Below are 72,089 nucleotides of genomic sequence, written 5' to 3'. Positions count from 1 at the left end.
AAATTTAGTTGAATACACGTTGCATGCAATCGATTAAGTGAAAACACTTAGCACACTTTTTGAAAACTTTTCTTCTCAAAATATTTCATAGCACACTTGTAAAGTATTTGTGCAAACCCACGAGTTTTAATCGATTTCACCCTAATCGACTTAAAAAGTGTTATTTTGTCACAGTTTAAAGTTCAACAAAAGTGCTTGTGGTTTTTCATCTTTGAAAACATATGTTATGCATACACAAATAAAATCACATATCAATCATAGTGGTATGCTTTAATCAACACAATAATGTTTACAAATATGCTTTTAACAAATATAACACAGTAATCAAAAGCATATTACATGTATAACACAGTACATACATGTGTTATTATTAATTATGTGTTGTCATAATAAAAAACACAATTATCATTGAGATTGTGGGTTCAGCTAAACCTGTGCTCCCCCTATCAACAATCTCAACATAAATGAAAAATTAGAAGAATGTTGTATGTTAATTTTGAAAGAATTTCCTTCAAAACCTTCAAGGTCTACTTCATAAAATTGTTTTGGGATAATTGTAACATCAACTCAAAGTGTGATATTGAAAAATTCAATGATGAGTTGAAAACAATGGAAGGAAATGAAGTTGAAAAGTTCTCATAAATAAAATTTAGAATTAAGAAAGATGAATTAATGATAAATTGAGAGAAGTTCAAAGATTGAAAAACTTCTTTTATCATCTTGGTTTCGATTATTGTTGAGGGGATGAGAGGTGGTTGTCGTAACACATTATCTTTGGGCAATATTTCCTTTTCCTCTTTTTCTCTCTTATCTCTTTCCTCCTTTTCTTGCTCCTTTTTCTCCTTTTGTTCTTTTTTTCTTCTCTTGTCTTCCTCTCTTCTTCTCTTAATTTATCTTCTATCATCTCATGTTTTGTTTTAAAATTCTAAGTTCCTTCTCTAGAATGGCAAGTTGGGCCTCACTTTTAATTTTCTCCTTTTCTTTTTGTATGGTCTATTGGTTTCTCTAAATTTTCCTTTTGTTAGTACAAATTAAAGGTTAAATTCAGTAGACACAAATGAGATGTGTCTACTCAAGCCAAAGGTCTACCCGAGTCAATATAGGTTTATGGTTGAGTCAAGTTGATGAACTAAAGTTCGAGCTGAGTTGACTTAAGTCAAAGGTTGGTTCGGACTAAAGAGTCGAGACGAAGTCAACCTAGACCAAAGTTTGAGTCAAGTCAACTCAGGTTGATGGTTGAAGCGAGTTGACTTGATTTAAGTCATCTTAGGCCTAGGATTAAGCCGAGTAGGCCTAAACTAAAGGTCTAGTCGAATCGGTCTACAAGTGAAAGGTCAAGCAGAATGAACTCGAAGTTGAGCGATCAAGTTGAGTCAATCCAGACGAAAGATCTAAACAAGTCGATTTAAACCAAAAGTCGAAACAGATCTTTTATGAAATATATTAAAAATTAATTAAAGTCTCGACCAGGTAGATTCATGGGAATGTGGCTTCTATGTGATGTGTTGGATTAAGACCATCATTCGAGCAGTCATTACAGATGACTGGAATGAGGTAATGATGTATACCTTCAATACATTACAAATCATATTCATCTACAACTATATATGAAACAATAATGAATCTTTGTTGAATTTTGCAGCGCTTCAAGACTACATCGCCTATTACAGAAGACACAATTAAACAGATAAGGCAGGAGTGGACCGCTTATCTTCTGCAAAGATGGAGTTAGGAATAGTTATATTTCTTGTTGAACATTGTTTAGTTTTTTAGTTTAAGTTTTATGTTGATAGTTTGGTAGTGGATTGAACTCCACATTAAGTAGAACTTTGTTTATATAAAACGCATTTTTATATTATTGCAAAATTGTTCTGGGACATTTTTCTGCTTTTCAGGTGTGGTTTTATTGAAAAAATAAACTAATTTTTAAAAAAAAAACGCCCAGTAGACGTCCGTTAGTGCACAGTCGGACGTCTACAGACGTCTGTCAGTGCACACACGGACGTCCACCCCCCAGCTCCTACCTAAAACATTTCAGCAAGGTAGACGTCAGGGGGGAGGAGGCGGACGTATATATAGACGTCCGTCCAGACACAACGGACGTTTATATAGGCGTCCGTCCAGACACAACGGACGTTCATGTAAACGTCCCTCCTGACACAACGGACGTTCATGTCGACGTCCGTCATGACACAACGGACGTTCATGTAGACGTCCGTGCTGACACAACGGACGTTTACAGAGACGTCCGTCCTGCCACAACGGACGTCTGAGCGACGTCACCCACATAAACGTCGGGCGTACGGCGGACGTCAAAAGGCCAAAATATCGGACGTTAAAACCCCTTAATCCCATTTTGGTCTACGAAACATCTAACAGGAAGAATCTCCCAAAATCTCTCTACAAAATTCCACCAAATGCTCTATGTATAATAATTATATTAGTGTTTCTAGATTATAATAATTTATATTATTGTAAAATTTAATTATGTCACAAGATTAACAAAATATTAATTATTTGTAGGAATTTATTTTTATTTCATACGAATATATTAATATATTTATAATTACCTTTTTATTCATTTGTTTAGAATGATGATATGAATTTCCCAACATACTTTCTCATCGCGCTCGCTTTATTTAATTAATTTTTATTTGAGATTTATTAAAATAGGAGATGGAACTTCATTAGACATTCAACAAGTTATAGTCTTATAGTCAATAAGAATTGTATTTACCGCAATAATTCTATTACGGTAATAATTGTGATCCTGCTACTTATATTTAAATATTAATTCTAAAATATTAAAACTATACCGTGATAATTGTATGGATTTAATTAACACTTCCAAACATGAAATTATATATTTTATGGAAATCAATCCCAATCAAACCTGGCTTGTGAATTACGGCAAATTGTATGCTTATAAGTTGTTCATGTCATACTGGATTGGTCTAAATAATCGTTACAGACCGAAAACACTGTCGATGAGAGAAAAACGAAAGAGTGGAAAGAAAATCATGGAAAGAAGCAATAGCGTGCATCACTTGCAAAACCTAGCATTATGAATGACGACGAGACTTTCATTTATTCTAGTCATTAAATAAGAATACCATAATCAAATATGCTTGAATTAAGTAGGAACATTTTGGTTTGTGTAATAAGGACGGACAGGAATTGGATTTTTTAAAATCTAGTTTAAAAATATCTATTAAAATATATTTGATTTATAATCTATAATCAATTCAATTGAGTTTTTCTTAATTCAATTTAAATTAGATTAATCTTGATTCAATCTAGTTGGTTAATTAGATTAAATTCAATGAAATAAATATAATATATTTGACTATTATGTTTATTTGATATACATCGAGCCGACTCGCTCGACCTATGAACCGACCTATGGCTCGACCTAGACATAGGTGGTTGACCTATGTGAATATAGGTTCAATTCACTCAGTTTAACCATTAAGTGACGTTGACCCAGCTCGACCTCCGATCAAGGTTGAAATGGCATGATCTTTGACTCACATCAACTTAAGACAACCTTCGGTCATGATTGGCCCAACTTGACCTTCAGTCTAGCTTTTTGGCCTAAGTTAACTTAGTTCAACCTTCAGTCTAAGCTAACTCATGTCAGCCTTTCGCTCAGGCTAACTCCGTTTAACGTTTAGCCTAGGCCGAATCAACTCAACCTCCTAATTTACTCTAGTTGTAGGAAATTATGAGAAAGGTGTGAGAGATGTGATTGTATTCATTGGTAAAGCTTTGCACAAAAGTACAAAGCTAATTTGTAAAAGAAATAGGTTTTTAATCCTACCAATTACATTTGGAAGGTTTTCAATGGAAAAGAAGAAGAAATCTACTGAAGTTTATCTTTTACATTAAATGGGCTATGTCACATGGGTAATACAGTCTTCTTACTTTGTTTCTATCATGGGTGCATTAAAGTAGACAAATCCCTTAAGTTAATATATTTGTTACGATAACAAAAACACTCACTCTACCAGATGGGAAGGTCTTTGGTTTGATATGATATAACATTAGAAAAATAAGAGAGAATGTCTAATTGATATACTTGGCTAAAGTGTGTCATGAACGTGTTTTGCATATATAAGTTATGTAGTCTAAAAACTTTGTTTCATATGTTTAAGTGTTAATATTTAAGTTTTATAATATTGACATGAGTTGGAAGGCTTGCACATGTACTAGACCGAGTCTTGGCATTATAAGAGTTTAAGTGATACACGTTAATGCATTAGATGAGTACAATCAAAGGAAATCACTAGGTGAATGCATTAGACAACTTGGGTCACTAAACAACCCAAGGCTTTGACAACCCAAGGAATTTGATGACCAAATGCAACTTAAGCCATTAGAGGACCAAGGCATGAATCAAACAATGTAGACTCAATACATTAGTTTTCTACATGTATTAGATGAGTTAGAATGTGTTGTGCTATTTGGATAAGTGTTGTCCTTCTCTAATCTCTTATTGATCATTCAAATTCAGATATAGATCATACAATTTGAAATGGAGAATTAATTAAATGAGCAACAATAATCAGTATTATCGTGTGATAATTACATTTTGAAAGAATATTTTTTTTCTAAATCAAACAATCAAGTCATATGAACCTTAGGAAATAATCTAGCTGACTTAACGATGAATTATTTTATTGATTGAAAGGTATTGATGCTCTAAAAATTAAAATGAAAAATGATATTGCACAAAGTTTCCTTAAAAGGACAAATCTGAACATTAAAGAAAAGAACAAAATTCAAATCAAGCTTGTGCTCATTCAAGAAAGGAAAGAGGATAACACAAATAACATTAGTAGATTAAGACTTAAAGTCTTGAACAATGACATTGAAGATTCAATATGAAGAATGAAATTAAATATTTGATGAATTCATTCCTTATCAAGAAATATCATGATGATCATGATGAATTACTGCAATTCAAATTCTCAATGGCTATCAATGCAACAACTATATAAAATATGCAAAGCCATATGGGAAGAATAACATAAGAATGAAAAATCTCTCAAATATCAAAGTGTTGAAGTAGTGAAATTTATATCAATAGTTCTTGATGAAAAATTGGGGTGAGTGTACACATATAGTGAATTCTTCAGAAAGTGGAGTTGTAACCTATGAGCTATATTATACAATTTTGATGTGCGGTGATTTTTGTAATTTTTCATTTTAGTTGAGAATTCTTGATCCCAAGAAGAGATTAAAGGTTACATGGAAAGCTTGATACTTAATGTAGCTTGGAGAGGATTATACTCATGATACCTAATGATAGCAACCTCTTCAAGCTAGGTTAGGCCAAAGCATGAATATGAGACCATGAAAGTGAGGTTGACACGGAAGCAAGGGGTGGATGATCGTTGAATAGTGTTTTAAAATTATTTTCGTAATGTAGCGTGTGACGAGTATAGTGAAGTAAGTTGCTCAAGAGGATTTATTTAAAGGCGGTTGTTTTGAAAAGCTTGTGGAAAAATATAATCAATAAAATAGTGTAGTGAACACTAAGAAATATGTTTCATAATTCAACGTCTAGAAGGTGATTTATGAAGGTCTTTTTGAAGAGTTGTACAAACACTAAGTTTTATCGTCTACATTCCGCTGCGTATTTCTTCGTTGGAGAAGCTTCGAGGAGGTCTAGTTCGTATTCGCACAGCTTAATCGACCTCTCCTTGGAGACTCTTCCATCAGTTGGTATTCAGAGCAAGGTCGAGCACGCTTCAAAGATAAGTTTCTCACATCTTTGTTGTTTGATTTTGTATTTACTCTTTCGCGTCTCTATTCTGAGTTTCCTTCAAAATTTCTATGTTGTTCGGTTTAATTCTGAGTTAAGTTTCTGTTTCATTCATTGTTTCTGTTCCGCATTTATTTTGTTCATTCTCTGCGTTGTTAGTTAAATTTTCCTTTGATGTCTTGATCTGATTTAGTTTGTGCGTTTTCTGTGGTTTGAGTTAAGTCTTATTTTCATTTTGTTCGGTGCAAGTTTTTGTTTGAGTTTTTAATTTCTAAATCTATTTCTGTTTTCTCTACGTTATGTTGTTTGTTTTAATTGTCAATCAAATATGAGTTTAACTAGTTGTTGCTCGTATTTTGTGATTCATCTGAGTTTCCTACACTGAGTAATTTCTGTTCGCCATATATAAGCTGACATTTGGATAAATGAGCTTGGTGGCAGATTTCAGTGGTAGAGATAATGAATCTCATGTTTCGTGAATCTTTTTTGATCTTTGCAACACTACAATTAGTTTTAATTTTTTTTATTGAAGTTTGGTTATGAATTTGAGCTGTTGTCCAATAGCAAGTGCAGACTGCAAAGATCAATGAAAGGCATAGCCTAGATCAGTTGCACATTGTGAAAAACATTTTAGCACATTCTACAGTTGGCCGATCTGCATCTTCCTAGTTTGAGTCCAATCTTTTTGTGTTTTGAATCTGGTCTGGCATATAGATCCTTGCTGGACATCTTGCATTAACTTCATAGTGTGTTGTTCAAACTTTAATTGTTGTTTTTGAGTTTAGTTAGCTGATCAAAAGCTATTTGATTTCATTGAGTCAAAATTTGAGTGGTTGAGTTGCTTACATTGAGTAATTTGGGGGCTGACTAAGTCAAATTATGAGATAGTGTGTTTCTGCATCTATTTGCTTTACAAACAAGTTTTTTTTAGTTATTTGAAACTGGTGATGCAAAGAAACCACATGTTATAGCTGCCCTAAGCATTTTCACTCTTTAAACCACCAAATTTTTGGCATTTTTCATTCACAAGTTGCTAGTTGGTTGCCTTTTATGAAATCTGTGATTGGTGCATGTTAAATTGAGTTGTCATTACAGCAAAAGCTTTGTCATTCTATTTTCATATAAAAAAAAACAATTGACAAAAGAAACATTTACATAGTTATAAAAAGCTGAAAGACCAGTGCTATTAACTTTTCTAAAATCCGATGCACTAGAAAATTGTTGTTCTCTATTAGACATTTCATCAAATAGTTTCATTCAATTGCTTTGAGCTTAAAACTTTGATGGTATTGCAACTTGTTTCTGTTTCTTGTTTTATGAATCTATTCTAGATCCTTTGGTAGGTTCAATTTGTGTGCCTTCTTCTTAAAGAGCTTTGTTTCTTGTTTGTCAATTGTTGGCTGTCTTAGTTTTGTCTCTCACTTGTAAAATCTATTCTGCAGTTTTTTTAATTGAGCTTTTGTTGTTTTTGTAATCTGGTCTAGAGTTGATCTAGAGTAGTTGCTCTGTTGTGCTGTCATTGCTTTGCGGCTGTCCTGTTCTGATCTCTGACTTTGCCTTAGCCTAGCCATTCTTAATTGAGAAGCTTTTATACTTTGGTTTTTGGAATTTGAAAGAAGGTTTGTATGCTTGGTAGCATCTTAGGTGGTGGTGGTCTGACAGATTCTCCAGCCTTGAATTGCCAAGGGGAATTTTCCTTCCTAAACCTTTCATTTGTGTGATTTAAATTTTTAAAGAGAAGCCTGAGTGTAGTGAGTTTAGTGAGGCTAACTTGGCCTAACTTCCTTAGCACATCTGTAAGGGAGAATCAGTTTTTACATAACTGTGTTCTAACTGTTTAGTTGTGCAGAATCAATAATCTGTTTGGGATTCTTTTAAATAGTTGCATTAGGTTGGAAGTTGGGTCTTGAATCTGATGAAAATTGAGTACATTGGACTATGAGTGCATATCAGAATTTCAATGTGATGATTTGAGAGCTTAAACAATTGAGATTTATTTGTGCAGATTTCCATTCTGTTTAGATTCATTGTTTAATCTTAGCTGAATGTTCTGCATTACATCATATCACTTTTTGTCCATTGGTTTGATCAGCTTTGTGCATCCAGTTTATCATTGCCTGAAAAAGTTATTCTTTGTTTAATGTGATTATTGAAAGGGTCAGAATCCAATTTTGTCCTGATTGATTGATACAAATTTGAATGTGTTCCTTCTTTTAATCACAAATTGTAATTGATAACACTATATGCGCTGATAGCTTTGTTGAGAGTTATGTGTGTAGAGTTGAATTAATGGAATCATTAGTTGAACTTGTTACATGAGATAGGAAGTTACAAACATTGTTCTGATTGCATTTTGAAATTCTTCATTTCTGCAGTAACTTGTTTCGACTATATATATGCATCATTTCTGATTGTATCACATCATTCTTACCTCATTGGCTTGATCAGTTTTTGATTAATTTGGAATGATTGTTTAATCAGTTTGGTTTCAGCGTTGAATCACATCCATTTGCATCTGGTTAAATTTACATTTCCATGTATATTTTGCGGGATTTTGATGTGACTTTGTGTGTGCATAGCTGAATTGTTGGAATTTAGCTTGAGCAGGAGTTTAGCTTGAGTAATCAGTAGCAGAAACATTTCCCTTGGGTGGCTTGCACTGAAGGGAGTTTCCTTTAGCTTAAATTGTTTCTGTTTTGCTTAAATTGTTTGTATGGCTTGCAATTGTTGGGATTGGAATTGTTTGATGTGCTTATTTAGTGTGAATTTTTGTGCATGTGTGTTTGTAGGATTGTACTGATCAGGAAAACCCAAAGAGATTTGATTCTAGAAGCAAGAAAGGACCAGAAGCAGAAAGCCAGATTGGGCACATGATTTTCCTGCAGGATGAACAAAACCGTAGCATAGGATTAAGTCTTTTGTAATTGTTTGTTTTATTTGATTTGTAAAAGGCCTTTTAAAAAGTCCAAGTGCTTTGGAAGAGTCCTTGGTGCTCTTTCAACTCTTGGAAACTTTCTTGATTGCTTGAATTTTTTTGAATTGTGTTCATAGTTAGGGGTGAATAGGCTAAAAGAGATTAAACTCTAAGCCTTGCCACATTAGAGTCCGTAATTAAGAGTCTAGCCTTTGAATGTGTTAATTTTTGAGTCGTGTCCTTTGATTTTAAAGGTGATTTTAGTTAAAGGGGTAATTAGTTAGTAGCCTAAGACATTTCTAGCAAGGCAAAATATGGGTTACTATAAATACCCAGCTTCTCTCTTGAATTTGGGACTTTTGAGATGAATGAGAATTAGATTTTTGAAACACAGAATTAATTCTCTCTTGAAAGTCAGGCTAGAGAGTCCTAGTGATCCGCCTCTAGCCACCTTCCAAACACACCTCCTTCAATCTCTCATTTTCCAAATTTACATTTGTGCTTCTCTTTCACTCCTCACGCTGCACCACTCGTCAGAGGCCACATCTTCCGCTTCTCGCGCCAGCGTCCCGTGCCTCGCCATATCACTTTTCCTCTTACGCATCAGAGGTACGCATCCTCATTTTTACATTTCACTCTCGCAACTTCTTCCTCGAGAGAAATTTCCTCTCTCGTAAGCTCATCTTCTCCAACCATAGTTCTTCATCACAGTAAGCCTCCTTAACTCAGACTCATAATCTTCTTCGTATTTCTTCCATCTTATCACCATTTTCTTCCATTTAAACCGATTAGTTCTTCAACTCTGGCCTCCGCTAGGGTTTCTTCATCTTTCATCATTTTCTCTTATTGTAGCCGATTAAAATCACTTTTGAACCGTTCCAAACCTTTTCGACCGTTCAAACACTATTTCTCACTGATTAATCAGTTAGTTTTGAGCTTCTCCCCATTTCTAGGGTTCCATGAGTTAGTTTAAGGTTTTTGGTCTGAATAGAATTTGAGTTTAGTTTTCCTTCGAGTCATTCTTCGGTCTCGTGTTCTCGTCGTCATTTTCATCATTCCATTGCGCTTTTCTTCGTCGACGAAGCTTCGAGGAGTCCGCATCGCGCCTTCGGTCATTTCTCGGAGACACTTTTCCATCAGTTGGTATCAGAGCTTTGGTTTCGTCCACGCGTCAAAGGTAAGTATTTCTGTTTTGAGTTTTCTTCTGATCTTGCGTTGTTTCAACTTTTCTTGTGTTCATTCATCTTGTTTTCTCGGTTTGATTTTGATTATGAGTATTTTATGCTGTTTCTTTCCATTTCTGATTTGTTCATCATTTTCCTTCATTGTCTTGGTGTTCTGACTTGTTTTGTGCCTTGAGTCATTACTTTTATTTTCATTTTATTCGTTGATTTCACTTTATTTGAGTTTTCTGAAACCAGAAAGAATTCTCTCTTGAGCGCCAAGGCTAGAGAGTCCAAGGACTCCTTCTAGCCACCTTCCCGCACACTACCTTCATTTTTCATTCTTCAATTTTTTATCCACGGTGCTTTTCTCTCCTCCGCGTTGTTCACTTTCTCACCAATCCATTGTAGCCTCAGCCACGCGTTCATCATCACAGAACCCCTAATTCCTCCATTTCCACCGGTTAGATCTTTGGTTCTTACCTTAAACCTAGGGTTCTTCATCTTTCTTCATTTTCTTTGATTTTAGCTAATTAAAATTAACTTTGGACTAATTAAAAGTTTTTCCACCGATTAAACTTTGACTTACACCGATCAATCGATCCAGAATAGGTCTCCTTATTCTTCTAGGGTTTTATCAAGTTTTGCGTTGTTTCAACTTTTCTTGTGTTCATTCATCTTGTTTTGTCGCAGTTTGATTTTTATTCTGAGTATTTTGTGTTGTTTCTTTCCATTTCTGAGTTGTTCATCATTTTCCTTCATTGTCTTGAGTGTTCTGACTTGTTCTGTGCCTTGAGTCATTACTTTTGTTTTCATTTTATTTGTTGATTTCACTTTATTTGAGTTTTTAATTACTAAATCCATTTTTGTCATGTTCTAGTCTTGTGCTTTGTTTTAATTGTCAATTAAATTTGAGTTTAACTGTGATTCAATTGAGTTTATTGCTTTGAGTAAGATCTTTCCATTATCATAAGCAGTGTCATTCAATTGAATGAGCTTGATGACAGACTTCAACACTAGTTTTAATGTCATTTCATTTATCTGAAGCTGTCTTGAGTTTTTTATGTTCTCCATTACATGTAATTGTATTGCACTTTTGAAATTCTGAGAGCTGAAAGTTGAATCTACTTATGGATAGAAAATGCACACCAATTAAGCTATGAAATGTTGCATTGAGCTTGAGTGCAAGATGCGTACAGCAACATCAGTCTCTCTTTTGCTAGTTACACCGAAACTGGTTCTTCTTTGCAATATGTTTTGAGAGTGTGTGTCTTTTTTGCTTGGTATTAGTTCATTACTAAGCCTCTTGTACAATCATATTCAAGAGTCATTTGTGTTTGTTGTTTTGTTATTCAAGTTCAGTTTCTACAGTTTTGGTTAAGAGTGAAATTTGATGCTAGAGTCAAAAGTTATCAATGAAACCAATTCTGTGTGTTTCTTTATATTAAGTTGAACCATTAATCTGATGCAAGTAATTTGCTGATTTGTAAACTACATTGATCGTAGTCTATTGTGGATTGTAGCAAGAGCTGTAAGTCAATAACATTTGAAGCAATTAAGGATTAATCCTACTTGTTTGCATCATATGATCAAGGTCATTTGTTGGTAACCCTTTTATTAGCCAAATGCATGATTTTAGCCCCACAAAAGAGAGCACTATGTGTTCTATCCTTTGAACCCTTAGCCTTGAACATGATTTGAAAACCCCTTGTGAAAAGCTTTACCTTGAGTTAAGTAGAAAATATCTGGTGGTATTGATAAATGTTCAAGTTTGGGGTTGTTGGGAAATTTAGAAAAAGGGAAAATAAAAAGCATTGAGCTAAGAGCTAAGATGTGAAAAAGAAAAGAAAAAGAAAAAGGAAAGAAAAGAAGAAAAAGAAAAGCTCAATGCAAAAGGAAAGTTGGGAATAAGTAAGAATGATTGTGTTAGATGATTCTCTTAACTCAAGGGTTTTGTGATCTAGAAAAACCAATTTTCTTGTTAGCCCAGCCACATTATAAGCCATTGAAAATTCCTTGTGATGATGCATGTTTGTGAATGTATTTGATTATGGTTAAATGAAAGACAAAGCCAATTCATGTGACATTGTGATAGTAGAGTGAATCAGTGAATACCTCTTATACACTTGTGTGTTTGAGTGAAACACTTTATCTAGTGAGGAAAGATTCCATGAGCACATGAACATCCATGCTTAGTTGATTGATCATTCATGAAAAGTAACATTTGTTGGATATTAGGTGATTGTGTAAACACTAAAGCATGTGCATGTCTTGATTGAAGTTTTTGTTATGAGCTTAATTGAGTACTTACTTATCTTGAAAAGAGGATTTTTGAATGGGGTGAACCATTGCATTGATTGGTAGAAGATTGAGTTACATCTTGTTTGCTTGAGGACAAGCAAAGTTCTAAGTTTGGGGTTGTGATAACGGTTGAAAAACCGTTATTTTTATGCTTAAAATTGATACCAAAATCAAGCTTTAAGACTTAGAAACTAGCTTGAACTCATATTTTTGCTTTAGTTTTGTGAATAAGAGAGTTGAAGGTGAATTTAATGGTTTTGTGCAAGATTCCCTTGATTTTGTAGGCTAATTAAATGATTTGAAAGAAGAATTGAAGTACCGAATGATTGGAATGCTGAAAAGTTAATCAAAAACGAGAAAAGTCAACCAGTCAACCAGAATGCAGAAAAAGTTGCGACCGAGTGGCGCTGAGCGGTAATTTTGTGCTGAGCGGCAGTTTTAAGGTGCCGAAATCACCGTTGAGGGGCAAAACAGCAGTTGGGGAGAAAAATGGATCATGCGCTAGTACCGCTCAGCGGTAAAATACCGTTGAGCGCCATTCTAAATGGGCTTCGACCGGTTTTCTGTTACTTTTATGGGCTTGGGCCTAATTTTCTGTATTTTTTAGAATAGTATATAAGCTTTAGGACGTCCTAGGGTTTGTATCTTTGGCTGGAGAAGACGTAAAACACATTTTTCACCCCTTGGGGGTAGAATTGGAGATGATGACAGCTCTCCTCTTCTCTTTCTCGGGTTTTTCTATCTCTTCCATTCTTTCATTCCATTGTTCATCTAGTTCTTCCATGACGATGGAGAACTAAACTTGTATTGTTGTTGGGGAATCAATGTAATCTTTTGAAGCTCTCATATATGGAATTTGTGTTTAAACATCTTATTTGCGATACATGGTTTCTTTCATTAATAGTTAGGGTTTTTCCTCTTTGCTCAAAGCATGCATTGTTTAACTCATTCAATGTCATGATTATTGGTTTTGTCGATATGGACACATACGGGGAAATCTAGAACTGGGGAAATTCTCCCAAAAGCAGTATTTCCTAGACATAGGGATATGAGGGTTGGTTGCCTTTAAGCTTCTGTGCTTCAGAATTAATTATTAGGGATGATAGGAATTGTATGAACTCATAATTAAGGATAGGCTTTCTTCGCCGAGACATTGGGTTTAAGGTAATTTAGAGAGTGACATTAACATTGATGAAAAGAATGATGAATTCCTAAAATATATGAAAGTGGATAAGATGAAATTGATTACCCCAACAACATACTCATCCATATAATTCGTTCAGTGTTTGTGTTCTTCTTTCCCATTAATCTTCACATGCATACATGTTTACTTTTTGTCTTTTGCATTTGAAACTTATAACAATTTGTTCTCAAGTCTTAAATAATCAAGAAATCATATAACTAACTAGGTCGTGAGTCCTTTGGGAGAACGATACTTGGTCTTACCAATTTTATTACTTGATACGATTCGGTCACACTTGCCGAGGGTTAAACATGTTTTTGGCACCGTTTTTCGGTGTTCATAAATTTGTCATCACCTAACTGCTAAGGCAGTTAGGCATTCATAGTCTTATTCCTTCTCTCGTATAGCCTCCATCTTCTAACACTTGGACTGTTGAAATGGTCATTTTTATGCGTATATGCATAATCATCTCTTAAACTAATCACTCCAGCAACTTGATTTAGTGTTTTTAAACTTGTTCAAACTTTGAATTGGCTCAAATCCAAACTGTTACTGAAAAACACCTTGCCACTTCCCAATTTTGACTCAAAATTGATGGTTTAGTATACTATTATGCACTTAGACCATTATATCAGTAATTGAACTCTGCTAGCAACTTTTAAACATCATTTTAGACTTGCTCAAACTGTGACACAACATAGAAATGTTAGACTTCGAAATCTGACTTTGTTATGGCCAAAAATGTAGAAAAATCACCCCATCACACCACCAAAACTAAGTTTATAACATTCAATGAACTAGGCAATGTTAAAAGTGACTGTAGAATGTGTAACTACACAAGACCAACCTGGAAAACAGAAGCAAGGTTGAGTTAAACAGAAAGTAGACTCACACACAACTCAAACAGCATGGTCCAAACTGCACTAAATTAGAATGCACTAGAATGGTCAAATTTTGCTAACTACACTGAACTAGCGTGAGAAACTACATAGAAACTATCCTAAGAAGTTTAGAATGGTAAAAGAAGGCTAACTACAAACTCACACTACAAAAACAACCTACAACTCAAAATATGACACCCTAGAACCTACAAAGTGTACTAAATAGGTGACAATTTCGAAATTCACCTAAACTAACCTAAGAATGAATAATGTTCTTATCCTAACAAGTTTAAAGTACTTAAATAAAGTTAAGAAAGATGTCAAATCGGATCAAGTACCAAAATCTCAAAATTCTTCTACTTAGACCTAAAAAGTGTACTAAATAGGTGAGAAAATGGAAATTGACCTAAAGTAGCCCAAGACTGTGTATTCTACACATCCTTACAAGTTTGAAGTTGTTAAAGGAAGGTAAGAAACATGATACAATAGATGAACTAGCTATATCTTTAAGTTTGCGTACTTGACACCTAAAGAAGTAGATGAAATAGCTAAAAATCACTACTCAAACCTCAAAAAAATTGTACTAATTTTGGAAACTGCACTAAACTAGGAAAATATACTACAAATAAACTATCCTAACAAGTTAAGAATGGTAGAACCTAGCTATTTAAGAACTCACACTACATAAAATACCTAAAACTCAAAATTTGACAACTTAGAAACCTAAAAGTAGTACCTAAAATACACTAAAAGTGCAAGAATGCAAAGTATATTAAAGTACTCATGAAAACAGTAAACTAACTATCTACACCACTTTTAAAAGATAAAAGAAAGATAAAATTGAAGTGTCAATTAAAAAATAAAAAGAAAAACAGAATTTTACTATTGAACACCTATAAATAGACTAAAGTAGGTGAGAATTTTATTTCCTTGCAGAAATTTGTTATCAAACCTGCATTCAGACCATGACTGAATGTTCATCTATATGTTGTATGTTGATGTATATATTGTATGTTCCTGTATATTGTATGTTCATTTATTAGGCTACAACTTGATTAAGTTAAGTAGTCATTTAAAGTCCTATGGTACTAAAAACATTCTCAATAGAATGAGAAGGGTAACAGTACCTTAAACACTTACAATGTACAAAATATGTGGAAGCACTCTATAAAAGAGAACTTTAGTAATGTCAGAATATTGACTCCCCCAAATTTTATACACAACCACTTATGATGTCAAAGGCATTTCAATACTGACGACTTCTCTTTGTATGCCCTTATTGAATGCCTATGACAATAGTGTTGAAATTTCCTTCCATGTTCGACTTGAGTAGTAATAGGTTTATTACTTATATCACATGGAGTGTTGTTGTTTTGGCTAAGTTTTTATTTGTTTGGCTTGTCACAGAACATGGCCCATTTTCCCAACCATCATGGATGGATATACGACCGTTGTTATAGTGGAAGGAGAGGTTTGAAGGAATCTTTTGTCATCGGAGTTGAAGAGTTTGTGGAGACGGCCCGACGATATCAATATTATGCTCTTGATGGAGGGATTCGATGTCCATGCATCAAGTGCGAATGTACAAGGATTTTGAAAGATGAATTCGTCAAACTTCACCTATACCAAAAAGGGTTCATGCCTAACTACACGGTTTGGAAGGAGAGGTTTGAAGGAATCTTTTGTCATCGCCATGCTGAACAAGAAGCAAACGATAGTCATGATGAAGAGTCTCTAAATGAAAGCACTCAGAGGTTTTACAATTTACTGACAAAGGCAAATCTACCTATATTTGAAGGTTCATCTGAGTCAAAATTGTCAATGTGCATTAGACTCATGGCTGGCAAATCTAATTGGAACATTCCCATTCAAGCAGTGGACTTCTATACAAAATTGATGTTAGATTTGACACCACCAAATAATTTTATGCCGAAGAATTATTACCAAGCCAAAAAATGTGTTTCAAAGTTGGGATTGGAAGTCAAGAAGATTGATTGTTGTGTTAATGGATGTATGTTATTCTATGACAATGACAGTGGCAAAAATGATGCATTGTTGGTTGAATGCAAGTTTTGTGGCTCACCTCGATATCATACGATGCATGCTGGACGGAGGCAAAAAAAACCAATTCCCTTAAAGTCCATGTTCTACTTGCCTATAATTCCAAGATTATAAAGAATGTTTACTTCAATGCAAACATCAGAGCACATGACATGGCATGATGGTAACAAAATTGAAGGATTTTTGCATCATCCTTCTGATGGTGAAGCTTGGAAGCACTTCAATCGTAAACATCCATCCTTTGCTAGTGAACCGCGTAACGTCAGACTTGGTCTATGCTCTGATGGGTTTACCCCGTACATTCAGGCGTCTGCATCACCATATTCATGTTGGCCCGTGATAGTTACCCCATACAATGTACAACCTGAGATGTGTATGACAAAGCCTTACATGTTTTTATCATGTATAATACCAGGTCCATCTAATCCCAAATCATTGATTGATGTTTATTTGGAGCCTTTGATTGATGATTTGAAGAAGTTATGGAATGGTGTTTGGACGTATGATGTTTTAAGGAAGCAAAATTTCCTTATGAGGGCAGCCTTGATGTGGACCATTAATGACTTCCCAGCGTATGGCATGTTATCTGGTTGGAGTACGGATGGTCGATTAGCTTGTCCACATTGCATGGAACATACAAAGTCATTCCAATTGAGTTATGGTTGGAAAAGTAGTTGGTTTGACTGCCATCGATGGTTCTTGCCCATTCATCACCCCTTTAGAAGAAACAAAAAGGCATTTCGCAAAGGGCATGTTGAAACGGATATGCCCCCGCCGACGTTGACTGGATCACACGTTTGGAGAAGAGTGAAAGACTATCCAAAAGTCACTGAATCTGGTCAGAATAGGATAGAAGGGTTTGGAGAATGGCATAATTGGAGTAAAAGAAGCATATTCTGGGAACTTCCCTATTGGAAAGACAACTTGCTAAGACACAACCTCGATGTCATGCACACAGAAAAAAACTTCTTTGACAATGTCTTCAACACAGTTATGAATGTTATAGGAACTTAGAATGCCAGATGGATATGCTTCTAACTTGTCCAGATGTGCCAATGTTCAGAACGGTACTATTCAAGGGTTGAAGAGTCATGATTGTCATGTATTCATGGAGACTTTCATCCCTCTTGCGTTAAGTTGTTTGCCAATGCACGTGTTAAATCCATCGATAGAAATCAGTAACTTCTTTAAAGATTTGTGTTGCACGACACTAAAGGAGAATTCCCTTAAAAAGAGGGATGAAAATATCCCAATTATTCTCTGCAAATTAGAAAGAATATTTCCTCCTGCATTCTTTGATTCAATGGAGCATATTCCAATTCATCTTGCATATGAAGCTTGGCTTGGGGGACCTGTGCAATACAGGTGGATGTATCCATTTGAAAGGTTTATGGGAGAATCCAAACGTTCAGTTAAAAATAAAGCTAGAGTAGAAGGCTCAATTTGTGCAGCTTACTTGCACAAAGAGATAATGTATTTTTGTTCACATTATTCCAAAAACTTCATGTTGTCCCCCACTCATGTCAAAAATGAAATGCAATGGCAAGTTGAACCACGTGAAGGTGCATTATCAGTTTTCTGACAATCAAGCCGTCACGCAGGGAAAGAATTCACTCATTGGTTAACTGATGATGAATTCAACTCTGCTCATGTCCATGTCTTAATCAATTGCAGTGAAGTTAAGTTGTACCTTGAGTATGTCATCATTCATCTCTTATCTTTCCAACGGTACAATTGTTATACACTAATGAATTTCATTTGTACCAGCTCATTTGTTGTAGCTGAACAAGTCGCAGAAGGAAATACTTCTGCTAGAATACACTCAGAGTTTCCCCATTGGTTTAGAAATCAGGTCCGTACTTTTTCCTATGTTTAGAGCAAGGTTAATTTGACTCTTGCTTTTATAATTTTTTTAGTATCTTTGTAGGTTTTTAATTAGGCATTAACTCCCAGGGTTCAAGAGTTAAGACATCTCTCGAAATGGCCAATGAGATGTGTCAAAGAATGGCACACTTACTTCACCAATGGTTACAAATTTCATACACATGAATGGTCTAAAGGAAAGAAAACATCAAATTGTGGTGTGTATGTCAAGGGCCTAACAGAGGGTTGTTATGATGATTTCTACGGCATCATTCATAAAATATATGAGCTAGAGTACAACAGCACTACTTCTCGAAACAGAGTAGTACTTTTTTATTGTGAATGGTTTGATCGTTCTAGAGCTGGTACTAGAGTGGATCCACGCTTTAATATTGTCGAACTCAACCAGAGATTAAGATATGAACCGTTTGATCCTTTCATTCTACCAACTAATGTCAGACAAGTTTATTATGTGTCATATCCACCATTCCGCAATATTGACAAGCGTGGTTGGGCCGTAGCAATACAAACCAAGTCTAGAGGTCGCATTGACTCAAATGAGGTTGAGGAAGATGTGATAACAGTTGAAAAACTGTTATTTTCATGCTTAAAGTTGATACTAAAAGCAACCTTTAGACTTAGAAACTAGCTTGAAATCATGCCTTTTGTTTATATTTTCAGAAATAAGAGAGCTGGACAGGTTTATGCTTGATTTAAGTGTTTTTGTGCAGGTTTTGAGGTGAATTTGGTGAAAGAAGTGAAGAATAAGAGAGAGGACATTAGAAAAGACAAGAAAGAGTGCAAAAAGGAGAAGTCGAAGGCACCGCTCAGCGGCAAACTACCGCTGAGCGGCACTCAAGAGGTGACGTTGGAACCGCTGAGGGGCAAAATGGCCGCTGAGGGGAAGAAAGAAGACGCGCAATCACCGCTGAGCGGTAAATACCGCTGAGCGGCACTTTTTGGGCTTGGACTTTTGTAATCTTTTGTAACTCTAGATTAGTATATAAGGGCTTGCACGTCCTATAGTTAGGCATCTTTGGCAGAAACGAGGCAAACACTCTCTCTTTCACCCCTTTGAAGGAGGATCTTGGATGCTAAGGCTACCTCTTCCACTTTATTGGGTTTATTCTTTCATACTTTCATTGTAATTCATCTAGGTTCACCATGAATATGGTGAACTAAACCTTGTATGTTTGTTGGGGAGTCAAAGTAATCTCTTGAAGCTCTCATATATGGATTTGTTGAGTACATCTTTGAATTAAGACATATGCTTTCTTTCATCATTAGTTAGGGTTTTTCCTCTTTGCTCAATGCTTGCATTGTTTAACTCATTCTAATGCATGATTATTGGTTTTGTTGATACGGACACGTACGGGGAAATCTAGATCCGGGGAATTTCTCCCAATATTATACTAACAATATTATATTGGTTGCCTTTAAGCTCCTGCACTCATGAACTAATCATTAGGAATGCTAGGAATTGTATGAACTATTTGATTAGGGAGAAGCCATCTAGAATGGTACATTAGAGAGTGGCATTAACAATGATGATTTGAATGTTGAATTCCTAAAATATATGAGAGTGGATGAGATGAAATTGACCCCCAACAACATATTCATTCATATATTCCCTTGAAAGTGTTTATCTTTTGTCTTTGTCATTGATCAATTCATGCATACATATTTAATTTTCGTCTTTGCATATTAAACTTCAATTATTGTGTTCTTAAGTTTTAGCTAATCAACAAATCACATAACTAAACTAGGCCGTGAGTCCTTTGGGAGAACGATACTTGGTCTTACCAAGTTTATTACTTGAAACGATTCGGTCATACTTGCCGATTGTGAAACAAGTTTGTGACATCATATTTTGGTGCTTACAAATTTGTCCATCAAGTTTTTGGCGCCGTTGCCAGGGACTCGTGGTTTAACTGGTTAATTTGTGTGATTATTGATTATCTTTGACTTATTTTTTTTTTATTTTATTTTAAATTTCGAATTTTTATTTTATTTTATTTTATTTTTCTGTTTATATTTTTCAGTTTGTATTTTATTTGATTTTATTTTATTTTTTTCTGTTTTCTGTTTTTCTGTTTTCTGTTTTTATTTTTTGTTTTTTATTTTTCGGTTTTTATTTGATTTTATTTTATTTTTTTTTTAGATTAGATTTTATTTTATTCTATTAGATTTTATCTTTTTATCTTTTTAGGTTAGATTTTATTTTATTCTTATTCTATCTTTTAGGTTAGGTTAGATTTTATTTTATTTTATCTTTTAGATTAGATTTTATCTTTTAGGATTAGATTTTATTTGGTTAGATTTTATTTTATCTTTTAGGTTAGATTAGATTTTATTTTATTCTATCTTTTAGGTTAGGTTAGATTTTATTTTATCTTTTTAGATTAAGTTAGATTTTATTTTATTTTATTTTATTTTATTCTATCTTATTCTATCTTATCTTCTGAATCTTTTATCTTTTGAATCTATATCTTCTTCTCTATCTTTTTGTGCTAACAAATATTTTCTAGAGTTTTGTGCCTAATGTCTGCAGAATGCAATTTGGTCAAGAGTTTAACTATAGGGGCACTCAATTCTACCAAAGTAATCTCAACCAATGGTGGGAACCTCACTCAAGCATGGATCAAAGCCAATTTTGGCAAGCTGCCGGACAATTTGAGAACCAACCACAACAACAATGGCAGCAACAACCCTTTCTATCAGGAAGTTTGGATAGGTTGGAGGACACCCTTCAACGATTTTTGAAAAATTCCGACTCTACTCAGAAAAGCATTGAAGAATCATGTAAAAGAATGGAGATGCAACTTCGTCACATTAGTCAGATATTAAATGATGATGTTAATACTGATGTTAACCTTAAGGAGGAAGGGCAAGTCATTATCACTGAAAGTGACAAGATTCTTGATGAGGAAAAATTAGAGGGAGATGAGGAAAGGGTAGAGAGAAAAGAGAAAGAAGAGTTGAGTGAGAAAGATAAAGATGAAGAAAAAGAAAAAGAATTGGTTGAGAGAGAAGAGAGAAAGAAAATTTGTGTGAAGATAAAGAAGTTGAGGAGAAAAAGAGAAAGGAAGAAAAAAATAAAAGAAGAGAAAAAGAGAAAATTTAGGGAGAGAAAAAGGAAGAAAAAGAAGATGAGAGGAAAGAAGAAGAAATCACATGAAAAATCACATCCTCATCTAAAGAAGAATCATAGGAAGGAAAAGAAATTTAAGTGCTTCATGGAAATCTTCAAGAAATTGGAGATTAAAGTTCCTATGATTGAGACACTGCAACAGGTTCCTGGTTTGATCAAATTTCTGAAGAAGTTCAGTAGGAAGAAGAAGAAAAAGAAGAAGGAACTTGAGCTTTACTGGGTCAAGCTAATGACATTAAAAGAGCGCTTGCTGGGAGGCAACCCAGTGAATTTAAAAACTTTTGATTTGGTTTTGTAATTTTTAATTTGTGAACATTAGTTTTGTAAATATTTTTGTTGGATCCAGCATCTACTGAAGGATGTTAGGTTTGTAACACCTACTGATGGGTGTTGGTGAGAAAATTTTGCACCTACTGATGGGTGCTGGTAAGTTGGAAACACCTACTGATGGGTGTTGGTGGAATTTGGGTCAGGCTCGTGACGTTAAACAAGCGCTACCTGGGAGGCAACCCAGTTGATTGATTGTTTTCTGTTTGTTTATTTTTAGGATTTGCATAAGCATTTTTAACATTGAATTGCAGGGAACCTATGAGGGGTATGCTAGGAAGGCACGTAGGTCAAGAAAAGAAGGAGAAGGGCACATCACGAAAGTGCCGCTGAGCGGCAATTACCGCTGAGCGGTACTATCGCAGATGGGCTTAAGTTCCCCTTAGCGGAACCCGAGCCCATTGGGGTATTTTTAAACCCTAAGCTGCGCGTTTTTATATTCTTTCAAGCTCTTCTCTGCATTAAGACTCCCACATATCTCCTCTTAGGTTTCCCACATCTTTTTACTCTTCCCTCTTTAGAAAATTTCTCTTCCACTCACTTTTACACTAGTGTGCTATCAAAGTTTGGGGTTGGAAGAGAGCATTCTAGTTTGGAAGCATTCTCATATCATCTAGCATCTCCACCCAAGTAAGTAAAATGCATTTTGTTCATTCTAGGGTTCTTGAAATTGACTGTGATTGTCAAAGCATGAATATTTAGGGGTTTTGATTTCTATGCATGATTTGATGATATATTTGATGTTTAAACCGATTAAACTGCTTGATTATGAACTGGAAAACTGAAAATTGCATTTGGGTGGAGTTAGGACAGTTTAAAAACGAGATTTGCAAAAATCTGCAGATCACCGCTGAGCGGCATTTACCGCTGAGCGGCACTCTGCCAGATTTGCTTTTTCTGGTTTATTGCGTGTTTGAATGTGGCACTGGTGGCGCTGAGGGGAAATTCTGGCCCTCAGCGGTGGTTTAGCTTCGACAGGAGTTATGTTCTATGTTTTACTAATGATTAACATCATGTTCTGTGGTTTTGCTTGTGTTTTGAATGTAGGAATGGCATCCTCATCAGGAAAAAGATTGAAAACCATGGCAACCAAGAGAAAGGAAAAGGAACCAGAGCAACCCCACTCTAGCAGGTTCCTCTCTAGGAAACATGAGAAGCACTTTAGGGTGGTTCAGGACAGGAGACTTCTAATGGAGAGAAAGGTTGGAATGATACCTAACTTTGCTCCTCAATTTGGAGAGCAAGTGTTAGGGAATGATTGGGGGAAGCTAGCCACTTATCCATCACCTGCCAACATAGCTGTGGTGAAAGAATTCTACACCAATGCAAAGAAGATTGGTGATTATCCAGCTGAGAATTATTTGGGCTATGTTAGAGGCCATGCTATCAGGTATGATCCTGACTCCATCAATAACTTTCTGGATACTGTGTGGGCTGGTGAGCAATGCCAGTTTGCTCTTAGCATGGAGGAAGGTGCTGACTTTGAGGATGTTGAGAGAGTATTGTGTATACCTGGAGAACACTTCCAAAGGAATAGATCTGGCTCAGTGGTTAACATTAGGAGGACAGATTTGACTCCTCTTGCAAAGTATTGGATGGCGTTTTCTCATGCCAACATTCAGCCATGTTCACATGTGTCAGATATTACTCTCAGCAGGGCACTATTCATCTACTGTGCTATCAGAAACTTGAATGTTAATATTGGGCAGGTGATAGCTGATGAGATTAGTGTGTGTGCTAACACCTCAAACAACAAAGCACCACTGGGACATCCTTCTTTGATCACTCACCTTTGCAAGATAGCTGGGGTGGACACTTCTGTTCCACCATTTGAGAGGCCAAGAAAAGCTATAGATGAGGCCTATTACAGACAGTACTGTGGAGGTGAGGAGGCAGCCCAGCCAGTGCCACCACGCCAGGCTCGTAGAGAGAGAAGGCCAGCACAGAGCAGGACTTCTGCTGATACTCATGAGGCAGAACCATTCCAGATGAGGGACATGTATATGTCTCTTATAGGTGCTCAGTTGCAGTCCATCCACAGAGGGCAGGTGGCCACGGCTGAGATGATAGTGGGGATGTATGATACCCCTCCAGCACACAGGTGGACTATGGATGAATTCCATAATGTGGTAGCTTGGCCAGAAGAACCATGGCATGGAGGAGCTGAAGCAGCTGAAGCAGCTGAAGCTTCAGCCCGAGACATGGATGAAGATGAAGCTGAGAAGGAGGATGCATTTGATGAAGATGATGATGAAGAGGAAGAGGAAGATACAGAGAGCTCGGACTGATGAGGAGCTGAGATAGCATTTACTGATGAATGCTATCATATGATTATGCTTTTGTGGTTTAAGTTTTCTGAACTTATTTGTTTTTGTTTTTAGATTAGGGTTTGATGTACTCTATTGAACACCTGGTTTGTTATGATGGTTTGCTATTAACTGTGATTGTGTGATAAGTAATGCTTGATGATGCTTATTGATTGATTGATGTTGAGATGATGTGCACATTAAAATGCTTATACAGGTGATTCACAAGCTTTGTGAACAAATGCATAATATCATGATTGTGATTGTGAAATTAAGCAGGATGTGCATGTCAAATGTGAATGAGCTTATATGTGAGGTTTTGAGCTCCAGAGTTGTTATTGTTGAATGCTATTACTTTGAAAGCATGAATGACTTTGCCCAGGTTTTCTATGATTGAATCAATTGTTTGTTTTGCATCATATGATCAAAGGCCGTGTTTTTGAAACCCTTTTTATTGGCCAAATTCATAAAGTTAGCCTTCTACAAGAGAACACGTTGTGTTCTATCCTTTGAACCCTTAGCCTTAAATATACACTGAACACCCTTGATTGAAAATCTTTACCTTGAGTTAAGTAGAAGATCTTGTGTGGTATTGTTAAATGTTCAAGTTTGGGGTTATTGGGGAAACATGAAAAAGGAAAAAAGCATTGAGCTAAGAGCTAAAAAGTAAGAATATGCAAAGAAAAGAAAAGAAAAAGAAGCAAAGCTCAATGCAAATGCAAAAGCAAAGGCAAAAGAAAGTTGGGAATGAATAAGAAGATTGTGTTGTTATGATTCTCTTAACTCAAGGATTTTGTGATCCAGAAAAACCAATTTTCTTGTTAGCCCAGCCACATTATAAGCCATTGAAAAGTCCTTGTGATGATGCATGCTTGTGAATGTATTTGATTGTGGTTAAATGAAAGGCAAAGTTGATTCATGTGACATTGTGATAGTGGAGTGAATGAGTGAAACACTTTACCTCTTATACACTTGTGTGTTTAGTGAAACACTTTACCTAGTGAGGAAATATTCCATAAGCACATGAACATCCATGCTTAATTGATTGATCATTCATGAAAAATAGCATTTGTTGGAATTTAAATGACTTTGTGAACACTAAAGCATGTGCACATCTTGATTGAACTCTTGGTCTTAAGTTTGAGTGAAGTTATTACTTATCTTGAAAGAGAGGATTTTTGAATGAGTGAACCATCATATGAATTGGTTGGAGATGGAGTTACACTTTGTTTGCTTGAGGACAAGCAAAGTTCTAAGTTTGGGGTTGTGATAACAGTTGAAAAACTGTTATTTTCATGCTTAAAGTTGATACTAAAAGCAACCTTTAGACTTAGAAACTAGCTTGAAATCATGCCTTTTGTTTATATTTTCAGAAATAAGAGAGCTGGACAGGTTTATGCTTGATTTAAGTGTTTTTGTGCAGGTTTTGAGGTGAATTTGGTGAAAGAAGTGAAGAATAAGAGAGAGGACATTAGAAAAGACAAGAAAGAGTGCAAAAAGGAGAAGTCGAAGGCACCGCTCAGCGGCAAACTACCGCTGAGCGGCACTCAAGAGGTGACGTTGGAACCGCTGAGGGGCAAAATGGCCGCTGAGGGGAAGAAAGAAGACGCGCAATCACCGCTGAGCGGTAAATACCGCTGAGCGGCACTTTTTGGGCTTGGACTTTTGTAATCTTTTGTAACTCTAGATTAGTATATAAGGGCTTGCACGTCCTATAGTTAGGCATCTTTGGCAGAAACGAGGCAAACACTCTCTCTTTCACCCCTTTGAAGGAGGATCTTGGATGCTAAGGCTACCTCTTCCACTTTATTGGGTTTATTCTTTCATACTTTCATTGTAATTCATCTAGGTTCACCATGAATATGGTGAACTAAACCTTGTATGTTTGTTGGGGAGTCAAAGTAATCTCTTGAAGCTCTCATATATGGATTTGTTGAGTACATCTTTGAATTAAGACATATGCTTTCTTTCATCATTAGTTAGGGTTTTTCCTCTTTGCTCAATGCTTGCATTGTTTAACTCATTCTAATGCATGATTATTGGTTTTGTTGATACGGACACGTACGGGGAAATCTAGATCCGGGGAATTTCTCCCAATATTATACTAACAATATTATATTGGTTGCCTTTAAGCTCCTGCACTCATGAACTAATCATTAGGAATGCTAGGAATTGTATGAACTATTTGATTAGGGAGAAGCCATCTAGAATGGTACATTAGAGAGTGGCATTAACAATGATGATTTGAATGTTGAATTCCTAAAATATATGAGAGTGGATGAGATGAAATTGACCCCCAACAACATATTCATTCATATATTCCCTTGAAAGTGTTTATCTTTTGTCTTTGTCATTGATCAATTCATGCATACATATTTAATTTTCGTCTTTGCATATTAAACTTCAATTATTGTGTTCTTAAGTTTTAGCTAATCAACAAATCACATAACTAAACTAGGCCGTGAGTCCTTTGGGAGAACGATACTTGGTCTTACCAAGTTTATTACTTGAAACGATTCGGTCATACTTGCCGATTGTGAAACAAGTTTGTGACATCATATTTTGGTGCTTACAAATTTGTCCATCAATGTTGCTTATCAACTTGACCAAATGTTACAACCACAAGAAATTATTGAAGTTGAACGTATAACCGCATTGGTCGACCCTGATGGTGATGGAGATGAATTAGAAGCAACAATACAAGGTGATGAAGAACAAGAAGAAGAGGAAGAAGAAGAAGAAGAAGAAGAAGAAGAAGATGATGATAATGATGATGATGATGACGAAGAAGAAGAAGAAGAAAATGATGATGATAATGACGATGATGAAGAAGAAGAAGATGAAGATGAAGATCATGATGATGACGATTGAATGTTGGACATCTATTGTAGCAAATTGAACTATCATTTGAATAGAGTTATCTAAAATACCATCTTAAAAGTTGTATGCAATTATTTATACATTGACTTTAAAAACCAATGATCCTTCCTTATTCATTTCTATTTTTTTGCTTTGTTTGTAACCATGACAGGAGAAGTTTCACAACGTCCTGATAAAGGAAAGGGGGTAGCAAGGCCTAAAACGAGGCAATGACAGGCACCAAAGTATGTACTTAGGGTGCCTGCTAAACTACCTACCATTGCTGCCCGTAGTACATCATCTGTGGGGCCTCCTCCTACCCCTACAATACAGCCTCCTACCCCTACAGTAGACCCTACTCCTAGCTCTGTAATACACTATTATCCTACCCCTGCAGTACACCCTTCTCCTACCCTTGCAGCACACCCTTCTACTACCCCTGCAGCAGACCCTCTTCCTCCTCTTGTGATTATAAACCCCACTCCTCCCCCTGTGGTTATTACCCCCACTCCTCTCCCTGACCCTACTTCTATACCTTCCTTATCTTATATACCGCCTTCGGAGACTGTCACAGCATCTGCTGATCCAGATTCAAGTGGTGATGGTGAAGGTCTTGACCCGCCCCTCCATGATCGACCATGGATTGAGCCATATGGTAAAGGGTAAGATTTTAATCCCTTGTTTAACCATTTTGATGTTTAAACCCTACTGTAATTTAAATGACTTTTATTATGCAGGTTTATTCCATCTAGGGTTGCTTCCCAAGCCATCACACGTTCAATTAAGCAACAGTTTTTAAGTTCATGGCCTACTTGGGGAGCAATACCTGATGACGACAAAAAGCCATTCTGGGAGCGCTTTCAAGTGAACAATCCATTAAACTAATTGTCCCTCTTATTTTAGTATGTTCATTAATCAATGTTTGTTCTGTTTAATGTTACAGATGAAGGTGCAGTGGAAACTTGAACATGAAACACAGATACAAAGAAATATCCACATGAAAGCATCTCATCGACTGTCATAGATGTTTAGGGATGCCCGCAATGCAGGAGAGCGCCCTTACTGGCTGGGCGAACAAATTTGGAACTCTTTACTGGCTCATTGGAATACAGTAGAGTTTCGTAATAAGTGTGCCAAAGCCCAGAGGAACAGAGCATCTGAAAAGGGTGGCACCCTGCATACTGATGGGTCGATAACCATTCATGAGCATGCCATTCGTATGGTAAAATTTCATTACATAACTTTTTCTTTCATATATAAGTTGTGTATTTTCTATTTCATATGTACAATTGTAATTCTAAATTATGTTACAAGCACAAGCTCTGGAACGGGTAGCCCATGTTGATGAGGTCTTTGCACATACTCATTTAAGGAAGAGCACTAATCAATTCGTTGATGAAAGATCTGGGAAGACTCATGTAAGCAAATAACACTATTACTATTACTAATTTTTCATTTATGTTATTCTATCATTCCCTAACATTGCTTTTAATGTTTCAATAGGAAGAATTTTCTACGAGACTTTCACAGGTTAGATCTGAACATGAGTCAGCTCCTACACTGGATGATGCGAGTAATGTAGAAGACGACATCCGTAGGACACAGTGCTGGGTTGACATCGTTGGTGGGAAGAAAAAGGGACGAGTGTACGGTGCAGGACAACTTGCTGCAAACTATACAACATCGAGAGGAGGTACTCTGAAGCACCAACCTTCCTCTTCCACCACTTCTGCTGACGAGGTCGTTCTCCGCCTCACGCAGGCACTGGAGCAATGTGACCAGGAAATCACTGATTTGAGAGCAGAGTTTACAAACTTTAAGGCCCTGGTCATGAGAGTGTTGCCTAAAACTTCACAGGATGAATTCAATATCCCTCCGACCCAGCCATGACCCTCCTCGTCACCCGCTGTCCCTCAGTAGCCCACATCAGTCCAACCCTCATCAGTCCAGCCGACATCAGTCCAACCCACACCAGTCCAACCATCTATAGAGGAGCAGGATGATGAAGATCATTATGATGATAACTATGTACATTATTAGTTTCATTTTGTTATTAGTTGTTATAGAAACATTTGGATATTAGAACATTTGAAGTTTAGATCATTTGGATGTTAGATCAATTGGATGATTTGGATGTTAGAACATCATTATGTTACATTGTTTTATGTTTTAAATATAAATACATGTTCTATGGATTAATGGATGATTCAAATGTTATATTGTTTTTCTGATCAATGATTGCATCATTGAGATGCATATTATGCAAGTCTGTATGTGCTTGGAAAATGTTATGCAGGTCTATTTGTGTTGTGAACAGTTTGGTTTCATAAAAAATACAATTGTGCCTTAGATTTGCCTCCAACTTACCGAAGGCTTTTGGCCCTCGGTATTTACCGAAGGCTTTTGGCCCTCGGTAATTACCGAAGGGCGGAAGCCCTCGGTAAATGTTAGCAACAAGGGATTTACCGAGGGCTCTTTGGTCGTCGATAGGCTGTCTGTAATTACCTTTTACCGACGGTTTCGGGCTATTTCCGAGGGCTCCTAGCCTTCGGTAATGCCCTTCTTTTTTGTAGTGAAGTAATTATGCTCCCCCTGTCAAGAATATTCACATGAAATCAAGATATTTTTCCCCTTAAATGAAAGCATGTGAAATATATCAATGATATGCAATGCTCCTCCTGCCATTATGCATATTTCAATCTCAAAATACAGATGCACAATGTTGTAACCAGAAATTGTCAGAGCATATATTAGTGTGAATAACATAGTATCAAATCAGATAAATCACAGTAATAACATGTAGATACTGATTCAATCAAACAATACATTTCAAACTCTTATCATCTCAGATATTTGATGCAGCAGATAAGCATAGAGATATAAGAATAAGTAATCAACATCAATTAAAGCAAGATTTAAAGATATTAGATATTCCAGTTTTGGAATCTTTAAACTCCTGTTGATGTTTAAGCGATTTGATCTTAGTCAGAGTCGATTTCTTGTTGTAGCATATCTCAGATTATCTAGTTCCATCCAGTTAGCAAGTGATATTCCTACAAAACCTTTCCAAGTCTTTCCAGATCAAGCATTTTAAAATCAATGTAATATAGGAATTAATATGTGAGTATGCAAGTGTATGAAAGTAACATTAATCAATAATCCATTCACATACAAGCATAGTGTAATCGATTTGATCTATTCAGTTTAATTCAATCACAGATTTATTTAACCATAAATTCTGATTTCATTGATATGAAACATGAAATACAATCAGATAGAGACAAAACAAAGATGACATATAGAGTCATCTAATACATGAGAACATAAGACAATACACTAATAATAGAAAGTAAACTTCTACAACCAAAAACAAACTAAGATTGTGATCACAGGACCTTTAATCTGTTTCACATGACTCCACCTATTTTCTAAACAGTCGAGTAGGTGTGACATGCGTCTGATAACATTGAAAAACTGTTATTTTCATACTTAAAATTGATACTAAAAGCAACCTTTAACACTTAGAAACTAGCTTGAAATCCTGCTTTTGGTCATATTTTTAGAAATAAGAGAGCTAGACAGGTTTATGCTTGATTTCAGTGTTTTTGTGCAGGTTTTAAGGTGAATTTGGTGAAAGAAGTCAAGAAGGACAGAGATGGAATCAGAAAAGACATCAAAAAGTGCAAAACGAGAAGTCGCAACTGCCGCTGAGCGGCACTCAGGCAGTCACGTTGAATCCGTTGAGGGGTGAAAAGGCCGCTGAGGGGAGAAAAACAACTCACGCACTTACCGCTGAGCGGCACTATTTTTGGGCTTGAGCCTAATTTTCTGTAATTTTAGAATAGTATATAAGCTTTAGGACGTCCTAGGGTTTGTATCTTTAGAGAGACGAAGCAAACACTCTCTTTTCCATCCCTTGAAGGAAGATCTTGGATGCTCAGGCTACCTCCTCCTCTTTCTAGGGTTTTATCTTTCATTCTTTCATTATTGTTCATCTAGTTTCACCATGAATATGGTGAACTAAACCTTGTATTGTTGTTGGGGAATCAATGTAGTCTTGTGAAACTCTCATATATGGAATTTGATTTAATGTCTTATCTTAAGATATATGCTTTCTTTCATCTTTAGCTAGGGTTTTTCCTCTTTGCTTATTGCTTGCTTTGTTTAACTCATTCATTGCCATGATTATTGATTTTGTCGATACGGGAACGTACGGGGAAGTCTAGATCCGGGGAATTTCTCCCAATAGCATATTGGTTGCCTTTAAGCTCCTGCACTTTAAGAACTAATTACTAGGAATGCTAGGAATTGTATGAACTCGTAATTACGGATAGGCCTTCTTGCAAGGTGATTTAGAGAGTGGCATTAGCATTGATGATAAGAATGATGAATTCCTAAAAATATATGAGAGTGGATAAGATGAAATTGATAACCCCAACAACATACTCATCCATCTAATTCATTGAAGTGTTTGTGTTTTGTTTTTCTCCATTGATCAAATTCATGCATACATATTTAATTACTGTCTCTTGCATTTAAACCTACAATCAATTTGTTCTTAAGTCTTAAATAATCAACAAATCACATAGCTAAACTAGGCCGTGAGTCCTTTGGGAAAACGATACTTGGTCTTACCTTGTTTTATTACTTGATACGATTCGGTCACACTTGCCGATTGTTCAACAAGTTTGTGGCGCCGTTTTTTGGTGTTCATAAATTTGTCATCAAGTTTTTGGCGCCGTTGCCGGGGACTCGTGGTTTAACTAGTTTATTTGTATGATTATTGATTATCTTTGACTTGTTTTTGAATTTTGAATTTTGAAATTTGAATTTTTGTTTTTTTATTTTTTCTGTTTTTATTTTATTTTATTTTATTTTATTTTATTTTATTTTCTGTTTTTATTTTTTCTGTTTTCTGTTTTTATTTTTCTGTTTTTATTTTTTCTGTTTTTATTTTTATCTTCTATCTTTCTATCTTTTATCTTCTTATCTCTTATTTTATATCTTCTCTATCTTTTTGTGCTAACAAATTTTTCTAGGGACTTGTTTTCTTGTGTATGCAGGAAGCAATTTGAACTAGAAGCAAGAAAACCTCGAAACCTCTTCTTGATGGCTTAGACGAGAAAGACGGAGGAGAAGAATTCGTACATCTAGAGAACTTTTCCCCCCTCCGGAAGATCTTTTACAACCTTCACCTCAAGGTTCTCACCGTATCATTGAGGAGATGGAGAATAATGTTAGATGGACTCTTGCAGATTACACCAATGTGGTTGGCCCTCAACATTTTAACAGCATAGCAAGACCGAGGGTCTATGCAGCCAACATGGAGGTGAAACCGGCGTTGATCTAGCTGGTTAAGAGTAATCAATTTAATGGGTTGTCACATGAAAGCCCATATGAGCACCTCACAACATTTAATGAAATTTGCAATACAGTGAAGATAAATGGGGTGCCTGACGAAGCAATCAAACTTATCCTGTTTCCATTCTCATTAGGAGGCAACACTAAGCTTTGGTTGAACTCTTTTCCAGAAGGGAGCTTTACAGAGTGGGAAGCTGTGGTGACAAAGTTCTTGAACAAATACTTCCCACAATCAAAGGTGAATAAAGGAAAGCAAGAGATTTCATCATTCAGGCAAGGCATGGAGGAATCACTGGGGCATGCATGGGACAGATATAAAAGCTTATTAAGAAAGACACCCATGCATGGATTTGACGAAGTGGAAGTAGTCCTAATCTTCCTTGGAGGTCTTGGTCCACAAACCAAGATGATGCTTGACGCTTCAGCAGGAGGAAATATCAAATGGAAAACTCTAGAGGAAGCTACAGAAATCATTGAAAATATGGCTACAAGTGATAATGACCTAAATAGTGAAAGAGGAGTTTCTAGTCAGAAGGAGTTGCTACAATCAAATGAGGCCCTGCTTATTCAAAATAAAATTATTTCTCAGCAGTTGGAAGAAGTAATTATGAAACTTTCTCAATTACCACAAGAAATACAAAATGTTTCAATGGTTAAATGGCAGCAGCAAAAATGGCAAAGGCAATTTACTCCATCTGAGAGGACAACAAAACTTGACGAGACTTTCCAGCAGTTTTTGAAGACGAATGCATCTTATTGTAAGAATGTGGAAGTTTCTTTTGAAAAAATGAAGATCCATATTGAGCGAATAGTTGACAAGATGAAAAATGGTAATCTCAGAAAGGAGTGTAAGACTATTGTAACCACAAGTGGTAAGGTGTTAGACGAGAGAAAAAAAGAAAGAGAGGAGAAAGAAAATGAGAGTGAAAAAGAAACATAAGAGTGTAAAGAAGGAGTTGAGAGAGAGAAAAAAAAAGAAGAAGAAGATGAGAAGAAAGAAAAAAAAGAGAGAGAAGAGAGAGATGAGTGACAAAAAGAAAAAGAGTTTGAAAAACCACTTCCTTATCCAAAGAATTATTCAAGGAAGGAGAAAGAAAAGCAGTTGGAAAGATTCATGGAGTTGTTTAAGAAGCTGGAGATTACTATACCATTCTCTGAAGCATTGCAACAGATGCCATCATATGCAAAGTTTTTGAAGGAACTTCTTACAAAGAAAAACAAGTACATTGAAAAGGAAACTATCAAGGTACAGGGTAATTGCAGTGCAATCATACAGAAATTACCTCCTAAGCTTAAAGATCCAGGAAGCTTCACTATTCCATGCACCATAGGAGACTTGGAAGTTGGAAGAGCATTGATTGATTTGGGAGCTAGCATTAATTTAATGTCGTTATCCATGTGTAGAACAATTAAGGGTTTGGAAATCAAACCAACCAGAATGGCTCTTCAACTGGCGGACAGGTCTCTTAAATATCCATATGGAGTGGTTGAAGACGTTTTAGTGAAGGTTGACAAATTTGTATTCCCAGTAGATTTTATTGTAATGGAGATGGAAGGGAATAGTGATGTGCCTCTCATTCTTGGGAGACCTTTTATGAAGACTGCTAGAGTTTTAATTGATGTAGAGAATGGTAAGCTTAAATTGAGAGTTGATGATGAAGAAGTCACTTTTGACGTAACCAAGGCCATGACATATCCAAATGATGATAAAGCATGTTTTCAATTTGATGAACTTGATGAAGTTTGTATGGTGCAAGAAAGGATGGTACGGTATGTTTCTCCACTAGAGAAAACTCTTATTGATGATTGTGAAGATTTAGATGATGAAGAAGAGAAATTAATTGATGAATGTCCGATGGACTTGGAAACATTGAAAAAGAGTCTAGTGGAAGATCCAATATTTGAAATAATTGATAAGGCAGAAGAAGTCAAAGCAAAGACGCTAGAATTAAAAAGATTACCAGCACATCTGAAATATGTTTTTCTAGAAGAAGATGGAACAAAACCAGTCATCATCAGCAACTCTTTATCTCTACAAGAAGAAGAACAGTTGATAGAAATTCTGAAAGCTAACAAAGAAGCAATTGGGTGGTCAATCTCAGATCTTAAAGGTATTAGCCCAACTTACTGCATGCATAAGATCTTTATGGAAGAGGATTATAAACCGAGTGCTCAACCACAGAGAAGGTTAAATCCTGTAATGAAGGAGGTGGTTAGAAAAGAATTGTTGAAACTGTTAGAAGCCGGTATCATCTATCCAATCTCTGACAGTGAATGGGTGAGTCCAGTACAGGTGGTTCCAAAGAAAGGTGGGATGATAGTAATTCATAATGATAAGAATGAACTTATTCCTACTCGGACAGTTACTGGATGGCGTATGTGCATTGATTACAGGAAGCTAAATAAAGCCACTAGGAAGGATCATTTTCCTCTTCCTTTCATGGACCAGATGTTAGAAAGATTATCAGGTCAAGCTTTTTATTGTTTTCTATATGGATACTCTGGATACAATCAAATTGTGGTAGATCCAAAAGACTAAGAGAAGACGGCCTTTACTTATCCTTTTGGTATCTTTGCTTATAGAAAGATGCCATTTGGATTATGTAATGCTCCAGCTACATTTCAAAGGTGTATGCAGGCAATTTTTGCAGATCTCTTAGAAAAATGCATTGAAGTATTCATGGATGATTTTTCAATTTTTGGAAATTCTTTCCAAAGGTGTTTGGCTAATTTGAATACTGTTCTTAAAAGATGTGTTGAGACAAATCTTGTTCTTAATTGGGAGAAATGTCATTTCATGGTAACTGAAGGAATTGTGCTGGGACATAAAATTTCTACTAAAGGAATTGAGGTAGATAAAGCTAAAGTAGAGGTCATTGAGAAACTGCCTCCACCAACAAATGTAAGGGGGATTAGGAGTTTTCTCGGTCATGCTGGGTTTTATAGAAGATTCATTAAAGATTTCTCAAGAATTGCTAAACCATTGAGTAATCTTTTGATGAAGGATGCTCCTTTTGTGATGAATGAAGAATGTTTGAAAGCTTTTGACGTATTGAAGAGCAAATTAGTGTTAGCTCCAGTAATTGTAGCTCCAGATTGGAATAAAAATTTTGAATTAATGTGTGATGCAAGTGATTATGCAATAGGAGTTGCCTATAATTGTGATTGTTTGATAAGTGATGCTTGATAATACTTTGATATGGATTGATGTTGAGATGTACATTATATAGGTGATTCACAAGCTTTGTGAACAAATGCATGATATTATGATTGTGATTGTGATATTAAGCAGGATGTTTATGTCAAATGTGAATGAGCTTATGTGTGAGGTTTTGAGCTTCAGAGTTTTTTGTGATTGAATGCTATTCCATTGGAAACATGAATGACTTTGCCCAGGTTTTCTATGATTGAATTACTTACTTGTTTGCATAATATGATCAAGGCCATTTTGATGGTAACCCTTATATTAGCCAATTTCATGATTAGCCACTAAAAGAGAACACTATGTGTTCTATCCTTTGAACCCTTAGCCTTGAACATGATTTGGAAACCTTTGTTGAAAAGCTTTACCTTGAGTTAAGTAGAAAATATTTTGTGGTATTGATAAATGTTCAAGTTTGGGGTTGTTGGAAAATAGAAAGGGAAATTGAAAGCATTGAGCTAAGAGCTAAGAATAAGAATGTGAAAGAGAAAGAAAAGAAAAGAAAAGAAAAAGCAAAGCTCAATGCAAAGGAAAGTTGGGAAAAATAAGAATGATTGTGTTGATATGATTCTCTTAACTCAAGGGTTTTGTGATCCAGAAAAACCAATTTTCTTGTTAGCCCAGCCACATTATAAGCCATTGAAAAAGTCCTTGTGATGATGCATGCTTGTGAATTTATTTGATTGTGGTTAAATGAAAGGCAAAGACAATTCATGTGACATTGTGATAGTAGAGTGAATGAGTGATTACCTCTTATACACTTGTGTTTAAGTGAAACAACTTACCTAGTGAGGAAATATTCATTGAGCACATGAACATCTATGTTTAGTTGATTGATCATTCATGAAAAATAGCATTTGTTGGATATTAAGTGACTTTGTGAACACCAAAGCATGTGTACATCTTGATTGAAATATTTGTCATGAGTTTGATTGAAGTTTACTTACCTTGAAAAGAGGATTTTTGAATGAGTGAACCATTATAAGGTTTCGTAGAAGATTGAGTTACATCTTGTTTGCTTGAGGACAAGCAAAGTTCTAAGTTTGGGGTTGTGATAACAGTTGAAAAACTGTTATTTTCATGCTTAAAATTGATACTAAAAGCAACCTTTCACACTTAGAAACTAGCTTGAAATCATGCTTTTGGTCATATTTTTAGAAATAAGAGAGCTGGACAGGTTTATGCTTGATTTCAGTGTTTTTGTGCAGGTTTTAAGGTGAATTTGGTGAAAGAAGTCAAGAAGGACAGAGATGGAATCAGAAAAGACATCAAAAAGTGCAAAAGGAGAAGCCGCAACTGCCTCTCAGCGGCAGTTTACCGCTGAGCGGCACTCAGGCAGTCAGTTGGATCCGTTGAGGGGTGAAAAGGCCGTTGAGGGGTGAAAAGGCCGTTGAGGGGAGAAAAACAACTCACGCACTTACCGCTGAGCGGTAGTTTACCGCTGAGCGGCACTATTTTTGGGCTTGGGCCTAATTTTCTGTAATTTTAGAATAGTATATAAGCTTTAGGACGTCCTAGGGTTTGTATCTTTGGAGAGACGAAGCAAACACTCTCTTTTCCACCCCTTGAAGGAAGATCTTGGATGCTCAGGCTACCTCCTCCTCTTTCTAGGGTTTTATCTTTCATTCTTTCATTATTGTTCATCTAGTTTCACCATGAATAAGGTGAACTAAACCTTGTATTGTTGTTGGGGAATCAATGTAGTCTTGTGAAACTCTCATATATGGAATTTGATTTAATGTCTTATCTTAAGATATATGCTTTCTTTCATCTTTAGCTAGGGTTTTTCCTCTTTGCTTATTGCTTGCTTTGTTTAACTCATTCATTGCCATGATTATTGATTTTGTCGATACGGGAACGTACGTGGAAGTCTAGATCCGGGGAATTTCTCCCAATAGCATATTGTTTGCCTTTAAGCTCCTGCACTTTAAGAACTAATTACTAGGAATGCTAGGAATTGTATGAACTCGTAATTACGGATAGGCCTTCTTGCAAGGTGATTTAGAGAGTGGCATTAGCATTGATGATAAGAATGATGAATTCCTAAAAATATATGAGAGTGGATAAGATGAAATTGATAACCCCAAGAACATACTCATCCATCTAATTCATTGAAGTGTTTGTATTCTGTTTTTCTCCATTGATCAAATTCATGCATACATATTTAATTATTGTCTCTTGCATTTAAACCTACAATCAATTTGTTCTTAAGTCTTAAATAATCAACAAATCACATAGCTAAACTAGGCCGTGAGTCCTTTGGGAAAACGATACTTGGTCTTACCTTGTTTTATTACTTGATACGATTCGGTCACACTTGCCGAATGTTCAACAAGTTTGTGGCGCCGTTTTTCGGTGTTCATAAATTTGTCATCAGCGTCCTTCATCCTTGAGTCCAGCAACCTGTAGCCAAGTATCATTGTTGATAACAATATCTACCCCTCTTACGCGTGAGTGGATGTTTCCATTAACTACCTTGATATTGTTGTAAAATACTCCATCAATTTCCAAATAGCAGTCGTCCTTCATCTGACCGAAGGTAGACAGACCTTGATGCACAAGTTTATCTGGAAAAATGAATCCTTCGTTTTTGAACAAAGATAACTCAATTGATTTGTGTGGAGCAACATCTTTTACATTTTTCCAACACATGAACGTTTCTCTAGCAGAGATGTCACTGATCCACCTTGAAGGACTTGCCTTTCTTTCGGATAGAGGAACTTTTCTATTACACGAAGATGAGGCAACCATAGTGGAATGTGCAAAGACACTTGATACAGATGAGGGTTTGTGTATCACAACTATGAAGCAGATACAGAGCATGCAACAATATATGTAAAGGCGCAAACAACACTTGTTTGATCAGGCCCAATTTAAATTTTCAAAACATAAAAAAGTCCAAAACAAAGACTAATAATTGGTTGAAGTCGATTTTTATGTTTTGACAGAGTGTTACCAAAAACAGAGAAACACATGCACGCAAAATATTCGACTCAACAATTAATGCAATCGATTAAAAGTCGCATAACAGTATTTTCACAGAAAACAAACAATTCAAGCATCATCTACCAAGCATGCATATAACAATCAGTCATTCAAACACTTATGATGCATGATGCATGATGCATGAAAATGTTTAGATACAGTTACCACAACCAGTGACTCAAGGACTTGTTTATTTCATCATGATAGTTCATCCTTGAGTTGAATACTACTTCAGCATCTACTGCTTCTTTCCTTCACAATAGTTAAACGGTTTTGACGCTAGTACCCATTTGAATTTGGGTCCTTTGTTGTTAGTAGCAGGAAGTTGTTCCTTCGGAACCCATTTGTATTTTCCCTTTGGAACTCCAACATTTCTAAAATAGCAGTTTCTAACAGTGTGACCAATTGTGTTATAGTAAAAGCATGCATTAGTAGTAGGTTTACTCAGATCCATAAATTTATTTGAGTTTATCCTATTACTTTTGGCCTTATAACCAATACCTTGTCTATAGATAGCTCTTCCTGATGATCTTAACACAACATCAAGATTTTCTTTGCCTTGAGTGAATTTTGCCAATGTGTTGGTTAAGTACTCAATTTTCTCAATATGTAGAGGATAGTTACCACATTCTTTCTCAACAACTTGTACTTCGGTCTTTACTGTCTTTGCAAATTTCAGAGCTTCTTCAAGATCTTTTTCAAGCTTCTCATTATCCTACACAAGATTATCAATTCTATATTCCTAATCTCTTCTCTCAGATGATAATCGATTCACTTTATACTGCAGCCGCATGGCCTCTACATGAATTTCCTGAAATGCATCCAGTAGCATGTGGTACTTGACTTCTATTGGCTTATTTTCAAATTCACGATCACTATCATCATCAGATTGTGCAGAGCCTGCCATTAAGCATAAGTTTGACTCCTCTTCAACATTATTGTAATCATCACTTGAAGAGTCTTCATCACTATTTTCCCAGGCAATATAAGCTTTCCTCTACTTCCTGTTCCTATCCTGAGGATACTTGGAGAATTCTTTCTGCTTTTTCTTCCAGTCTGGACAGTCATGCTTGATATGACCATCCTTTCCACATTCATAGCATTAAACAGCGTTGCTTCTTGAGCTCTTCTTTCCTCCTCTTGAGAAACCTGGATTTTTAGTTGCAGAATTTTTATTTTTCATGAATCTGTTAAATTTTCTTACCATCATATTCATCATTTCCTTTTCTGGTATATTTGCATCTGATTCAGTTTCAGGTTCATGAATCTTTGTAGCTTTCTTGCTTGTGGCCTTTAAGGCAATTGATTTCTTCTCTTCAATTTCTTCTTCCTCCTTTAGCCTTCCAAGCTCTAATTCATGTTCTCTGAGTTTTCCAAATAATGTAGCCATGTTCATGCTGGTCAAGTCTCTTGATTCAGATATAGCAATGACTTTCGGTTGCCAGCTTCTATTGAGGCTTTTCAAAATCTTTATGTTGATTTCTTCTTTATCAAACACTTTCTCGAGAGCCATGAGGTGATTGACTATGTGTGTGAATCGTTTCTGTACCTCATAGATCGTCTCTCCTACTTTCATTCTGAAAAACTCATACTCTTGTATAAGAGAGTTCTTTCTGGCTCTTTTTACTTCATTTGTTCCTTCATGCATAACCTCAAGAACCTCCCACATTTCCTTAGCAGTCTTGCATTGTGATATCCTGAAAAATTCATCCATTGTTAGTGCAGAAGCTATTACATTCCTAGCCTTAACATCATATTGTGCTCTACAGTTTTCATCTTGAGTCCACGCAGAAAAGTTTTTCAAAACAGTTTTTCCATTCACAATTTGAGTGGGTTCATATGGACCGTTTAGAGTTGCATCCCAAACTCCTTTATCCACGGATTCAAGAAAGATTTGCATCCTAATTTTCCAAAAAGCATAGTTTTCTCCAGCAAATAGTGGTGGTCTATTTGTGGATGCACATTCACCAAAGGTTTGAAAATTGGAAGCCATTTTCCAGGATCATTCGATTTAATGAAAACAGTAATCGACTAGCTTTTCAAATATTTTATGAAAACCAGCTCTGTTGCCAATTGTTAAAAAAAGAATGGCTCAATTTCTCACACCAAGAGGGGGGTGAATTGGGGAAGTATAAAATTTAAAACTTTCAAAATCTTTTTCACAAAAAGTGATGCCTTTATGACTTTCTTGAAACGTAAGGTAAAAGACTTGTTTATGCAGCGAAAATTAAATCGATTGCGTATAGTAAGAAGTTGACTGAATAAAAGAGTGTAGGGATAGAAAGATCAAACACTGAGTTTTTATACTAGTTCGGCCAAGCCTACATCCAGTGTCCTTCCAACCACAGGAAGTCAATGCACTATAATGATCAAGGTTTTTACAACAAGGCTTTTATAGCGACCTCACGTCAAAAATATAAAACACCTCTCTACCCCTCTAATCAAAATATAGGTAGTGTATACAAACAGACTAGCAATAAGAATCACCTCTCCTACAGTCCAAACCCTTTGAGTCACCCTTAAAGTCAAGAACGCTCTTCTTCGTGTAATCACAACAGGGAACCTCAGTCCAATCTTCACAAGATTGTAGCCTCTGATCTCTCAGTTATACTCGATGTGCATATATGATCAGCCTTTGTACGTGTAGTTAACTTGCTCTTCAAGAATCCACAAGTAGATGATCACCACGGTCACTTCTTGTTTCTTGGATCTCTTTCTCTCTTTCTGTCAGAATACACTTTCTGCAAAAGATACTACAAACTGTTAGATTCACAAAAGTTCTTACAGAAATTAAATTCGCGTCAATTTATAGATAAACACAACTCTGAAACATTTTAATCGACTAAGCTATTAATGCAGTCGAATATAGCAATTTTGTTATTGCAGTTAGCAGCAATCAATGCAGTTAATTGAATGTAAAATTAATGCAGTCGTATTTCATTTAATGCTTGGTCAAAGTATTTAAAAATATAGTCGTTGTGACAGTTATATCAAGCATTCACAATTATTCAAAACATAACAAACTCATTCGAATGTAACACATGTAATCGACTTAATAACAGAGTAAAACAGTTTTGAAAACTTTTCTCTTTGAAAAACTTTCACAGCACACTTGAAAAAGTTTGTGCAAAGACACAAGTTTTAATTGACTCACCCCATAATTAAATCGACTTAAAATTGTTGTTTTGCCACACAATTTAAGTTCAACAAAAGTGCTTGTGGTTTTTATTTTCCAAAAACATGTGTCATGCATTCATGTATAAAATCACATATATAACACAGTGAAATGCAATGAACAACATAAACAACATAATCATGTTCTCAAAAATGCATATAACATGTAAGCATAGAACATGTAACACAAAATACATGTGTGTTATTAATTATGTGTTGTCATCATCAAAAACTCAGATATCACTGAGATTGTGGGTTCAGCTAAACTAGTGCTCCCCTATCAACAATCTCAACAATAAGGCTTGGCACTCAGAAAATTATACATACTTTTGACAACCATAAGGATTTTAATATTATCATAATGTTGGGCATAATAGATAACAAGTATTCTAGACAATGCGTTAGCACTTTGGAGCTAAGAATTCATGTCGTAGCAAATACATAACAGTGTTATCAAAATTTCATTTGTGTACTAGCCATTATTCTCATACTCCACTAACTCCGCCTGAGTTAGATAATGAAATTTTTATATAATGTGATTCCTCTGTTTATAGTGTTTATCACATTCTTCCTTTTGAGCAGTTTTCTCTCCTTAATGTTTTCTCCTCGTAGCATATTCTCCCTTAGTATCTCAATTTTGTAGTTTTGAAGCATTTAGCAGTTTAGCATAGCAATTTAGTATGTTGAAATTCTCCCCTTTATTTGATAAAAAACAAAAAGGGTACAATCACGAGACATGGGATATTACAATATGACTTATACAACAGTTTATGCATGCGTCATGTATATATACCAAAGCAAGATTGTTCACTAGATATGCTACGAATGATATATGACTTCCATAAGTCACAATTAATGATTTATATGCAATGCAACATTCAATCAAAGCAGATGATCAAGCATGTCAATGTAATTGATCTAGTTATCAGAGCCTAGGTTGATGTAATTAGAGTAAATTGTGTATTAGAAGAACATATGAATATGATATTAATGGCGATAAGATAGAGAGAAAAAAAGTTTTAGTGTTTTAGTGTCCTCCTAGATAATGTGACTCCCCTAAATAATATTGTGTAATGCCCAAATGGAGATAGAAGAGGCGAAAGAGGTTGGGTTAGTGGTGTGGCTTGACGGTCTATGTGGTTCAAGGACATGACCAGTGTCTTCTAGAGTTTGGATAGTGATTTGTTGAGATGATGAGACAATGATTGGTGGAGGAGAAGATGGTATCTCAATGACATCCAATATATTTAGCTCTTCTTCATCTGATACTTCAGTGATAGCAAGAAGCTTTAGGTATCCGTTGATGTCTTTAGCTATAGCAACTTGTAAATCGACCATCATCATAGATACAAATAATTGTGTGATGACTTGGCTTAGAGCGTCTTTAAACGATACAACATCTCGAATGACAAGCATTGAAGGCAAGGTTGGCATAGTTGACAGCTCTCGCAATAGACGTTGACCATGTGCATTATTGTCTACCAGGAAGGTAGTATTAGAATCATCAAAATGATGAGTTCTACAAGGTTCTACTATGCACTGCCAAGATGGAATGACGCCTTTACCAAATTCTTCAACATAATGGTTGCTAGAAGATGCGTGATTTTTGTTGAGACTCATTTGTGTGAGCAAAGATTGATTGTTGCCAGTATAGATAAGCATCAGATTCATTGTAGGTTGTATCAACATACCAATTATTCCTTGAATTTGCCAGGATGAGTCTTGTAGGAGTTGGGCATATATCATTGATAACCTCAACATTCTTCATCTTCAATGGCCTCTTGCAATGGTTGATAGACGAGGTGCAATTATATCAAGTACTACAAATACTTGCTTGAATCGATTATGAGGAGATATATTATCATTCAATAGCATGGAAAACATCTGTCTATAGAACTCCAGAGGTAGATCCAATTCTAGATGATCAACAGACACATAGAGACACCTTGAACAGGGACAAAGGATCCTTCCACATAGAATTTAATGATTTTTCAAGACAAACTTGCAAACAATTTATAAAAAACATTTATGAAGAAGTTTAATGTGTTAAATGAAAATCAATTAATTTTTCTGTGTTAATATAGAAATCATAAGAAGAGCTATTTAATTGATTATATCTCACTGAATTGATTAGTTGTCCAAACTATAACACGAGATAATAAATTATTTCAAAGCTTAATTGATTATTATTAGGGTAAACATGTTTTAAAACAATTTATCTAATGGATTATTATTATTAATGATTATTGATTATGAAACATAAGATGACGGCCAATGGTGATCATGCTTTTTAGTCTAAGATGAAATATTTTCTATACACATGAGTCACACACATCCAAACATGAAAGCTATAAACACTGAATACAGAGTTTGTTACTTCATCAAAATACTATATAGAGAAATCTAATTTTCAATCTTTATTATCTTAATAAGTTTGCTCAATAATGAGTCGATTAAGTTCATGTTGTGAAAAATAGATGAAATTTAATCTTATCATTTGTTAAACTCATATGTTTGTCACACTAGTGCAACGAAGGGCTATTGCTTCTGTTGTTTTGGGTTTATCAATGCGGTTCTTGAACCGAGGTATATATAGGCGAGGCAACAAGGGGTAACCTTTTTGCCTCGGTTCTGAACCGAGGCAATATGTGTGAGTTTTTTGCCTCGGTTGGTTTCGAACCGAGGCGGTAGATGCCTTTTTTTTATTTTTTATTTTTTTCAGAAAATGGGGACTTTTGCTTTTCAAAATATTTTCTTTTTCTTTTTTATTTGGGACAACAAAGGCGGCGACGAAATAGCCAAAGGCGGCAACGAACGGCCAAAGGCGACGACAAACGGCCAAAGGCGACGACAAACGGCTGAAGGCGATGATGAACGGCCGAAGACGGTGACGAACAGCCAGTGCCGACGACGTACAACCAAAGGCGACAATGAACAATGTAGTTCGCGTGAGAGAAGTAGAGACAGTGGCGACGATCGGTGGTGGAGGCAGTGGCGACGACCAATGGTGGAGGCAGCGGCAACGACCAACGGTGGAGGCAACAGTGACGACCAATGGTGGAGGCAACGATGACGACCGATGGTGGAGGCAGCAGCGACAACCGATGGTGGAGGCAGCGGCGGCGGAGCGAGTTGAGGATGGTAAGTCTGAGGTTAAGTTTGTTTGGTGGGAGTTGAGGATGGTGGTGGTGAGAAGGTTGTGGAAGGGGAGAATGAAAGGGGAGAATGAAAGATCTGAAATTTAAAAATCGAAGAAGTTATTACCTCGGTTAAGTAGACAACCGAGGTAATAAGACCCTATTTTCTCGGTTCTAAACACAACCGATGCCTAAACCTATCATAAAAAATTCAAAAAAAATTATAAATGGCAAAAACAACAACTATAGGCATCGGTTCGCGGTTAAACTGAGGCATAAAGGTCTTATGACATCGGTTCAAATGGAACCGAGGCAGTAAAGGCTAACAAAATTGATTAGAAACGTTCAGATCCAGAGGATGTCAGCTTTTGGCAGGACATACTGCCTCGGTTCTGCACAGAACCGAGGCAGTAAGCCTATTTTGAAAAAGTTGGCAGGTGAAAAAGCTATTTTGCAGAAGAAAAGCAGAGTTTTTGCCTCGGTTGGTCAGAGAACCGAGGCAGTATACCCTTTAGGCATCGGTTCCAATTGAACCGAGGCATATAGTTTCACAAAAATTACGAAATTGTCACCGTGTTTTGATACGCTTCGGTTTCAAAAAAACTGAAGCGTAATGTGCGAGTTAAAAACCTCTTTTTTTAGTAGTGTCAAGACAATAATTAACTCTATTAAATTGTGTTTTTATGTATGTTAATAAATTATTTTTTCAAATAAAGTATATTTTTTCTACACAAATAAAACACATTTTTAATAAGACAAAATTTGCACCTGCTAGAATATTTTAAATATGAGATTAATTGTTTGTGGATGACAAATACTCGAATGATATAACATCAAACCTTAGTTTAGACAAAGTCGGTTCAGACAAATTCTGATATCATTTTATATTTATATTTATATGTTATAATTTAATCATATAGTAGGTCATGTGAGATTTTCAAATATTTTTTTAAATATAACAATTTCGTGGTGTTGTCTTCTCTTCTTCCTTAAGAGATCGGGATCAGTCACTTAAACAAATTTTATCAATAATCTGCTTTAGACCAACTAATCTATAGGACATTTGATTGTTACAACCAGCAGGTTATCATTTTTTTTTTAAATATAACTCTCACAAACAATAAGAAAACACTGATAATTGAAACACTAACTTGTTTAAACATTCCGAAAATCAACAACTAAAAAGGACAAAGAAAGGTATAAAGCACAGAAAATTAAGAGTAAATTATCATGAAGTATAACGAGTCATAATAATAATAAGTGTTTATTCTTTATACTTTTTTTTACAGTCACACTAATTTTTTGTTGGCGCTGTAATTTCATTTTACATTCCTGGTAAAACTTAATCTCTTGTTACAATAAATACGTTATCCGTACAAAATAAAAAGCTCGGTACCAGAAAAATTAAATACGTTACGACATTATGTCCTCATCAGTTTTTTCAGCGTATTAAACAGTGTTCTACTATTATATAAAGCCGTGGGTTACATCTCAATTAATTAAGAAAGTTCCAAACTACTGAATAATATATATTGGTTATAAGTTTTTACACCGTACATGCACTAAAAAGAATTGATTAGCACAAAAGAAGTAACCAACCCGAATCGTTGCGTAAAGGTAACAAACGTATCACCATTGACTTTCAGAAAGAAAAAAACATCTACGTATGGTGGAAGAGTTTGACCATTCCTTCTTAGTTTTGTTCTACATTTGCAAGTCTACTATGATACAAATGAATCTTGTTCAGTGGGTGAGTTCAGGAAAAAGGTAACGTAGTTTGAGAGTGGTGGCATGATGAAAGGGTTGGTGGGGTTGTGAGCAGAGAGAGTCACGAGATAGAAAATGTAACGTAAGTACGCTGAAAAAGAAAAGTTCGTAAATTTTGAAGAGGCATGAGATGAGGCAGTTATAGGCACAAGCACTGTGTATCTGTATCCATCATTTTCTGATTCCGCGTCATGTCACTTGGATGGAAATAGAAGAAACTAGAGACGTAGATGTGATTTGTTTTTGTTGCATAGGATAATAGAAATACGAAAATCTACGTGACATAAAAAAGGTGTGGTTGCGGTTTGCCTATCAATTCATTGTATCCCCACAACGTTGGCCAATCCTCTTCACTTGTTCTTCCTCACATCCCATCTCTCTTTCTCTCTCTACTTGGACCCCGTCCTCAGTGTCTCTTCTCTCTGGTTGCAACTTGGGTGTGAAAGGACCAAAATACGAATTTTCTGGAAAAAGAAATCAATCCCCCTTCCCAGAAGAAATGCCAAAGTGTGGGAGAAAGGGGAATTAAAAGATAAGTGCCAAGCCTCAAAGTTGTCTACCCAAATATCAGATTGTGCTTTTTACCTTCTTATGGCCTATAATCTCCCTCGGTAAAGAAAACCAAAAAGGAATAAAAAAAAGTGGGAGAGAGAGAGGGAGAAGTAGAGAACAGGAGAGAAAAAGATAAGAATAGTAAGCTAGCATTTTTTGGTGTTGTTGTTAAGTCTCAGTACTCAAAGGGAAAGGATTAAGGAAAGAGATCTGGTATATGGTTGTGTGTGTGAATAATAGAGTGCTTGAGGTTGTGGTGTTGGTGAAGAATATTTTTGAAGATGTCAGGAGGAGGATGCAGCATAGTGTGGTTTAGGAGAGATCTAAGGGTAGAGGATAATCCTGCACTGGCTGCAGGAGTTAGAGCAGGAGCTGTTGTTGCTGTTTTCATATGGGCTCCAGAAGAAGAGGGTCAATACTACCCTGGGAGGGTCTCTAGGTGGTGGCTCAAACAAAGTTTGGCTCACCTTGATTCCTCTTTGAGAAGCCTTGGCACTCCCCTTATCACCAAGCGTTCCACTAATAGTGTTTCTTCCCTATTGGAGGTCGTTAAGTCCACTGGGGCTACTCAACTCTTTTTCAACCATTTATATGGTGAGTTTCTGTTTTTTCCTTTTCTTACATGGCCTACTTTTCATGCTTATTATGTATCATATATGGTTCTTGTGTTTTCTAGTGCAACTTCCTTCCTTTTTCTTTTAGATTATTATTGGTTATCATATATCATCCTACCTTGTTTAGTTTTATTCAATTGTTTTTTGAGGGTTTATGAGAAAACCTCTAGATTGCTACCTAAAGATGGTCTATGATTATAGCAGATTCATTGCTCAGTTATGACCAACATCATTACAGATTGTAGGATCCTTAATTCTATCAATTATAGTTCTTTGTTTCTATGATTATTTGGTGAACTTTCTCTTTTATAGTTTGTGTTATGGTTGTCTGAAATTTTCTTCTTCCTATAACCTGCCTTGTCATTTGTAATTTCTACTTATAACGTTGGATTTCCTTTTTCATAGTTTCATAAGAAAAGTGAAGTTCGTCACTACAGCTTCATGATGATATCAAAGTAAGTAACTATCTGTGTTGCAGATCCATTGTCACTTGTGAGGGATCACCGAGCAAAGGAGGTTCTGACTGCACAAGGCATTACCGTCCGTTCATTCAACTCAGACTTATTGTATGAACCATGGGATGTGAATGACGCTCATGGCCAACCATTCACAACTTTTTCTGCTTTTTGGGAAAGATGCCTCAGCATGCCTTATGACCCACAAGCACCTCTTCTCCCACCTAAAAGAATTATTCCAGGTCTACTTTTATTCATTTTTCTTCTCAGCCTCACATTATTTGTTTTTATTAATTTATTATTGATTGGGGCCAGCTGCATAAGTCATTCACCTTTTGTGGTTCTAGTTTGAAGTCCGCACTTCAACAAATTATCCAAATTGGGAAACACATCGATGTTTTTAACCACTTAAAATGTTCCTATGTAACATAGCAAAAAGGTAAAAAAGTAAAATCATAATACTATTTAAAGAGATGGAGCTTTTTTAAAATTTTAAATGCAATTCAAAGTTCATAGATCATTCTGTCAATAGGCTTCCACAGTAGGTACTTCCAACCATTAATTGTAAAATTGTAAAAGTAAAGAGGCAACAAATACTCTATTCAGTTATTACAGCTGACATATTTTGGTTATCTAGATATGCAAGCTTTATGAGTTTGGTCTGAAAAAATATTCTCTTTTGTAGTCAAGCAAAATGTGATTCAGATAGTTCTTAGTTCAACAGAAAAATGGCATGTAACGGTGGTCTAATTTATTCATGCACTTTGGGTGATTAATGGACTAAGTTATTGTCAAAAAAGTTGGGAAGACCATTGCTATTCTTTCATTATTGATGAATTGAATCAAGAACCAATGTAATGATCCTATTTTTGTACACTACACAAGTATGTCAAATGCACTTCAGCATGTTTGATACGTTGTTTTTCTATTTAGCACCGTCATTTGTCATGAATTTCATTTGCATTATGTTAATAATTGTTTCTTTGTTTCAGGTGATGCTTCAAGGTGCCCTTGTGATATGTTGGTGTTTGAAGACGATTTAGAGAAGGCAAGCAATGCGCTTCTTTCTCGAGCATGGTCACCGGGGTGGAGCAATGCTGACAAGGCATTGACGGCATTCATAAACGGTCCTCTGATTGAATACTCAAAGAATCGTAGGAAGGCTGATAGTGCCACAACCTCATTTCTCTCTCCACATTTGCATTTTGGTGAGGTGAGTGTAAAGAAAGTGTTCCATCTTGTCCGCATTAAGCAAGTGTTTTGGGCCAATGAAGGAAACAAGGCTGGTGAAGAGAGTGTGAACTTGTTTCTCAAGTCTATTGGTCTTAGAGAGTATTCAAGGTACATCAGTTTCAACCACCCCTACAGTCATGAGAGGCCCCTTCTAGGACACCTTAAGTTTTTCCCTTGGGTGGTGAATGAAGGCTACTTCAAGGCTTGGAGACAAGGCAGAACAGGGTACCCTTTGGTGGATGCTGGAATGAGAGAGTTGTGGGCAACTGGTTGGTTGCATGATCGGATACGTGTTGTGGTTTCAAGTTTCTTTGTGAAGGTGCTTCAGCTTCCTTGGAGATGGGGAATGAAGTATTTCTGGGATACCCTTTTGGATGCAGATCTTGAGAGTGATGCTCTTGGTTGGCAGTACATCTCTGGTACTCTCCCTGATGGTCGCGAATTTGATCGAATAGATAATCCACAGGTGCAGTTGCTTCTGTGTATAAACTGCATAATCTTGCTTTGTGTGGATGTCTAAATGTGTATGATCATCTGTGTACATGTTATGATTTTTTTTTATATATATTTAAAAGGAAAGCAATGTCACGAGTTTCATAATCTTGTTATTACTTTTCTGGTTTGAATAATTTGTGCCGAGTAAAAGACTCTTTTGTCCACCACTAAGGTTTTGTACAAGTGAAATGGAACAAAAAGTACTTCCGCCCTCTTCTCTGAACTCTCTTAAATATTTATGGTTTGAATTTTAGATGAAGGCTAAAGGTCTATCCCAATATTGATTACATTTCAGCGAGTAGAGAGAGGTTTCATTTGTCTGATCTGGAGTGATGCCTTCTTTTAACTCTGTTAACTGTTTGAAAGTAAAAATTCTCGGCATGGACAATACAACACTCTGGCCTATTTTTCCTTATCTGAACTTGTTCATATTGAAAATTTGAGATGGTCATTCATATCACTCCAATACGGTTGATTAATCATAACTAATGAGTTAATATTTGACTCAATCATCACTATGTTTCTTCAATTTTGAGGGCAGTTGGATTGAAACTAAATATATTGATTATGATTTATGAACTTTGACATTGACACTTTTAGACTTGAGCTACATGTTAATATCTGCCATTTGAATGCTTAAAGATGATAAATAACTTGTAATTGATAAACTCATGTGAGTTGTTTTTTTTTCTCAGTTTGAGGGGTATAAGTGTGATCCAAATGGAGAATATGTTCGACGCTGGCTTCCTGAACTTGCTAGATTACCAACTGAATGGATACACCATCCGTGGAATGCACCAGAGTATGTACTACAAGCTGCTGGAATTGAACTTGGTTCAAATTATCCTCTTCCCATTGTAGGAATAGATGCTGCAAAAGTTAGACTGCAAGAAGCACTTATACAAATGTGGCAACAAGAAGCAGCTTCAAGAGCTGCAATTGAAAATGGAACGGAGGAAGGGCTTGGAGACTCATCTGAATCAGCCCCTATTGCTTTTCCTCAAGACACACACATGGAAGAAAGACTTGCTGAACCTGTTAGGAACAACCTACCTCATGGTACTCGGCGCTACGAGGATCAGATGGTCCCAAGTATGACTGCTTCCCATGTGAGAGTGGAAGAGGAAGAAACATCTTCAGACCTTCGAAACTCAGCAGCAGACAACAGAGCCGAAGTTCCTACAAATGTGACCACACAAGAAAATGCCAGAGAGACAGTGAATCAAGGAGGGCTGCTGAATGTAAATAGAAACACTCGAGTACAGAATAATGCTACTGAAATGTGGCTGAGAAATGCGGCTGAAGATTCCACAGCAGAATCGTCAAGTAGTACTAGGAGAGAAAGGGATGGGGGTGTAGTTCCAGTTTGGTCTCCCCCAGCATCTAACTTCTCAGAACAATTTGTAGATGATGAAAATGGTATTGGAGCCAGTTCATCATACTTGCAGAGGCAGCATCCTCAGTCCCATCAATTGATGAACTGGACGCGGCTACCTCAGACTGGGTGAGATTTCCCAAAGCAAGTGAAAAGATAAATACATATGTGTGTTCTGTGCTTCATGATAAACTTTTTCATTTCAACTTTACAAGGTCATGTTCTGCAACCATTTGGTGATTTTGGAAATAGTGTGGCTAACCTGCTTGTGTTCTATTTTCTTAGCCTCACTTTTTTTGGGTTTTTCACTCTTCAGATTCTCCTCTTCCCAAGTACAAGATAAGTTGTAGAATTTTGCTACATCTACAAACACTTAGGGAAGGCAATATTTTGGTCTGTTTGATGATGTTTTTGGCAATGGATTATCTGCAGTAACTTTACCACATTAATTTTACCACTGCATGATATTCGAACGTTGCAATAAATTTTTAGTATATAATCGATGTTTGAAAGAACAAATGGTGGATCATAACACTTGACCATGTCTACTTTTTCTAACCGTTCCAATTGTTTCTGATCTAATGTTATGATATTTTCATCTTGTTACAATTAACACTTTAATTACAGGTAATTCAGAGCTACAACGTGGTGATTAGTATCAGGGAGATGAAGAATGCAGTCTCCCCTCATCTTTTGGGAAAAGTGGGATGGCAAACCTGGTATTGGACATACATGTGATCATTTCCTACATCCTTGAACATGTCTTGACACATGATTAACGGCTGACCTCGAATGTGCATGAAAATTTCAGTTCATGCGGGCAGTAATTTCATCTGCAGTGCCTTTTGCGCTCTTGTACAAAATTTTTAGGCCTACTGTATAGTATAATTTGTGTTGTGGAGGAGAAAGAGCCACTATTCGAATTGGACCTTTGGTCCTCTCTTAAACTCAGGGTTGTGCTTATCATTTGAGGTAGTTAGTTATTTACGTTTCCTGTCCGGTAATCCTGTACATTTATTTTGACTGCTGTAAAGTGCATTAATCTCGGTGCTCAGATCTCCAAAACTTCTCTATATGGCAAACTAAAAGGCATTGCCAAGACACTTTTGGTTCTTGCTTTCCTGTCCTTGTATTGCTTATTCCTTAAGTTTCCTATGGTTGAGTAAAGATAAACCAATAATTGGAACAATTTAGTAACTTACTTCTCATCTAAATTCTATGAAACATTGGGAACTTGCATTTCTAAGGAAATACCTAAAGCAATCATTTACATCTTAAAGGTGAATGATTATGATTAAATATGTTAATATTACAACAGCATGGTTCAGGTTGGGATCTGTAAATATTACAGATCCCAAATTATTATAATTATGATTTACCTGCAAGAATATATTCTAGGTTGACTAACTCGTCACTGAAATTGCACCTATTGTTTTGTAAGAGCAAGACTTCTTATTCCAAAGAGATTTTTCTCTGTTCCAATCAAATAAAGGCACCAAATCAGTTCCTGCCTCAAAAGCCGGCAACAAATGCTAGATTTATACATAGGAGCAATTTTGTTCTTCCTAAGTAAAAATTAAACCATTCACTTTGGAGACAAAGATGCTAAATTGTAACCACTGATTGGAAAATTGTCCGAAAATATTTAATAAATTAATGATTTGTAGGATATGTACATTCATTATTTTTCGTACTTTTACTATTTTGCAATTCTTTACTTTTCTCTCCCAATTGCACTGTGCAGCAATCTTTCTATAGGAAACCACAAATTTATGCTCAACGATAAAAGAGTTTAAAATAGCATAGATATTAAATTATTTCCTTGACAGTGTAAAAGGTGAGCTTATATCATCAACAAACAAAAATGGTTAGAAATCACTTTTCAGATTTCAATATAAAAGTTGGAAAAATCACCATACGTGGCAATTTAAGATTACTGTGTATGTATTACTTTCAACAAAAGTTGATTAATTTTTTAAATTGATATGCTACAGTAGTTTTGGAGCAGAGAAATAGAGATGAAAGATAGCTATTAAAATTCATGGAAAATTATAACTAACAGTACCCTCTGTGATCAGTGGCAACACCACGAATTGTGAGCATCAGTATGAAAGTGATTATGAATTCGCACACTAATGCTTCAAGATCAGAAGTTGAGGTTTAGTATTAAGTCACTGTTATTCCAATATCCACCTTGTCATGACACAACACTTTGAGGGTAATAGGTGTAGCACCGATCATCTGGCACCTAGGAAACAACAGGAAAAAGAAAAGAGATACCAGCGGAAAATCAAAGTTTGAACATGCAATAATCCTGTGTGACTGAATAACATAATTGGGATTAGTTGAAAATTGCACATTCATGAAAAATAAAAAAAGTTGAGTCACATGTAGAAAAAAATAGACCCGCAAACATTTAACCTTAAAGGTGGTGTCCTGCTTTCTTATGAGTAATTAACTCGTACATTGGTGGTAAATCTCCCTAGTTTATCTCCTAAAGAACATTGTTATACTGGTTTGACAATTATATATGGGGCATCTTGATTATCTTTATGTATATACACATTATGTTTTAGTGGTAGCTACCTTTCGGATGTTAGATGCAGAGTTTTGAGATTCATGTATAGCTTTGCGTGCTAGTTCAGTGGAGAATTCTTAATTATACGAAGAGTCAACGTTAACTGATAGTGAATCAGCGGTTATAGCTAGCTAGCACTTCTTGAATGCCAAACTGCACATTCTTATTCTTGTATATGCAGACATGCCGTGTCTGTTTCAGTTAAATGACTATTCAGAACTACGAGTAACACACTTTCTAATACATGTGTGTTAAAATTTATTGAAAACCAAAACACTTATTTTGGAGTTCATTAAATAAAAGGTAAGACTCAATTTTGTTATTTTAACAAACATCAATCAATAATAGAAAATATAATGTAGAGGGTGTAATTAGAATTTTTCAATAAGCTTTTCTTAAGGAATTAAGGGTGCTGCATATTAAAACCTGACTTTGATATATGACTAGTAGAACCTTTTTTTCATTCACGTACCTACAACAATAGAAGGTTGAAACCATTACGGGTATCATGGTATATGTCATCTATGACCTATGGTTCACAGGCTGAAGTCAACATGAGATTTCAATTTGTAATGTAATGTTAGGAAAAGTTTGTTAAAAATAATAACTCCCCACATAAATGAAGGTTAGGTAGTTGACAAAAGGAAAAGAAGAGAGAAACACTAGAGTTCGAAATCCATGGTCGGCAAAAATGTTTTTTTGTTGAGATGAAAACTTTGCATGGAAACCACATATATCACTCCAAACAATCTTAGAAAAATATTATGATGGCGGTGATTATGATGCACCTGTAGGATAGTAACTTTGTGCAGATCAACCGTTTGATATATTGGTTGCGCATGAAGTACGGTACTATGGCCACACTTATTAGTGTCAAGGGCTACCTTATACTAGCAAAAGTAAACATGTAGTAAAATATTGACTTAAAAACGTTTTTAAGTGTACTTAGATGGCAACGTTCACCCAACCTGCGGCAACGTTCTCCTCAACCTGCGACGTCCCGGAGACGAAGGAAAAGAAGCAGAGTGAAAGAAGGAAGTGTTGCTGAGATCTTGCACGTGGGTTACGGAGATCCTTTTGGAACACAAACCTCACTTCTACTCTGTTTTATAACTATAGGTTCCATTCACTGAGCGAGTTTTCGAGAAAAATGGTCTATTGAAACTTCTGATTTCGTTGGGCAAGATAGACAGGGCATTAAAATTATATAAAAATATTAAGTTAGAATGATTTTAATGTACTAATTAAAGCATTCATTCTTTTTTATATAAAATTTGTAAGAATATAAAACATTGTGTTTTAGAATTAATGTGTTTAAAATGGTAAAATTCGATTATTTTAATAATAAAATTTTAAAGTATAAATAGAATTTTTATAAAAATGTTTTATTATTTAAAAACATACATAACTTTTAGAAACTTTTTCTAGAGTTTTATCTATTTTTTCTCAGTAATAGTTTTTACGATACGTTCATCATTTTGAAGATCAGACATGATAAGATTTCTCTTTGTGTGAGTTCATCAAAATCAATCGATCGGTTTCTTCAGTAAGGTAAGCTAGTTTTTTGTCTATTCTTGTTTATTTGTTATTTTTCTACATGTAACTCTTTTTGACTCGAAAGTAGTGTTTGAGTTATCTTTGCTAGCTTTTGTTGATCAGCGGTCCTTACCATGTGCGATGATTGTGTTTGTGTTGTTCATAAGGGTATATTGAGCTTCATGTGCGTCTGAGGGTGTTATAAACGTTGTTGAGTTGTTTGATTTTTCTTTCAAGTAAGGGTAGCTAGTTGCTTTATTATGCATAAGTTTGAAATTTTTCATGTTTTTGCATGTTGATTGAATTTGATTCATGTGTATACATGAATTAAATTGTATAATTGAGGATTGAATTGGGTTTGCTTGTTGTTTGAATATGTGCCATTGAGAGAACTAAAGAGTTGAACAATTGAACAAATTGGTATAAGTTTTAATATGTAAAAGTTATTTTGAACTGGTAGATATATTATATCTTTTATCTTTTAGTTAGTTTGTTATTATTTCTCATTCGTATTTTGGGCTTAGCCCATATTTCTTCTATTATAAATAGAGAACCCTATGTGTGTATTTTACACAAGGAAGATTAATCCAAATATAGTTTTTCACTATATTCAACATGGTATCAGAGCAGGTCCTCTGATATCTTCTTGTGGCCTCTACTGTCTGCCGGCGGCCGTCCAACATGGCCGCCGGCAGCCCCTAAAATTTCAGTCGGCAGTCCATTTTCTCTTCTTCTCAGTGCAGCCAGTCGCCGACCATCGCCGTTTTTCGCTACCGTCGCTGCTATCGTTGTCGCCGCCACTTTCCGCCGCCGGTCGCCGTCACAGTTTCGACCGGTGACCAGTAGATCTGAAGCGTCTCCTCGAGCGACGGCCAACCCCGCCAAAGACAAGCACAGACTCCGCTCAACACGCCTCCATGTGTTGCCTTCTTCTCATCAGATCTCGGGCGCGTGTTCTACACACGCTGCCTTTCCGGTGTCGGAGTTTCACCGCGACACCTCCATAGCTCTTGCCGGACCTCCCTCTCTCTGTTCAGACCTTCCAAAGCAGTCATTGCTGCCATCTTCGTCTGTCTTTGTCTCCGCCGTTGATTTATCCAGGCGCTGTTTTCCATTGTCCGCGCCATTTGTCGTTGTCCGTGCCGTTTGCCGCTGTCCGCACCGTTTGCCGCTGTCCGGCCGTTTGCCACTGTCCGGCCGTTTGCCGCTGTCGGCCGTTTGCCGCTGTCGGCCGTTTGCCGCTGTCGGTTGTTTGCCGTTGTATGCTTCCAACCACTGTAGGCCCCATCACCTCGTCAGTTAGTGATGGCAGTCCCTGTAGTTTTGTCGCTTCCAGCCACTACAGGCCCCATCAGTCAGTGATGACAATTTAGTCCCTACAGTTTTATAGCTATCATCCGCCGCTGCAGTCGCTACCGTCTCAAACAGACGCAACTATGTGAAAAACTATATTTGGATTAATCTTCCTTGTGTAAAATACACACATAGGGTGCTCTATTTATAATAGAAGAAATATGGGCTAAGCCCAAAATACAAATGAGAAATAATAACAAACTAACTAAAAGATAAAAGATATAATATATCTAACACTCCCTCTCAAGCTGGAGCATACAAATTGTATGAACTAAGCTTGGAATAGATGAACTCAGTGTTGAACTAGATGATTTGTCTTCAAGAGTGTGAGGCAAACATAGATGGACTAATAGCAGCTTGTGAAACTTCAACTTCAAAAGTGGATGAAGGAGAGCAGTGGTGGACAATGACAAACTGCAAGGACTGATTCCCAATCAATGATGGATGAGTGACGGGATCAACAGTGGTAGCTGAAAGCTAAGAGCTACAAAACTGCAGGGACTACACTAAATCCTCATCAATGATGGCTGGGTGACGGGATCAACAGTAGTAGCTGAAATCTACAAAACTGCAGGGACTACACCCATATATATGTGACTTGCAGTGTCTTGGAAACGTACTCCCCCTTAGTGTGAAGGGTAGAAATGTGGAATATCACAGTTGCTGGACCACTAAAACAAAACAAAATATTAAGCTACAATGCTGAAACAAAGGCATCAAAGATCCAAAGACATGTTGGAGGTCCAAAATTCTTTGTTGGACAACTCCCAAGTGGTGATACTTAGCAGTGTATCACAAGAAGATCAGACTAAACTCTAGCCCAAGAAGAAATGACGCAGTTGCGTCTGTTTGAGACGGTAGCGACTGCAGCGACGGTTGATAGCTATAAAACTGTAGGGACTAAATTGTCATCACTGACTGATGGGGCCTGTAGTGGTTGGAAGCGACAAAACTGCAGGGACTACACCCATATATATGTGACTTGTAGTGTCTTGGAAACGTACTCCCCCTTAGTGTTAAGGGCAGAAATGTGGAATATCACAGTTGTTGGACCACTAAAACAAAACAAAATATTAAGCTACAATGCTGAAACAAAGGCATCAAAGATCCAAAGACATGTTGGAAGTCCAAAATTCTTTGATGGACAACTCCCAAGTGGTGATACTTAGCAGTGTATCACAAGAAGATCGGACTAAACTCTAGCCCAAGAAGAAAACCAACTCTCTGAAAAAGGAACACCAATTTGAGCAATTGATCAGGTTGAAGTTCACTTAAATCACAAAAATGAGTTTATTGTCAACTAATATAGCACTGAGCGATACTAGTTGAACATTGAGCGCAAACTTAACTGTGCAAGTTTGGGAGCATTTTAGTTTAGACCATTGAACATCCCTTTTTTCCATTGACCATTTTAGCTTACCGATCAATGTTATCTTGTATTGCAAGTTTGGAGTAATTTAACTCCAAGACGTTGAGAAGCATACGAGTGTCGTTAAGTGTGAACTTTTGTGAGAAGAATGGTGTTGAACGTCAAGATTATTGTTGAGCGCCACCTTTTGCAAGAAGTCTGATGATCTAACTCTAGATTGTCAAAATATGAAGACAGTGATGGAAGAACTCACTGCATAGAATACTAAACTCATTGAGCAGAGGGCTGAGTTAGTCCAAGAGAAAGATGCCATGTTGCCAAAAACGATGAGGTCGGTCGAGTGCTCCTCAATCAGCACAAGGTTGGTTTCAACAAGGCCTTCGCTCAGGCTGCCTTCTTCTACCGGATCGCATTGGACGAAGGCAACTTTGAAGTCATGAAGGACTTTCACAAAAGGCAATTGATGAAGATCAATGAAATATCTTTAGACGAAGAGGTTGAGCCAAATAAGGAGGTCGTTGCTGTGGGAGATGACTAGGTTGTTAAGGATGAGGAGGCTACAGGCAATTCTATGGGTGACAATGGTTGAGACGAACCCCACGAATAAAGCTTCTAGCTGGGGAAGGATGTATTTATTATTGTTTGGTTCATAAGCCAACAACTACTTTTTGTACACCATACATAGTTAATGAAATGTTATTTCTTTCACTGGTTGCGTTATTTATTTCTTGCTTTTCGCTTTTAACTAAATTGTCCTATTACATTGTTTTCTTCACGAGTCTCTTAAAATCGATCAATTTAAACTTAATTGCAAAGCCGATAAGAAATAACTGCAAAGAGGAACGATCGGTCAAACAATTTGTTGAGTTGAGCGACATTGAGTCAAGTTGAACTTTTCTTAAGTTATCTAACAATCTGATCAACATGGGTTCACTAGGTGAACTTTTCCTTCACTAAGTTCTCTTTCGACCAAGCGACCAGGGTTCACTTTGGTGAACTCTTCCTTCACTAATTCAGTGTATGTTCGACAGTGGCTCACTTGGATAAACTCATCATTCACCGATTTGTTTAGATCGAGGGGCATGGGTTCTTTACAGAACTCTTCCTTCACCACCTTGTTGTATGATCGGTAGGGGCTCACTTAAGTGAACTCATCCTTCATCGATTGGTTGGGCAGGGTTCTTTATAGAACTCTTTATTCACCACCTTGATATGTGATCCGCAAGGGTTCTTTACAAAACGTTTCCTTCACCACCTTGATGTGTGATCAGTAGGGACTCACTTAAGTGAACTCATCCTTAACCGATTGTTTTGGAATGAGGGGCAGGGGTTCTTTACAAAACTCTTCCTTCACCACCTCGATGAGTGATTAGCGAAAGCTCACTTAAGTGAGCTCATTCTTCACCAAGTTAGTGGTGTAGTAAGGGTTCACTTGAGGGAACTCTTCCTTCACTGACCGATTATTTGGATTCATTGGACCGAGCGATAAGGGTTCTTTACAGAACTTATCCTTCACCAACTCAATGAGTGGTCGGCAGGTTTTCACATAAGTGAACTATTCCTTCACTAACCTGTTAAGACTTGACCTGGACCACACTTGCACTCATTTTCTTGAAAAAAAAGACTTTATTGCATTATTTGTAAGGAATATTACATAAGGTTTGTTTGGTCAACGGTCGAGGTCAACAATTCAAAGTTTAGTGAGTCATCTAAAGGCTGAAGGTTGTCTTGAAGTCAAGTTCTAGTGCAATTGCTCGTCCAAATCATTAGAGGGTATTTTCATAAGACACTTCGATGTCAAAGTTAGATCAATGTTGACAGTTAGAAAGTAATGACACAATAAATGTAAAATCACCTACCTCCTTACCTCGAACTTGTATTTATAGGTTTTAGAGTAGACTTTTAATTAATCAGAGTCTAATAACAGATAATTACACTTTACTTTTAAACTTATGAGCATTAAGATTAATTGTGTTTGCTCCTAGTCCACTAGTTTTGCTAATGGTTCCTTGTTTGATTTGCGACTAACCAAGTCCTACGATACCGTTTATAAATATATTTATGATGTAATAATTATGTATTGTCTTTATGGATTTATCCTTAAATTTATATTTTATTATTTAATATTTTCACGTGGATACCAGAATATATTTGAATTAATTTGAAATTACTCTTATATCTCATTTTCTTTTATTGCATAATAGGATGTGTTTAGCTTAATTACAACCAAATAAGTATTTGCATTTTTTAATAATTTCACTCATTTCAAATATAAATTGTTTTAAGAATCAAAACATTATATGGGTTGGACAACATAAATTATTCACTCTTTCAAATTAGCATTTGGTCAAATGAAAAAAAAAAATATATATATATATATATATATATATATATATATATATATATATATTTATATATATATATATATATATATATATATATATATAAGAAAGCCAGGTAAACAGTGTACAACGCGCAAAGAAGAGTTTCTCAGTCTTTGTCTTGTGTCTTGGCACGAATATTTACATTTTTGTTTTTTCACTCACATATGGTAGGGCCACGTTTTAAGGTTCCCAAAACGGTTGAAGAATGTCAAAACTGAAGAACACAAACATCCTTAAATTCCCTCCTTTCGCAATCTTTTATTAATTTCCTTTTTTCTTCACACTCACAAGTTTTCAATTCTCAAATGCTGCGTGTCACCTTTATCTTGCTTCTTCCTTCGTCATTATAGTTATCCCATATAATTGGTTGTGCAAATAATGAGAATTAAGAAGAAACAGGGAGAGAAAAAGAGCAAGAACTATCCAACCAAAGAAGAACAAGTTGAATCATTTAGCAGTTCTAATTGGACCAGTAAGGTGGCAATCACTAATACTAAAATTTGCATATTCCTTGTTTTAAGCTTCTTCTTCTGTCACAGATAGCCTTTATGGGGTTTCAGAGTAGTTTTCTATGATAACCTTTGTGTTTATTATTTTTCACAGATAGTGATTCTCAGGAAGGCCTGTGATTTTGAGAAGTGGGTTTCTTTCTCCAAAGTGGTCTATGCTGAGAATTCTTTGGAAAAATATTATTTTTACTAGTTTTTGTCATGGGTATATTATGCTGCTTTGAGTCTTCTTTCTCTAAGGTAAGAATGTAACATCTCCAGTTGTATTCTCTTCTCTAGTGCTTTTATCTGAACGTTTTATTTAACTGTATATTGAGTTTGAAGGCAATTTAACTTTTGTGAGCACTGTTTTGGTTTTTAGATGATTGATGGCTTTTTTGGTTCACAATAATAACTTATTTCATTCGGTTATGGAGAGAGCTTTTGAAGAATACGTGATTTTTACCGAACATACTTCAACTTGAATATCCATGTCTGTATTCACTTGTTATTCAATAATTTCGGGAAAAAAATTGAATTTTGTTCTGAGATTAGTTTCTGTATTACAGTAAACTTTAGTTGTATGAAATCATTGATATTCCCTGTTTAGATTATCTTGGTCCCCATTCTCATTGTGGGAAGGGAGGCATATGGTACCTCATCATGTGGGTGTCCCTTTTCTTTTTCTTCAATTTTAATGTTTGACTAGTAATTTCAATTTGAAGCAGAAAACTAGTTCTGTCGCAATCCTTGCTTTTGCTGGATTTTTAAATTGATTAGGAGGGGTAATAAAAGTGTTTCAATATACAGGAAAAAAAAATGTCTTTAATCCCACCACATGATTTACCTAAAAATGTTCCAAGGTCCTATCAGAGAGTTTACAAGTTGTTAATTTTTAGAGTGTATTTTTGTCCAATCATTGTTGATGGATAGAGACATCATTAGTTTTTCTCGAAATTTTCTTTTACTTTGTTTTCAATACCTTGTAGGTTGTAGGTTCTGGTTCTTCATCCAAAACAGGTAAGGGGAAAAATCATAAGGGGTCAATAAAGTATGGTTTCACCCTAGTAAAAGGGAGAGGTAACCATCCAATGGAGGATTACCATGTTGCAAAGTTTGTTCAGATGCAGGAAAAAGAAGTGGGTTTGTTTGCTATTTATGATGGCCACAGGGGAGATACTGTGCCTTCCTACTTACAGAAACATTTGTTTTCTAGCATTTTAAAGGAGGTTGTTACTTTTGAGTTCCAGAGTATTATCTATGCTAGTTTGATCATAATCCTGATGACAATCTTGAACTTTTTCACTTGTATGGTAGGAAGAATTTTGGGATAACCCTGCAGAGTCTATATCCAAAGCATATCAGAACACAGATCAGGAGATTCTTTCACATAGTTCTGATCTGGGGCATGGTGGATCGACAGCTGTAACTGCAATATTAATCAATGGCCAAAGGTTATGGATAGCTAATGTAGGAGATTCACGCGCAGTTGTTTCAAGACAAGGTCAAGCAGTGCAAATGACAACAGATCATGAGCCCAACACAGAGCGAGGCATCATTGAGAATAAAGGAGGTTTTGTCTCCAACATGCCAGGTACACTGAAGTTGGTTTTGTCTACTTTCAAGTTGTAAAGCATGCCGACAATAATACTAGTTAGTGATCTTTGATTCATGTAGGTGATGTGCCTAGAGTAAATGGGCAACTTGCTGTTTCTCGTGCATTTGGAGACAAGAGCCTCAAGTCACATTTACGATCAGACCCTGATGTGCAGACTACTGAGGTAGATATTGATATTGATATTCTCATCCTTGCCAGTGATGGACTTTGGAAGGTGAATCATAGCAACCCATGCATTTTTTTTAAATGAAAAAAACATGTAAGGCATAAATGGTTATTTTTATGGTATTTGCCTCTAAAGCATAACATGTTACTTTGCATGTGCTAAATCAGGTAATGCCTAATCAAGAGGCAGTGGATATTGCTAGAAGGATCAGAGACCCTCTGAAAGCAGCTAAGAAATTAACAGCTGAAGCATTAAGAAGAGACAGTAAAGATGATATCTCTTGCATTGTTGTTAGATTTAGGTGTTAATATCTTTTGAAGAGTTGCTGAATACAATTTATAGCAACAATAAGGGTAATATGAATTTCTCTCTGCATAGAAGACCAATTTATGGACTACAGCATACAACAATTCACACATACATGGTTTGGATTAGTTCTGACTGAATTCTTTAGGTGATTTGTCAAATGGAGAAGTAAAGGTATTTGAATCTTTGAAATTCCTTTGTTGGTAATTTTTTTTTGTCGTTTGTGATTGTTTATTGATTTTGTTAAGTGTTAACTTTTTGGAATCGGCTGTGTTGGGTTTAGTAATATTTGATTTGATTTTGATAGAGATAAAATAGATATAGGTAGTTTTGATTTTCCTTTTATTTAGAAGAGTATTATTTTATTTTATTAATATAAGATAGAGATAGATTATTGTTAGTTTTTATTATTTGTACTTGGCCCAAGGCTCTATTTGCCCCTATTTAAAGGTTGTCAAGGTTCAATGAAAAATAACCCCAGTGAAATGAAGAGTATTATTATTTATGTGGGTCACGTTTTCCCAATAATGGTATCAGAGCCGATGGTTTCTCTTGGTGACTGGCTCAGACGAGTATAATGATCCCTATACCGAAAGTCTTCCTGGCAAAGGGTATCCAGGTAAGTTCCGTTAAGATACGGCGGTTGGAAAGGGCTACTTGTAGTTGGGGTTGGTTAGGAATGCTTCCGCTGGAAGGAGAATTTAAAAATTTGAAGGAGAAAGTGGCAGATCAACTCGGCAGAAATGGAGAGTCGCTGCCTGCCAGTCGAGTTGTGGAGAAGAGTTTGAAATCATTGATAGATGATTTTGAGAGTTTTGTGTGCGTCGTCGAGGAGTCGAAGGACCTATCATGGTTGAAAACTTTGATCAAGTTCTGAAGGCGTACCGGCAGCGGAGATTTTAGCCACTAGTTCAAGTGCTTCAGGAAAAGTTTCACCTGAAGGGGAGCCTACTGAAGGAAGGAAGAATTTAAGTTTATGGGGGAGTTTGTTGGGATAAACTTAAATTTTAGGGATTCATTAAAATCTTATTTTATTAGTGTCAATACCCAATTTCGTCCGGATTATTTTTATAGTTTTATTGCATTTTGGTTGTCGCATATTTAACCTTTTTATTATTCATTTACCTATTTCCTTTTTTAGTTCTATTTATTTCATCTTATTGTTTTTATTACCCTTTTTCTTTATTGCTTATTTTGTTTTTATTCTATCTCTTTTTATTTATTTTGCTTTTTTTTCCTTTTATTTATTTATTTATTTATTTTTTATTTTTATTTTTATTTTCTTTTAATTCTTCGTTTTAATTTTAATTCTTTTTTTTATTTTATTTTTATTTTCTTATTTTTTGATTTATTTTAATTTTAATTAAATTTTTATCTTTTCATTTTGTTTATAATTAAAAAATTATTATTAGTTAAAAGGTTTTAAAATTAAATTAAATTAAAATAAAAAAATGAAATGAATCAAAAAATGAGAAAAGGACAAATTGGCAAAAAGGAGGGGACACAGTGGAGGAAAACGGTTTTCTGCTGCGAGGAGACAAACTGGTTTTGGGCAGGCAAGGACAAGGCAAGTTTGGGGAAGAGCAGAGGCGCGATTTGGTTTGGCAGGAGGCACAGCAGAGGGATTGGCAATTCGCAAAAAGCAATGGAGAAGAGAAAATAAAAGGGATACACAAAAAAGAGAGTAGGGACCAAAAGAAAAGACGAGAGAGCCTTCAGAAAAATCATCATCGATTCCTAGTGAGAGCTTCCACGATTCACCAAGAAAAAAAAGGAAAACACTCAGCAAAAAAAGGAGAGGACACCTTACTGGAAAGGAGGAAGAAGAGACGTTATTCATAAGGAGGAGAGGTACAAGGAACTAGGGAGGGGGATCCGTTATTTTTCCAAGAGACATCACTCCGAGAACTGGGGAAGGAGTACCTTATTGAAAATGAAAGCCAACCAGGAGGAGGAAGACAAGGTTGGACGCACGAGGCTAGCAAAGAGTAAACCAAGCTTCAAGAGGTAAGTAATGCCTTCCACTCTATGTTTTACTGAGTTTGGTTAATTGACCTTGAACATGTCTTTGTCACGTTGTTGCTAAGTTTGCATGTGATTGTTGTTGAATATATTCCTAGTGCTGTGGATGTTTGTATATGTTGATTATTACCAAACATCATCAATTTTCACTTCCAATGCTTGATTTCTAACACTCGCGATCACCCAATCTACATCCTTACCTCACGGCCAAATATTCATCTCGTCTTCCCCATGAGCGTTCATCATCCCCACGAGCGTTTGTCTCCAACAGATCTCCAACTTACCTCACGTCCAAATATCCATCTCGTCTTTCCTACGAGCGTTCGTTTTCCCCACGAGCGTTCATCTCCAACAGATCTCCAACTTACCTCACGGCCAAATATTCATCTCGTCTTCCCCATGAGCGTTCGTCATCCCCACGAGCGTTCGTCTCCAACAGATCTCCAACTTACCTCAGGGCCAAACATCCATCTCGTCTTCCCCACGAGCGTTCGTCTCCAAACACCATCATTTCCAACAACTCACGGCCTGCGCCTAACATCTTCATCTTCTTCAATCATCTCCAACACCCGTGACTTCCTTTCCACCGTCTCCATCCACATACCACCTCCAGCATCATCTCTTCATCCTTACCCCTTATACACAGCCAACATGACAATCATCAACCAGCATCCAGTTCAACTTCACCCATCAACCAAACTTCCCTATCACTCCCAACTCCTTACCTCCAGCAACGATCATTATCCATCCGCCAACCACCAGGAATTCCAGAGAACCAAACCAGATACTGGGACTAAGCCATCAAGCTTCCTTTCATTTCTAATCACCACCAAAGGAGTTGAATCGTTGAACAGGAAACACACGCACACGACAGAAACCTACCATTCCCAACAACCCAAACACAAAAACAAAAAAATTGATAAATGAGAATGGGAGAGCCCATCGGCGACGGCTTCCAAGGCTGACGGTGTCGCGGTTGGAAACGGATCCGGTGGTATTTGGGGTTTGCCGCCGACGCCAAGATCGCAAGAGGTGGTGGCACGGGTGACTGGGTCGCGGCGGTGAGCGGCGGCCAGTTTGGCAAACGCGACGCAGAGGTAGATTGACGGTGGCCGGTCTGGCGGAGGCGGCAGTATGCGCGGAGATGATGACTGTCGGTTGGGAGAAGGGAGATCATGTCTCTGAGTTGAGTAAATGAGAAGTGGGGGAAGATGTTGAAAACCCCTAAAGGGGATTCTGAGTTTGGGTAGGCAAATACGTGGGCCTGAACCCATATAAAATAAAAAAAAGGGGATTCTAACCTCCCTTTGTCACACCCATATCCTGTGCACACCCAATTCTGTTTGGGCTTAAGCCCATTACGTTTCTGCCAACAATAAAAAAGAGAGACAAGAAGAAAACAAGAATTGGGCCTGACAAGTAAATACTGAATGACACCCTCAAATTTCATCCTTACACCCCTGGCAGATCCAAAGTTGGGGAAGAGGGTTTCGGCCCAAACTAAAGGAACCCCAGTTTTTACTCTGCACGCACTTCTGGTTTTTATCTCTGTACCCATGCCTCTTAGGTTTTCCCTCTTGCTTTATTTTTTATGTTTTTGTTTTCTTTTTATTAGTTGGTTTTTATTGCATGTAACCCCTTGTATGATAACCCCACCTCTTTGCTTTATTTATATCTATTAGACTTGTTTTTCGTTTTACATAAAATCACAAAATAAAAAAAAAAAGATAAAACTTTAAAATTTATAAATATTTTATAATAAAAAGAACAAAAATATGTTTTAAAGGTTTAGGTACATGTGTGATCGCACGCATCGTCCTTGTGCTAAAAACCTTTTCTCTTTCTTAAAAAAAAATTACAAAAAAATATGTTTTAAAGGTTTCGGCACATGTGTGATCGCACGCATCGTCCTTGTGCTAAAAACCTTTTCTCTTTCTTAAGTAAAATTATAAAAAATATATTTTAAAGGTTTAGGCACATGTGTGATCGCACGCATCGTCCTTGTGCTAAAAACCTTTTCTCTTTCTTAAGTAAAATTATAAAAAATATATTTTAAAGGTTTAGGCACATGTGTGATCACACGCATCGTCCTTGTGCTAAAAATCCTTTTCTCTTTTTTAATTAAAATTACAAAAAATATATTTTAAAGGTTTAGGCACATGTGTGATCGCTCGCATCGTCCTTGTGCTAAAAACCTTTTCTCTTTCCTAAATAAAAATTACACAAAAATATGAAATTTTCAAAAAAAAAAAACTAAAAAATCCATATTTCAGACAAGAGACAATCTTCCTTGCCAGAACTACGTGATCCTTGATTCTCCATCAAGAATGGAGATACGTAGGAGCAAGGCTAGTCCTTGTCAGGTTCACTTCCCAAAAATCCAAAATCATTTCAAGACAAATTTTCAAACAAATTCCAAACAAACTTCTCAAATAGTTTCCAAAAGAACTACGTAACCCTGATTTCTCATTTTGAATGAGAATACGTAGGAGCAAGGTCAATCCTTGTCGGGCCCAAAAAACTAAAAAAGTATATTTTGTTTATTTAGAATTTTATTTTAGGGGATAGTTAAACATTTTGAAAACCACATCATATTGGCGCATTTAGTTAAAGGTACTGCCTTAGGGCAGGCGTTGTAGGGTGCTAACACCTTCCCTACACGTAACCGACTCCCGAACCCAGAATCTGGTTCTTGTAGACCATGCCTTATCCTTTTTATGGTTTTTCCGTAGTTTCCCAGAATAAACTATGGTGGCGACTCCAAACCTCTTTTCCAAAAACCGTTTCCTTTTTTTGATCGTCGTCCCGTCGCGATTCCGGTTGCGACAATTAGTTTTGGGTTTAGTAATATTTGATTTGATTTTGATAGAGATAAAATAGATATAGGTAGTTTTGATTTTCCTTTTATTTAGGAGAGTATTATTTTATTTTATTAATATAAGATAGAGATAGATTAGGTAGATTTTATTTTAAGTTAGTTGATATTCTATTGTTAGTTTTTATTATTTGTACTTGCCCCAAGGCCCTATTTGCACCTATTTAAAGGTTGCTAAGGTTCAATGAAAAATAACCCAGTGAATTGAAGAGTATTATTATTTATGTGGGTCACAATTTTCCCAACAGGCTATGTATTGTTGTATTTGTGTCGTTTAATTTTGCATAGGAGAACAACGATATATGGATGGAGAGTGTCTTATTTTGGGATGCCGATGAACATATGCACAAGTTACATACACCAACTTAACATTATTTTCTTGGACTTTTTGTATATAAATGTTACAATTGATATATTGGTATATTGATGAATTTAATTAATAATTATTTTAATTTAACTAAAACAATGCACCAGTTTAACCAAAGTATTGTGGTATTGAAAAAAAAATTAAGATGTTATTGTAAAAGGAAAAAAGAGAGGAAAATTTGTCTTATTAATTTTGAATAAAATATCAGAGATATATACAAGAGAGAGTATCTATAATTTTGTTATTTTATTCTAATTTGATTCTATAATAATGTAACATTATTTCTGTCAATCACCTATTTAATATGGATAATAATAACAATATATTCTCTCATAAATCTTAAGATGTGATTTATTTTCTAACACTCCCCCTCAAGTTGGAGACTGAATATCAAGAACTCCTAACTTGCGCTTCATGATAGAGAACACTTCTTTTTCCAGTGGTTTGGTGAACACATTGGCAAGTTGTTCAGCTGAAGGTACATATTTAGTTGTGACTAAGCCATCCTGAATCTTATCACGAATGAAGTGGCAATCCATCTCTATGTGTCTAGTTCTTTCATGCAAAACTGGGTTAGCTGCAATGTGCAAGACTGCTTTATTATCACAATACAACAATGTCGGTTTAGGATGCAATATCCGTAAATCTTTCAACAATGATCGTAACCAAGTCAACTCACAACAAGTACTAGTCAATGCTCTATATTCAGCTTCTGCTGAGGATAGAGAAAATGTCTTCTACCTCTTTGTTCGCCAAGAGATAAGGGAAGATCCCAAAAAAAACACAATAACCTGTAGTTGATTTTCGGGATACTGGGCAACCTCCCCAATCTGAATCACAGAAAGCAAGCAAAGATAATTCATTTTGTGAAGGGAAAAACAAACCTTGACCTGGGTTATTTTTTAAAAATCGTAGCACACGCATTGCAGCTTTCATATGAGACTTGCATGGAGTGTGCATAAATCTGCTTAGTATGTGTACCGCATGGGTGATATCTGGACAGGTAATTGTTAAATAAATTAAGCGACCAACAAATCACCTATATATTGACGGGTCCTTTAATAATTACCCTTCATCAGAAAGCTTTATATTTTGTTCCATGGGAAAATCCACAGGCTTAGCTCCAAGATACCCACCATCTTTTACAATTTCCAAAGCGTATTTCCTTTGTGATATGACAATACCTTTCTTAGAACGATAGACCTCAATACCAAGAAAAAATTTAAGATCACCCAAATCTTTTATCCAAAAATGATTGTGTAGAAATTGTTTAAGATTGGATATTGCAATAGGGTCATTACCAGTTATGAGAATATCATCAACATAGATCAACAAAGTTGTAAAAGACTTGCCTTTTGTAGATGTAAACAATGAGTAATCTGCTTTTGATTGAATAAAACCAACACTTTGAATAGCGGTAGAGAATTTGGCAAACCATTGACGAGAGGCTTGTTTTAATCCATATAAGGACTTGTTGAGGCGACACACAAGATTCTCCCCCTGTCGCTGAAAACCAAGAGGAAGGGACATATAGATTTCTTCAGAAAGATCACCATGAAGAAAAGCATTATGGACATCAAGTTGATGAAGAGACCAATGTTGAGCAGCAGCCAAAGCTAATAGACAACGTACTGTAACCATTTTAGCAGTAGGTGAAAAAGTGTCATGATAATCGATACGTTCTAGTTGGGTATATCCCTTTGCAACTAGACGCGCCTTATACTGTTCAAGAGAACCATCAGATTTGCGCTTGATTTTGTACACCCAACGACAACCAATAGCCTGCTTTCCAGGAGGAAGAGTTGTGGTAGACCAAGTATTATTGGCCTCCAAAGCAGCCAATTCAGATTTCATTGCCTCTTGCCAATGAGGTGTGGGAAACAGCTTGATCATAACATGTAGGTTCAATATCATTAGTAACAATGGCAATAAAAGAAAGATGTTGAGGTGTGTAACGGTCATAAGAGATAAAATTGCAGAGAGGATATCGTGTACCTTTATTTGGAAAAGATGATGGGGATGACAATGGATCGGGAGACACTACCTGATTGCAAATATAATCTCGCAAAGTTGCAGAATGACCATGAGATCATTGAGAACGACGTAAGGGAACCATATGTGGGGGAAGTAATGGGAGGCACAAGTTTGTTTTCTGTAGGTGCAGGTTGAGTGTATGAATGACTCTCAGATGAAGGATTGTCTGGGATAACATTAGGTATGACAGGGCAACAAAGGTAGAGTGCTAGTAGAGATAATTGGGGCCTGGTCACCATTTGGCATAACAACTAGTGGTAAAGAAGTGTTTTCTTTACTGTTAACAAGCAAGGTTGGTGAAGAAATAATGTGATCGGTAGCCCCACTATCAATTATAAGTTTGGGTGGTGACAAACCTGAAGAAACATTGGCATTGTTGACCTTAGGATTAGCTGATTCATTACCCTGTATAATAGACAACATTTGTTAGAGTTGCAATTCAGTTAATCCATGCATGGCAGACTGCATCTGTTGTATCATTGGAGTCGTTGTGACAATATTAGCTAAAGACTGACTACTCCCATTGTGCTTAGAGTAAGCATTCTTGGTTGCTCCATGCTTTGGGTGTTCAGGAGGATAACCATGTAACTTTCAGCATGTGTCTTTTGTATGATGATCTCTATCACAGTGAGAACAATACAGCGACTTTCGATTAGATGAATTAAGATGAGAAGAAAAGCCTTGTTTTCCTCGAACAACAAGGGCTACTGGTTCATTTTTCTAAACAGTCATGGCTGAAGCTTCTATTGTGTCATGTGCGGTGCCCAAATGTCGTTGTTTTTCTTCTTGAATGATGGAAGAATAAGCTTGTGTAACATCAGACAAAGGATTCATTAAAAGGAGTTGGCCACGAATAGCACTATAAGAGTCATTCAACCCCAAAAGAAACTGCATCAATTTGCGCCTTTTACTGTCAGCTCCACAAGTACAGGTTGCATTACTATAGGAGCCTAACTCATCCCATAATTTTTTTAACTTGGTGTAATAGGCTACAACTGTCATTTGATCTTGAGCTAAGCAAGCAATGTCTCTCTCAATTTGAAAAATTCGTGGTGCGTGGCTTTGAGAGAAACGATTTTGAAGATCTGTCCAAACTTCATGAGTAGTGTCATAGAAAATAACACTATCTACAATATCAGGTGCCAAAGAATTAAAGATCCAAGATAACACCATGTCATTGCATTTTTTTCCATTTTGTATATTCTTCTGGTTTGGCCTCAACAGAAGGTGCCGTAAGAGTTCAATCAACAAAACCCAATTTGGATTTTGCATTCAAAGAGATGACCATGGCTCTACGCCAAGTCGAATAGTTGTCTCCATCTAGAGATTTGGAAACAAGAACCATTCCAGGATGGTCAGAATGATGGAGAGAATAAGAACTATTGAAATTGGATTCATTTCCATAGTTAGCCATGGGAATAAAGATAGAAAAAAAATTGAGCAAATGATCATTCCTGCTCCTGATACCATGTAAAAGGAAAAAAAGAGGAAATTTTGTCTTATTATTTTTGAATAAAATATCAGAGATAAATACAAGAGAGAGTATTTATAATTTTTCTATTTTATTCCTATAATTATTCTAATCTGATTCTATAATAATGTAACATTATTTTTGTCAATCACCTATTTAATATGGATACTAATAACAATATATTCTCTCATAAATCTCAAGATATGATTTATTTTCTAACAATTATATCTTTATATCATGTCTCCTCACTCTTTCAGTTGCACGAGATGAAGTAATTCTTTTTTAATCAAAACTTTCAATTATTTAATTAGTTATTTCAATTTCTTTAGGCTTAATACCTCTTTTGGTCCCTCGAAACAGGGGGAATGTTCAAATTCGTCCTACTTTTTTAAAAAA

The 72,089-nt window shown here is 36.2% G+C and overlaps 3 protein-coding genes and 1 long non-coding RNA gene across 7 annotated transcripts; 3 read left to right on the top strand and 1 right to left on the bottom strand.

The window, feature by feature from the left end:
* Positions 1 to 1,465: 1,465 nt before the first annotated feature.
* Positions 1,466 to 1,889, top strand: LOC148205190 (uncharacterized). The gene is made up of 2 exons (XR_015786929.1): positions 1,466 to 1,554; positions 1,643 to 1,889. It is a non-coding gene; the product is annotated as an uncharacterized LOC148205190 (long non-coding RNA).
* A 36,673-nt stretch (positions 1,890 to 38,562) lies between these two features.
* On the bottom strand, positions 38,563 to 40,224 carry LOC148205189 (uncharacterized). Its single transcript, XM_088103586.1, has 4 exons — positions 39,529 to 40,224; positions 39,326 to 39,473; positions 39,100 to 39,224; positions 38,563 to 39,039 (listed from the first exon to the last, which is right to left on the bottom strand). The coding sequence occupies exons 1-4, from the start codon at positions 40,222 to 40,224 to the stop codon at positions 38,563 to 38,565; spliced, it is 1,446 nt and encodes a 481-aa protein (XP_087959712.1).
* Positions 40,225 to 46,730: 6,506 nt separating this feature from the next.
* On the top strand, positions 46,731 to 52,229 carry LOC124822843 (cryptochrome-1-like). 3 transcript variants are annotated; one of them, XR_015783216.1, is made up of 5 exons: positions 46,731 to 47,548; positions 48,047 to 48,265; positions 49,016 to 49,722; positions 50,447 to 51,341; positions 51,443 to 51,575. XR_015783216.1 is itself a non-coding variant. In XM_088102895.1 (5 exons), exons 1-4 carry the CDS (start codon positions 47,236 to 47,238, stop codon positions 51,257 to 51,259), a joined length of 2,052 nt encoding a protein of 683 aa, XP_087959021.1. In that variant the 5' UTR covers positions 46,731 to 47,235; the 3' UTR covers positions 51,260 to 51,294; positions 51,754 to 52,229. The 3 variants fall into 3 exon arrangements, 2 of the variants coding, with proteins under 2 accessions (XP_087959021.1, XP_047150980.2); XM_088102895.1 differs by lacking the exon at positions 51,443 to 51,575 and adding an exon at positions 51,754 to 52,229 and having other exon boundaries at positions 50,447 to 51,294; XM_047295024.2 differs by lacking the exon at positions 51,443 to 51,575 and adding an exon at positions 51,754 to 52,229 and having other exon boundaries at positions 46,735 to 47,548; positions 50,447 to 51,255.
* Positions 52,230 to 60,461: 8,232 nt separating this feature from the next.
* On the top strand, positions 60,462 to 63,116 carry LOC124822761 (putative protein phosphatase 2C 10). 2 transcript variants are annotated; one of them, XM_088102894.1, is made up of 6 exons: positions 60,462 to 60,823; positions 60,950 to 61,095; positions 61,824 to 62,063; positions 62,152 to 62,428; positions 62,512 to 62,615; positions 62,786 to 63,116. In XM_088102894.1, exons 2-6 carry the CDS (start codon positions 61,057 to 61,059, stop codon positions 62,924 to 62,926), a joined length of 801 nt encoding a protein of 266 aa, XP_087959020.1. In that variant the 5' UTR covers positions 60,462 to 60,823; positions 60,950 to 61,056; the 3' UTR covers positions 62,927 to 63,116. The 2 variants fall into 2 exon arrangements, with proteins under 2 accessions (XP_087959020.1, XP_047150803.2); XM_047294847.2 differs by having other exon boundaries at positions 60,470 to 60,823; positions 62,512 to 62,666.
* Positions 63,117 to 72,089: the final 8,973 nt, after the last annotated feature.

This window comes from Vigna umbellata, chromosome 1, assembly GCF_029865625.1.
Source record: "Vigna umbellata cultivar VRB3 chromosome 1, Vumbellata_1.0, whole genome shotgun sequence".
Taxonomy (NCBI): Eukaryota; Viridiplantae; Streptophyta; class Magnoliopsida; order Fabales; family Fabaceae; genus Vigna; species Vigna umbellata.
The sequence above is the reverse complement of the archived record's forward strand: the minus strand, read 5'-3'. Positions and strand labels throughout refer to the sequence as shown.

Coding starts and splice junctions, on each gene's coding strand:
- LOC148205189 (XM_088103586.1), bottom strand. CDS start 40,224: ATGCAAATCTTTCTTGAATCCGTGGATAAAGGAGTTTGGGATGCAACT. Junction 39,474..39,528: donor AGGAAATGATGAATATGATG/GTAAGAAAATTT, acceptor CTAAAAATCCAG/GTTTCTCAAGAGGAGGAAAG. Junction 39,225..39,325: donor CCTCAGGATAGGAACAGGAA/GTAGAGGAAAGC, acceptor GCTTAATGGCAG/GCTCTGCACAATCTGATGAT.
- LOC124822843 (XM_088102895.1), top strand. CDS start 47,236: ATGTCAGGAGGAGGATGCAGCATAGTGTGGTTTAGGAGAGATCTAAGG. Junction 47,549..48,046: donor CTTTTTCAACCATTTATATG/GTGAGTTTCTGT, acceptor TCTGTGTTGCAG/ATCCATTGTCACTTGTGAGG. Junction 48,266..49,015: donor ACCTAAAAGAATTATTCCAG/GTCTACTTTTAT, acceptor TCTTTGTTTCAG/GTGATGCTTCAAGGTGCCCT.
- LOC124822761 (XM_047294847.2), top strand. CDS start 61,057: ATGGGTATATTATGCTGCTTTGAGTCTTCTTTCTCTAAG. Junction 61,096..61,823: donor TTGAGTCTTCTTTCTCTAAG/GTAAGAATGTAA, acceptor AATACCTTGTAG/GTTGTAGGTTCTGGTTCTTC. Junction 62,429..62,511: donor TTTTGTCTCCAACATGCCAG/GTACACTGAAGT, acceptor TGATTCATGTAG/GTGATGTGCCTAGAGTAAAT.